Below are 72,089 nucleotides of genomic sequence, written 5' to 3'. Positions count from 1 at the left end.
GTAACGGTGTGGATGTGGGAGGATGGTGAGGTAACAGGGTGCATGACCGACGGGGACGCTCAGTGTTCTACGCAAGGATGGTTTGGTTGGGGTGTGGGAGGATACGGCTGAGGGAAAGCGTGTGGGCGGAGGTGAAGTAATGCTTATCATCATCATCATCATCATCTGAACCACCACCATCAACATCTTAAACGTTATCATCACCATCAGCACCCTCATCATCACAATCATCATAACCACCATAATCATCGTCATCATAACTCAATTTTTTACCACCTACTTCAAGAAAAGAAAACATGTAAAAGTAAAAAAGAGGAAAAGGAAAATGTATGTTATCAACTTTACCCATCGCAACGAACCACACATTCATCTAAACGTCATCCACTCCTTTGGAATAATTAGCCCACTGTCGGCCGTATAAAATCCTGTAGCGACAGGCAGATCAAGATGAGAAATGACCTGCCCTGCAAAATCTTAATATTGCAGGGCCTCAGTCGGCATAAAATCAATTCCCGACAGCCATGAATGAACTACTGGTCCCTATACTCTTTTTATTCTGACCTGGCCCAAAATTGTCATCTCTCCGTCTTGACCATTGAGTTGTAAAAATTTATTGGCATTAGGATATGGTGTTAATCACGAAGACGTGGAAATTATGAAGAGTCGTAGTTCTGTCATTTTGTATCATTGAGCTACATGAAATAAGCTACAAAAGCATGAAAATCTGATGTTATCGTCGTGGTCAAAAGCTCTTCTGAAACGCGAACCGGACGGACTGCAAGTTTAAGGTGTCCTTCTGCAGCTCACCAACCTCCTTTCAGGGAAGAGGGAAGTAGTTGTGGGACATTTGTACAGTCAGGCAGTTGAGTAAAGCCGGTTATATCGATGCCACCATATGAAGGAATCCCTCTCCAGCACCTGTCGTGCCGTACGCAGAGTTAACGTCAATAAATTTACAATAAATGGCCGGGTATAGTTAGTTTATGAAACTTCCTCAACCTTCACAATAAAATATCCAATATTTCCATTACACGGCTCTTATGGTTTGAAGATGCTGTTAGTTTTATAAAATGAGTTTTTACCGGGAGAAACAATTTTTATTTTTATTCACCTTAGAACCCACAAGAGAGATTTTAAAGAAAGCTATACCTAATCTCTCCAGCTAGAAACAGTCTGTCTTAAACTACAGTTCCCACTTACACTACCTCATCCACGCCTACATCATGGTCGTGAAAGGGTAATGGTGGAAATTCTCTCTCTCTCTCTCTCTCTCTCTCTCTCTCTCTCTCTCTCTCTCTCTTTCCAATAAACGTCGTCTCCCCCAGAACAGTAAATCATCTGGTGGTGGCAACAACAAACTGAAAATAAATTAATTAATAAATGGCATCACTACACTGAACGGGTTAACCCCTTGAATACGAGGACGTCACTTTTTAATGTATTACTCTTGTTGACTCCAGACAATTTCATTCAGCTCAGAAGAGACAGATAATGTTATGCTCAGGTTAACCCACTCACTCCCAGGACGTCTTCTGATTTTATTCTTGCTCTCCCCTGACGATATTATTCTGGTTAGAGGAGATTTTATGCGAACTGAAGGTGTCAGATATATCCTGCAATTAGTCTCTTCATTTCGAGAGATATAGGCTAAAGATATTCGTCTGGAACTAGAAAACAGAGGGGAAAAAGTCATCGGGTTAAGCTTGAGCAATGAAGGGGTTAGATATAGCTCCCACTCACCTCTCGAGTACGAGAGGCCTTCCCTAAGCTGAATAAAATCGTCTGGAGGTAACGAAAAAAAAAAAAAGTGATGGCGCCATATTTGAGGAAGTTTATAAACAGTGCGTCAGCGGTGTAGAGTTATGACTTTGTACTTCGCCGTTATAACTCCAGGTAGTGTGACCAATCAATAATTACCGTATTTACTTCACTTCCGCTACTCGCATCCCTTCCTCTTACTCCCCTCTCCCTTTTCCCTCCCTCCTTTAAATCCACCTCCCTTCCTCCATATCCCTTGCTTCTAAACTCTTTCCCTCCGGCTCCCTTCCCCTTACCTCCTCCCATTTTCCTGCCCCTTACCTCCTCCCATCTTCCCGCCCCTTACCCCCTCCCATCTCCTATAATTTCACCCTCAACCCCTCTGCTTCCCCTCCCTCCTTTTTATTCATTTACATCGCCTCATCCCCCACTTCCTCTCACACCTTCACTTCCCCTCGCTCCTTCACTCCTCGCCCCTTCACATCTCCTCGCCCCTTTACTTCCCCTCATCCCCCCACTTTTCCTTACCCCCTCAATTTCCCTCAGCTCCTCACTTCCCTTCACCCCCTCACTTTCCCTCACCCCCTCACTTTTCCTCATCCCTCACTTCTCCTCACCTCCACTTCCCCTCACACCCTCACTTATCCTTACCCCTCACGTCCTAACTTTTCTTCACCACTTCCTCCCTCACGCCTCACTTTCCATAAACCTTCCCACTCACCCCTTACCATCCTCACTTTCCCTCATCTCTCTCAACAAGCTCCAGACTACCAAAAGGTCTTCGTTCTGTATCAAAACCAAAACTACGACCTCGTTTCACTCCCAGGCTGAGCAAGAACTATGGATGACAGGTGTACAAATGCCTCCAAAAGTTCCACTTTTCCTGTCTATCATTAACTCGTAATGTTATAATAGGAGAAGTAAGTTGCAAACGGTCATTACAATATGTTTTGTCAGTTAAACAGAAAAGCTTTATTGTCTGCCTTAATTACCCTAACTAATATATACAGTCAGAAGAGCAGCAGGACGAACGAAACTTTTGGAGGCAATAGTGCTTGCTATGGATCTACACCTCAGTAACACAATTGGGATAACTTCGGTGCTCAAGCCACGTGACAGGCAATTGTGAATACTGACGTTTGTGTCTGGTCTATATGTTTTAACCAAAGTCAGCCTGCAGTAACTGACCAGCCCAGCACAAGAAATTTTCCAAAGTTTGCTACAGTCATCTGGTAACATCAATAAGAAACTTAAAAAAAAAAAAAAAAAGTCACCAGATTCAAACGGTTATTAGTGACAGCATTAACACTCTAAAACTCCTGTTTCACTACCATATGAATAAAATCGTATGACATTAGCTGAAACAGAGAATATTAGAGCTGTCCCAAGCATGAACGGGTTAATGGCAGTGGCGTAGCCACGAGAGGACCTGGGGGGAGGGCCCAGGTTCCCCTAATCAGACCCTTGGCTCCTCCACTGCCCCCACCCCATTCGAAATTTCAGCTTACTGAATGTGTGCACACTGTGTATAAATGAGCTCTCCCCCCCCCCCCCCCATAGGGCTTAGATCCAGCTTGCCCTCCCCCGTCTATGAACACCAGGCTACGCCACTGGTTGATGGTGACAGTACTAAAACTTTCAGGCACCTATACCTCACTCTTAACTGAATAAAATCGTCCGGTGTTAGTTGAGATAAAACAACAAAGCTGTCCTGATCATAAGAAGGCTAACGGTGTGGGGATTGAGTCAGCGTGTGAACCAAGCCTGACCACAGTAGCAGACGTTGTGCTGGTTACGCCGTTACTGAGGACCCCTGAGCTGACACACACACACACACACACACACACACACACACACACACACACACACACACACACACACACACACACACACACACACACACACACACACACACACACACACACACACACACTTTTTAAGAGTGTGTGGGATTCGCGGTCTTATCTACCATCTCCAATTTATCCTACTGGAGACGCAGGGAGTACGCGGGTATTATTTTATTTCCTCCAAATACGGGGATACTCTAATATACGTCCAGCAAAACTGAGACAAATGTGAATGAAGAAGAGTACAGCATGTTTTGTGAAACCTCAGCCAACAGACAGTCGGTGTAAACCTACTGGTGGCTGAGTGAATACAGGCAGCCAGCTACATACCCTACTATTGTATGTTTGTTCTGACCTGGCCAAGATCCCCAATATCTTTCACCTTTCAACTCAGATGATGGCCAAAAGTAGACTGGCTGGCCGATTCGACTAGTAACCACGGAAACTCACTGATATATCATAGGTAAGGCTCATCAAACTTCAAACAATCATTTCATATTCAAGTTATGGAAGTGGTCGGTTCCTTCACGTGACCGCCTATAGTCAACTATTTGAGATCATCCTATGAGCATGTCAGGTTTGTCTCTGACTGGAGCATTCTACACAACAAACGCCTTTATTAATACCGAGACATTGTGTGTAACTGACATAGCGTTCTCGCTTACTTGTATTTGCACGCCATGCCTCTGATGTGTATATGGCGTGGAGGGGCGTGTGAGCTAGGACTTGTGCGGGGTGGGCGGTGACGGTGCGAATGTTGGGGTAGCGGGGCAGGAGGGTGGTGGTCATTGTATCCTCCTCCAGCGCGCCTGATGTCATCACCAGCCACACACGCGCTTCTGGGTTCTGACGCGCCACACTGCAGGGACAGATGGTATCCTTTTTAGCCCTTACACTCCCATGACTTGGATTTTTTTTCCTTGCTGCCTTCAAACGACTTCTTTCATCTTTTGAGACTTTTCGAACTGAAGGAGTTAAATGTAACTTCATTAACCCACAAAATACGAAACACTTAAGTTGAATAAGATTGGAAGACTTAGGAGGCTGTTCGTTATACGAGTACGGTACGTTATAACCAGACTAATTTGTGAGTCAAAAAGACGCACCAATATGTTTGTTACAATTTGCTTTCCCTTGTGCTCTTTTCCTCTTCTCCTTCTATTTCTGTTAATCCCGTTATTCTAAATTCCTTTTTATCCGTCTACCTTCTTTTTCTTCCCTCCTTTCTGCCCAGCGTCCCACCTAAACCACCATTCATCTTGACTGTCCACTGCTTTCTTATGTTCATTTCCAGCCGTCATCAATTCAATTTACCTTTTTGCCTTCCAGCCTAACCTGTTATATAGCGTATATATATATATATATATATATATATATATATATATATATATATATATATATATATATATATATATATATGCAATTAAATCATTTAATAGCACGTGAATCATAGGCATGCTGATATCAACAAGGAAAAAGAAACACAAAATATCCCGAGTGCTTTCGTGTTTTCTTTCCTTGTGGATATCAGCATATATATATACATATGTAATACACACACACACACACACACACACACACACACACACACACACACACACACACACAACGTACACGCGCGCGCGCGTTCTTTCTCCCAAACACCTTATCCAGTTCATCTACATACCAATGAAATAATTCCTAAGTATTGTCAACTCACGCAAAAAGAATGGGATGAAAGGTTGAAAGACTAAATAACTACAAGAGGAAATTTTTAAGAGTTTTGACTCATGTATTTCAAGGTTCTGAGCGAATGGGCAGGGAGAGAGGGAAACACACACCTTTACTGGGCAGGAGGGGAGGGGAGGGGCGCCTGGCAGGGTGGGGGGGACAACACACTTGAAACAGGAGAACATGCTCTACTACTTAACCCCATTCCCCTGCCAGGACGCACGAGGTTGTGGCCGGCCATCTTACCTCTCAAGGGCGCACCAGACGCGAGGGTGGAGTGAGGTGACGCAGGAGCTCTCCAGCAGGAAGATGTTGTAACCCCCGTCCTCCGACACCGGAACCTCACTGGACACAAAGAGACGTATTCTAGTTGGTTTAGGAGATTTCGTAACGCCTCCCTCACGTGGTGGCACCCATATAACTGGGCGGTTCCACTGCCTGGTTATACAAACGCCCCTTAACTCCCTCCCTTTCCCCCAAAGGAGAATAATGGGCCGCAGGATGAGAGCAGCTTCAGCCTTCAGCCTACCGGGTTCACGTTTCTGATGAACGTGGAGGTGTATGGTACGTAGGAGGACTACAGGGCCTTGGGAGCAGGCTGTGAAGCCTATGCCTAGAGTCGGGCATATACAGTATATATATATATATATATATATATATATATATATACATAATACAACCGAAAATTAAGATGTATATACTGTGCAAAATATATCTCTGAGAAATAAGTACCACGAAGGTTTTTATGCCAGCAAGAATACGGCTTAATCTCTTTTTCACTTAATATTTACTTAAGGTTACTGTCTTGAATTTAATTTATAAAACATATTAGATTGTGAATGCTTCACTAGGAAGGCCTTTCTGCTCTCTCTCTCTCTCTCTCACACACACACACACACACACACACACACACACACACACACACACACACACACACACACACACACACACACACACACACACTAGTACATATATCGAGCCAAAAGTTGTGTGTGACATCCACAGACTTTCACTGACCTACCCAGAGCGCAGCGAAAGATGGGGTGATGTGAGGTTAGGTTTAGGTCACTTTGGGTAGGGTTTATTTGGATTAGGTCATCTTAAGTTGGGTTGGATTCAGCTCGATTAGGTATACAAAGATTAGGTTAGACTGGGTTAGAATACGTCGGATTAGATATGTTTAGGTTGAGTTATATTTGGTTGGGTTAGGCTGGTTTAGGTTTGGTTGGATTTGGTCAATTTAGGTTTGGCTGGGTTGGGTTAGGTTAGGTATGGTTGGATTAAGTGAGAATGAGTGAGATTAGGTCAATTCAGAAATGGCTAGGCTGCGTTAGGTTAGATTAGGTTAAGTGCTTTGGTGTGCTGGAGTATTTTAGGTTAGGTATGAGCAGGTTACGTGAGATTATCTGGATTGGGTTCGATTAAGCTAGATCAGGTGAGTTTAGGTCGCTTTAAGGACAACACATGATGGCAGTAGTTCCCACCATCCCCATACTGGCGAAGTATGAATGAAGAAGAGGTATCTGAGATGAAACAGTAGTTCCCAGGATCCCCAAGGAGGCGAAGTACGAATGGGGAAGGTGTGTCTGTGATGCGTGTAAGAGTCAGAATGATGTAATGGCTATGTTTTTGTGTGTCAGTCTGTATATGCTATCAGCAGAACCGACAATTTGAGAAGATATGCAAGCATATGAAGGCATACTATCAGCACCCGTTTCAAATGTCCGCCACGGCCCTAGTTAGAACCCTAGCCTCGGGCCGACTGTGAGCTATGACTATCGAAACCCAGTGATTCGATCTTCTGAGTCCAACAAACTTTCAAGAATATTATAAAGAGTATCAACTGTTCGCTTATAAAGTGGATGGACAGTATTTACATAGCCTAATCTGGTGAATGGAAATGTGACCCTTATTATGACAGAGTAAACGCCTATGAATCAATACAGATATCACAGGCAATAATATTATCTTATAACCTTACTTGAGGACTTCATCTCAGTAGCATCTTGTATCCACACTACTAAGGCCCCGCATACTGAAGGAGTTATGGATACTCTCTGCGTTCATTCCTTCAGTACGATGGCGCCTTTGAACATTTTTTAAAAATTAATATTAAAAGTGAATCTCGAACTGACGGTGTCATGCCAAGAAAAATCAAAAGAGAATTGTACGATACTGAGATATGTAAAGTATGGTAATTAATACTTGGGCTCCTAAGACTCATTCACAGCTGCATAAATTCGTCTGAAACAGAATACTACAGCTGTCCCGACCATGCGAGGGTTAAATTTTGACATTAAAACTCAGGCTCTAATGAAGTATGCTCAGCTAAATAAATCGCCTAACATTAGTTAGAATAGAATATTAGACTTCTCTTCACCAAGAAAAGACTTTAAAGCTGAGAAAACGCCTGGATTAACAGCGAATGTGGCTAACGGTAGTGGCACTCAAGCATTGTAACGTTGCGCAGAGCCGTACATGATGACAGTATACACACACACACACACACACACACACACACACAAACACACACACACACACACACACACACACACACACAGAGCAGACCAACATTTCAGGTATCGTACATTACTAACTACTACTACTGCTAAATTATCCATCCATCCATCATTATTACCTGAAAATATCCGGAAGAATGAAGACGCGTTTGTCAGGCGTTCTGGATGGCGGCGGACACACAGGGGGGTAGAGGTCTCGAGGTCTGCTTGAGTTGTGTCGTCCACCTAAAGGGAGCAGGATAGAATATACTCGTTATCTATGGACTTAGTTATAACGAACCCGTTTTTAATGACTCGTTATTTATTTACTAATCGTTGAACCTCAGCTCGTTTTCCACTAACTCGTTATTATGAGCCCGTTTTATCCCATGATCAAGGGTAAGTTCGTTATCCACTGCCAGTTATTACGAGCTCATTATTCCTTGTCCTAATTCACAGTGCGAGTTTGTTATCCCATGAGCAAATGCTGTACAGAGTCGGTATCCAAAGGTTATGTCGAGCCTGTTTTCTAGTTTCAGTGTACGATCAGGTCGTTATCCCTTGACAACATGTCTTATGATTATATTCAGCTAAGGGAAGATGTTAGCAGTCAAAGAATAAACAACTATCGTATTAGCACTGATTTCTGCCTACACCCTAATGCATTTTACTGTCAGTACCGACAAGGAACCTACACGTGGTGGCGCTGTGCATCGCAAGGTCCAGAGAAAAGGCCTTGGTGCACCCTAGGTGGAGCACTTGCGGCGACCACCCGGACCCAAATCTCATACTTTCTTGCACTTCACCGTGGGAAGGAGCTTGGTCTGACCCTGGTGAGGCGCTGTCTACCAAAAGGGGGCTCCGGATCCCTATGTGGTGTATATACCGCACTGCCTGTACATGGCCTACCCCATAGAAGCAGCTGCGTACATGTGGTTGATGAATTTGCTCCGCCAGACAGACCTAGGTTAAGTAACAAGGAAAACTGTCAACACCAAACACATTTATTTGACTGACGGAAATCTTTACAATAGTCAGAGGGTTAATAAATCATTGACCTTTTCATTTATATGGATACAGTTTGAATGTAAGAGATTTTGAAATTAATGTAGTTCTCTGGCGTTAAATGGAATATATTAGTCATAATGATAATCGTGATTTTTTATGCTTTCTTTTGGGCATATCCAAATCGTCTGACGGCAGCCAAAGTAAAATCCATAATGGTGAGAGAAACGTGCAGGGGTTGTACTATAAACAGCTTTGGGGGTTTTCTAACATCTCTCTTTCATAACGCTTTATTATGCACTGTACACCTCTGCAATCCCCTTGCGAGTCACTGATATCAATACATACAAGTAATGAGCAGCGTAAATCGCTTAGGAAGGAGTGTAACGAACTCTACGAAGTCACTTAGAATACGAAAGGATAGTGATAATGTGCTATATGAATCGTTCAGGAAGGGATGTTATGATTTATACAAAGTCACTTAAGAATAAGTTCGTTAGTAAGGTGGCCTGCATTATAGCTTATCCTCACCCTGGGTGGTGAAGACGCTCAGGATGCACAGCATCACACACGCACCAACCAAACGAACCAGCACCGTCTTTTTGTTCACTCTCATATTTTCCCTTCTTAATAATGACGCAGATTCAAACAATTTAGCGCTAGTTGGTTAAAAGTTCATCGTAATACTAATGAAAGCTTATAACTCGAGTGTTTAAATATTAAATCACTACAATGTAGGGTTAAATTTCAGCACTGCTTAGAACACATTTCAGATAATAAACAAACTGGAAAATTAACTCTAGCTCAGGGCTGGTACACCATCTCAAAATACCATCACTACAGGCAACACCCTAAGCAAGACTGAGCCAGGTGGATGTGAGGAAGAAGCGTTCCCCACAACCGTGACAGCTTACTTCCCGTTATAGCGATAGTGCTGGCTATACTTTGTCCACTTTAACTTGGCCCTAAACTACTATCGCTCCATCCTGAACACTGAGTTGTAACAGGAGATTATCGCTAGGATATTATGTCAGTCACGAAAGTCATATGAAAAGGGTGTAGAGCTGTAGGACTGAATTAGTTAGTGATGTAAGCTACAAGTGTACGAAAATTCCCGTTTAGTTAAGGGGGACGAACTGCAGTACCCTTCACCCGCAAACACGAAATGCAGGGCACATACCCCAACCTTTGGACAAAATCTTTACCCATCTCATCGGTTACCTAGTAGTTTTCCAGGTGTACACACGGGTGTTGAGTGTCATATGGGAGGAACTTGGAGTATTTTCCTTGTTAATCACGCTGTTGTTTGTAATTAGCTCTTTACTCGCAAAATACCGCCTAAGCATGATGAGTTAAGTCCCAGTATTTGTTCCTGCTGATATTCATTTCGTCATTTTCATCTCCCTCTAACCTCTCCTGTTAGTCCTGGTGGTAAGCCCAACGATTTTCAGTGCTATCCTTTACAGTTTTGCACCGTGATATGACCAAGATGTAGAGGCACAGTACTAAAATACAGTTTACAGTCATGCTATTCTACTCACATTTCAGCCATGTTCAGACTCAAGTAGATCCATTTAGGAATATTTCAGGCACACTGGGAATCTTCAGCAGCCATATCAATTAACGTTTACGCTCAAGATATGTAAATGGTTTCTTGTACCGTATATGTTTGTCTTCATGTACTTCATAACCAAGTTAAAGTGAATACGAAAGTGACAGTACAAAAAGCATGACAATCTGTGATAAGTTAACTGTTATGGAGACTTATTTATTGTAAAAATTGGTTAGGATCCTTTATAAATACAAGTAATGGTTATCTCTCGTCCCTGAAGTTGGTTTTGTCAGACTGATCCAAATTATGGCCACGAACTGTAAAAAAAAAAAAAAAAAAAAAAAAAAAAAAAAAAAACTCAGTGCAATGGCTTTATGGGTTCTGAGATGACAATTCAGGCCCTATAGGACTGGGTGAAGCGAGGACAGGATGGGCTGAGATAGTGGTGGGAAGCAGGCCATTACAGGAAACGCTTATCCTGAGAATGTAGATGTAAGTCGACAGGTAGTTGAGGCACTATTATTTTGACAATCACTATCAGACCAGAAATCAGTGAGGTGAGTGAAAGGAAATCGACAGGATCGCCTAAGCTAGTCAAAGCAATGCAGATCGTTTCAGGTCTTGTTTTAAATGAAATGTTAAAAAAAAAAAAAAAAAAAAATGTTGAAATGGCTGAGAGATGATGATTCGGGTCTTTCAGGGGTGGGTGAGATGGGCTTGAATGACAATGGGTTGCAGGGCCCCCAGGAGTATGACTATCCTGTCAGTATGGGTACTGTGGGTTAGATGAATGTCGACAGTCATTCTCATAATTTTCACCATGTCAGAATACAGACTGGTGGGGTGGTGGGTGGGAAAGAGTGAGGAATAGGCTGGGATAGTGGTGGGTGAAATGGCATACAAGCGGAAGTATACTGTGTGCTATGGAGAATGGTCCTATAGGTAGGATGGTAAGGTGCAGGGGTGGATCAAGGAATTTTCGGTGGGGGGGTCTGATTCGCTGATTCAACCAAAGACTTGACGCGACATACTGATATTTCAGTGTTGAAATTGCCTCCTTATTCAATGATGCATGGCCGGTGGGAGGGGATGCATCCCCCCCATTCCCCCCCCCCCTGGATCCATCCCTGGTAAGGTGCAAGTCTATAGAAGGGAAGCAAAAAATAAATGCATACGTACATGCATGACGAGGGTAGTGCATGGGGTGGGCGAGACACGTTGGTGTATACGGTGGGTGACAGGTCAGATAAAGATAAGTACAAACTTTTAAGATGAGTGTTTAATGTGGTGCGGCAACGACAGTGGGAAGATCGAAGACATGAAAGTTTAATGCGGATGGAGTGAACACATAAGAGCGAGAGGGATAGGGTGGGATGGTGTTGGGTGTTAGGGTGGGATGGTGTTGGGTGTTAGGGAGTGGTGTGGGTTACACAGTACCAATGTGAAGATGGGATTTGTAAGTTGACTGTTGGCTAGTAAGACCGTGGCAAAAGTTTACGTAAAAGCTTTCTCTACAAGTCTGACGTTTGGGGGCAGGGGTAGAAAAGGGGCTGGGGTAGGGGTGGGGTGGGTGGGATGGGCTGACATGGAGGTGGGTGGTGGGGGAGATTGGAGGTGATATGTCCCATAATGACATGCACTTTAGGCTTGCCGGTGTGACAACCTTTCACTCTCTTTAATTCAAGGCTTTTCTTCAAAGAACAACAACAAAGTAAGCATCTGCCACTCCTGCATACCTGGCATCTGAAGACATAAAGAGGCATGTTTATGCCTTTTCACACAGTCAAATTTACACTATTCACATTAATTTTGTTTCCACTAGAAATTCTTAAACATTCATTTTACAGAGATTATCTTCATACCATATAAAGGAATCAATGATATCATTACCTATACTCAGACCACACAATCAAAAAGCGGTTAGGTTAAATTATGTTTTTTTTTAATGTGTGTGTGTGTGTGTTATCTATCACCTGGGCACACACATAAGCCCTTCTGACCCAGGATAGAAAGCAAGCTGCTTAGCCCAGCCAAGCTCGCTCTGCCCACATTCAAGAACATGTCAGTGCTGGTCACAGGTGCATAAACTGAGCTTACCACAACCCACTAATCAGACTAGCTTACCTCCGCCTCTTGGAGACCTCTTCTCCTTTGCCAACCCTGTTCTTCAATACCATACTCATATACCTGCCCCATCCCCACCAGCTCTTCCTTTAGGCTACCCAGTATACAAACTACCTACAACCCTCCATATTTTCTTCAGTAACTGCACCTGCCAATCAGTTCCTCTCTCCTAAACATTTTCCTCAGTAACTGCACCTGCCAGTCAACTCCTCTCTCCTAAATATTTTCCTCAGTAACTGCACCTGCCGGCCAGCTCCTCTCCTACCACCACCATCACCCCTGTTCAGTAATACATGGCTTATGAAGCCCATCCTCAGCAAGCTCCAAACCACCTGCACCCTTCCATTCTTCCTACCTATTCCATCTTGATAATCTCGTCACTGTTGCCCCATTTCACCATCATACCTAAATTCTGACCACCTCCTTAGATCGAGCAGAAAAAGTACAGCACTGTCAGATGGGCAGAGCAGGAAGTAATGTAGATGTATTGTGACAAAGTCACACGAAGAGCTGGACCTCTCTATTACCCCCAGCCCAGCAGCAGAAGCCATACCAAGCCATGTTTCCACTGCCATACCTGATGTTCACCCCCACTGATGGAAAGGACTTGGAGGATAGACAGCTGAGAATTGCGGCTGAGATCAATTCCTCCCAATACAATCAGACAGCAAATGGGAGTATCTAGGATGGCTTCCTCATTCGTCAAATACTACTCTTTCAATAAAAAAACACTGTATAGATAAAATAGTTACTCCCATCCACCATCACAGTGAAATAAAGACCAGCTGATGAGAAATGGAAGAGTAGCATAGTTATGCAGGGTAAAAAAAAACAAACAAACAAACAAGGTGAGTGTGAGGGAAATGGGGGCATTATTACATACAGCATATATGAACATGGTGAGGTCAAATGATGTTCATCAACTCCTTTCCTCTCACTGATGCCATTTAGTCTCTCTCTCTCTCTCTCTCTCTCTGCTGCAATATGCAAAGCCCCTACAATACTGCCACTGATGTATAAAAATAACTACAGTATCATATTGTCATAGGATCTACCCATAAAGCACCCAGTGGGGAAAGCATACTGTACCTTTAAATAGGATAATGTTAAGCAGATCTTTTAGTGGCTGGATGGTCTGGTGGTCGTAAGGCTACCTTTCACTTTAACACCAGGAGTTGGAATTCATATCCACCTGGGAACACAGAAATACAATGGCAGATTGAGATGTAATTTCCCAGCTTTCCACATCACCAGATTGACATCATCTGAATTATGTTCAGTACTGGTCCCAGAACACCATTAAAAAAAAAAAAAAAAAAAAAAAAAAAAAAAAAGATCCTATCATTGCTTTGTCTTCCCTACAAACACTACCTAAAGAAATTAAACTGATTTTTCCTTAGAAAAATAAAAACTTACCTCTGTACAGTACCTAAAATTCTCAGTACATTCAGTGCCATCAGTTAAGAAAACCTCTTCCAAAAAAAGAATGATAAAGTTAGTAGGTACAGTACACACGTAAGGAAGAATTATGGTAATATCTACTGTGGAAAACTGGATTTAGTGGCTTGAAGCTATCATTAATGTTAACATCAATGACAGCTTGCATTTAGATATAGGAAAAGTCTATTGCACCTGCCTATCTATAGCCAGATATCTTTGCATACTCAGCTGCATATAAATTCTTATATTCTGCCTTTCATGACATCTCTGCTAGTGGTTTATTGATACTGTAGGTGGTTTTATAACTACACACACGGTGGCTTGGTAGTAGTGCTATCATCTCATAGTCTGCACGTTCCCTTAGTCTAGGGTCCAAAACCCACAACAAGATCGATACCCAGTATTTACAGTGGACTAGAATGCTTTTTCATGGGTACTATACTTGCATGTGCTTTTCAGATACTGCACTTTCATACGACTTACATACACAGACTATGACACACACGAGTCATAATAATACAATATTCATGTGCACTATACATCTTTGCCATTCTTACTCTCCCGGTATGGCCATAAATGCTACTGGGCATAAATCAAAAGTGCATCTCATTAAATTTCTCTACCTGTCCATGCTTTCTCAGACCCTGTCAGTAACTTTTATTAAATGGTTAAATACTGTTGTTTAGTGGTTGGTGGAGCACTCATCATCCACTCACTTGATGTATTATTGCTCTCAGGTACTTGCCCTTTCCTTTTTCTTCCTTCTGTCCATCCTTCCACTTCTGTCTTTCCTCCATCATTCTTTCCTCCTCTTTCTGTCTACTGATGACTCTACACTGAGTGATTAGCCAAATAGTTTCCTGTACACCAGGAAACCATTTACTATGCGCTGGGTGGTAACCAAATAATGGTGCCTGGTAGTTTAGTGGGCAATTAAGATGCTCCAATCAGATTGAGCCAGTGAAGGTTTATATCCAAGGGGTGGTTAGGGTTTGTTGCTAACGTCATGCCACTCAGGGATGAGTGCAGTTGGTCATTCAAATGTCAGAACCAACTAGCCTAGCTCCTATGCTCCTCATGGTGGATTGGATGATGAATGAATGAATGAATACTATTGCTGCTGCCATTCTTAAGAGCATCCCCCTTCTCTTCCTAAACATTCACAAACACATAATTCATTTGATTAACTTCCACTACTTTTGTCTTTTCATATTTAGGCTATGCCATTCTGGTGTCTTGCACTGAACAATATATTGTGGGTTTTCAACATGGTACTTAACATCTAGAACAAAGTTCAATACGTTTCTTAGATGTGGCTCCTAAAGCTTTGCTTGCATGATGCTCAGGATAGGAGAGGGGTTATAGCCAACATAACTGCTGTCCTAAACTTTTAAGGAAAAATACTGCTGCCAAGTAAAAAATTTTATTTTAAATTAATCTATGGAATGTTTTTGTTTGCAAATATTTTGTGCACAAGTATAGAAATCATACATAACTGTTCTACAATCTACTGATATAAATATGACACTATATAATTATTATCACACCAGGCATGTACAACCATCTTCAAAAAAAAAAAAAAAAAAAAAAAAAAAAAAAAAGTGCTACCAAATACAGTAATCATAAATACAGTATAACAGTTTTCCATGCTTTCCAAAGCCACAAATTTAAACAATCATACTGAGGTATTTTTACCCATTAGAAACATGAAAGATAATAAGTAACTTGCAAACAGATGCACACTAACCATGAACCCTTCTTTACCAACCAGTAAAAGGACTCCGTTGGCAAGGTACGAGCAAGGCCATTTACATCTGAAAGCAATGAAATGTCGCCTTGCACCCCGAAGATGCCCAGATAATACTGATGGAGATACACCTACCAAGTTTCATGCCTTTGCAACAAGCTGTCTGGCCTGAGGCCCTCTTCTGAAGATTTTCGACATGCTACACTTCACGCATGTCACGTGCACTGCCAGGGTGTGATGAAACCTGTCAAAAACAATCTTAAAAAATGGGACTATCATGTGGTGCAAACCACGCAGTGATCAGCCCTGTGGTTGCCGAGATATAAGCTTCTCAAAAGTGTTACAGTCAGGTCGGGTCGGGTCGGGTCGGGCCGCGCCAGGCTGGGTCACTCATATGAGAAAATGCCACTACTTGATGAGCGACTCGTGAAGGCTTCACCTTCACTCGTAATAACCCTTCTTACCGTATCCACAACTTACTGTGCAGGGACAGTCTGAGAAGGAGGAACCAGAAATAACACAAAACCAGAGATATACAAGACCTAAATCTTCAGTGGTGGTTCATATCTTCAATAACCCTTCTTACCATATCCAGAACCTACTTTGCAGGAACTGTCCAGGAGGAAGACACAAGATTACAATATAAAATCAGAGTACAGTAGACCTTCATTTTGTATGCCTCCAACAACACAAAAGACATTTTACACAGCACTATCACCCTCTACCCCAACCCATTTTGAAAATCAAAATGGGTGGCCATCATTCAATTTTATTCTTCCCTAATGAGATACATATTACCCATGCAATGAGATTCAAATGATATCATAACCTTGCTGCATGCTCACACAGCATTATCTGCATCCTTCATCACTGCTGCCTGGAAGTTTTCATGGACAGCATGGATCTACTGCTGTCTTATGCACATAATATAAACTTTAAAAATTTCATAACTGAACCAGTTGCTAAGCTTCATTACTTCAAACATACAACAGATAATAAAGAACACAAGTACGATAAACTACTGATTAACTGTACTACAGAGGAATATTAAAAACTTCAGTACAGTACACTGTCATCCTCCAACTTAAGCAGATATGACTCATACGGTACATATTTGACTTCCACAGCTACCAAAACCATGACCTAATCCAACTTGCGCAGGCTAAGCAGATCACTCCCCACCTACCCCTGACATCCCTTCAACACTTCAAATTTGATGCATGGTGACATATGGCCTGTTAGCCTCAACCCATAAACACACATTAAACAAAATATAAAATATTAACTCAGAAAGGAATAAAGCAACAACAGAGTTTCTCCGAGAGGTTTCCTACCATCTCCATTGCCTAGTGGAGGTGCAAAGGAGATGGAGACTAATCTCAGCCCCAACTTCTCAGCGTCGGATCCCCTCTAAATACCAATCCAGCCATCCTCATCTGTCAAGAGTAGTGGCAGAATTTCTAACAAAATGCTTTTCCTAATGTCAACACGTTACATCTGCTCTATCTCTGAATAGTACATTGCAGTATATATCTTCAAAAAGCATTTCAATATGCAAGTTCAGCCATATAAGCATCTTAAAGGACATGTGGGTGTCAGGTTGGAGTAGGTGTCAGGCTGGAGATGAGGTTGTTAACAGATCAGCTCTTATAGTTCGATTTCAACTACCCAACTTTCACAGAATCATAGGTTAACACATACACAGCAAAACTTGGAGGGAGGATGACTGCACTAATCACTGTACTTAAAGTTCATGTTACTTTTTTTTTTTTTTTTTAAAGAATGCACTTAGCTGTTCCATAACAGTCGAGAAGCTGAGGATCAAAGAAATGGCAGATGAATACAGGACCAACACAGGGGAGGAGTTGGAATCAGTAAACTGGAATGAAATGGATCTGGACAGCCCATGGAATGCATACAGGGACTGCTTAATTAGGAATGCTAAAGCAGCATGTGATGTGGCAAGAGTAACAACAAAGAAGAAAGGTACGGCATGGTAAGATGAAGAGCTTAAGAGAGCAGTGGAGGAAAAGAGGAAGAAGTGGCTAGAGTGCTTACAGAACAGGGGTTCAATTGAAATAAGAACTGAAAATACTGAAGGCAAGAAGCATATAAAGACACTGGTGAAGAGGAAAAAGGAGAAGGTAAATGATGATCTAGGATGAAAAATGAATGCAAATTACTCTGAAAATAAGAAGTTATTCTGGAAAGAGGTGCGGAAATGTAGAAGTGACAGTGGAAAGAAATGTGAAAGTGTGAAGGATGTAAGTGGTAGATTATTAACCCATGGGGATGAAGTAAGGACCAAATGGAAAGAAAATTTTGAAAGCCTGATGAAGGGGAATAGAGAAAGCAGAGCATCTGTAAACATGATTGGTTTTGGGGGTGTGCAGAGAAGGAATGCCGTGCCAGGAAACGCGACACTCTCACAGGTGAAGAATGTTGTGAAGCGGCTGAAAAATGGGAATGCAGCTGGGGCTGATGAGGTGTATGCAGAGATGCTCAAGTGTATTGGAAAGAGTGGAATGAAGTGCTTGTTGGAGATATGTAAGAGGGCATGGATGAGTGAAACTGTTCCAGCAGAGTGGAAAAAGGCTGTGATTGTACTCTTGTACAAAAATAAAGGTGAGCGAAGTGATTGCAAGAATTTTCAAGGCATAAGTTTACTGAGTGTTGTAGGGAAGGTATATGGAAGAATTATTATAGAGAGAGTAAGAGAGATATCAGAAGTCCTAGTGAGTAATGAACAGGGTGGCTTTAGATGTGGCAGAGGATGTGTGGATCAACTATTTGCAGAGAGATAGTGAAGTCTTGTCAGAAGGACTATAAGGTGTTTATGGCATTTATGGGTCTGGAAAAGGCATATGACAAAGCAGACAGAGAAGGGTTGTGGAAGGTTTTGCGCATGTACAGTGTAGGTGGCAAGCTGCTACGTGCTGTCAAGAGTTATTATGAAGGAAGTGAGGCATGTGTAAGCGTAAATAGGCATCAAAGTGAATGGTTCACACTCAACGTGGGTGTGCGACAAGGTTGTATGATGTCCCCATGGTTGTTCAATACTGTATATATATATATATATATATATATGGATGGGGTGATGAGAGAAGTAAAAACTCGAGTAATGGAGAAGGGATGACTTTGGTGAGGATGGATGGAAAATCTCAAATTTGTTGTATGCTGATGAAGCAGTGCTACTTGCAAATACTGGACAAGGACTTGGTAGACTAGTGCAGAGTTTTGTTCATGTCTGTGAGCGTCATGCCTTGAGAGTAAATGTAGAAAAGAGTAAAGTGATGGTTATCTACTGAGACGGTGACTCCCAGCGTAATGTTACAGTGAATGGAGAGAGACTGGAATTGGTGAGGGAGTTCAAATACCAGGGTACAGAGATAGAAAAGTGCAGAAAATGTGCAAAAGTAATGGAAAGTAAAGTGACACAAGGAAGGATAGTATCACAGTAGCTGGTGCAATGAAGGCCTTGATAAGAAACAGAGGCTTGAGTGTTGCAGCTGCACGAGGCTTACATGAAGGAATGTTAGTGCCAACTTTAACATATGGGTGTGAGACTGGAGTGGCATGAAAATGAAAAGTCAAGAGTAATAGCAGTGGAGATGGGACTGCTGAGGAATATATGTGGAGTACAGGTGGTGGACAGAATACGAAATAATGTGATTTGTGAAAGATGTGGAGTGAGGAAGTCTGTGGACACCAAAATCGAAGATAGTGTACTGAGAGGGTATGGTCATGTGGAGAGAATGGATAACAACAGAGTGGCGAAAAAGGTATATCAGAGAGGATTTGAAGGAGGAAGGAGGCGAGTTAACCAAGAAGAAGGAGTAATATGGTGAATGAGTGTATGAGGCAGAGGTAAAGAAGTTGGTGAGGCTAAGAGACTGACATGAGATTGAGTTGGCTGGATGAATTTTGTGAGAAGATGTGCATGATCATGGATCTGGCACCTCCTTTTAACGTGACAGCGTTCAGACTGACTCTATTGGATATGTTTACGTGAGGCTACAGAATGTGGTGAAAATTTTGAGGGTTATCAGACAGAGCCAGGAATCCAAGGGATTGAATGATGAGTGAATGGAAACACGGCCCATAGAACCAGGCAAACTTGAGCTGTCTGGATATTGCTACTTCTCACCCTGCCCTAGGGTGGGAAATAAGGTCCGAATGATGATGATGATGAACTTATTGTCCTTTATCCAAGGTGTCCAACACAGCAAGCTTAAAGGTAAAACTAATATGCTCTTATACCCAGTTATTCCCAACTCAAGAAAAGGCTACAATCCTGATCCCTTTCATGAAATCACTAGGGTAAAACAGGGTAATTTTGCCACTACGCCAATAATTCCAATTCAAAGGCCCTTGGCTCCCAAACTATTGGATGAATTTGGCTTCTGTTGGGTTTTGGTTTTAGAGGAATGCCAACCTAACAAGGTCAAGTGAAGTTTTGAATGGCGCTGGAGAAATTAAATTGTTTACCAAATTTTTTCAGCATTATTTGCATCAATAATAACTGGGGAAAAAAAAAAAAAAACATTCTATTTACCCATTATTCATATGTTTCAGATGAAAAGTGGTTCAGAACTGTTTAGCTTGTTCGCTCACACACACACACACACACACACACACACACACACACACAAACAAAACAGTACCCTGCCATGCACTCATGCCAAGGGAGTCCCCTCAACAAACTTAACAACCGTGAAACAATCAGTGAAACAATGATGGATACCCCAACATAAAGCTTGCCCAACATATAACACAGGCCCTACTGTATTGTAGCCTAGGCTAACTAAGCCTAGTTACAATCAATTGTGTATGATATGTAGTGTGGTATTATAACAATAAATATTATAACAATAATAACAACAAACAGTTTGTGGCGAAATTACCCTGTCGGGCAGGGTAATTTCACCGCGAGTTACCTTTTTTTTTTTTTTCCAAAGACCCGTGGTGTGGACAAAAAAGGTTATAGGTATCTTTAGCAGAAGGGCTGAACGTATAGATCAAGCAAAAAAAATGTCAAAATTCCATATGTAGTGGTTTGTATTTAGCAAAAACCACCATTCACGACGAACTTACTCTGTTTTACCCTATAATATGTATTCTACTTAGTTACATATTAACAATGACATTAGCTTCAGTTTCAACTGTACTCCGTAACACAAACACCTGTCACTTTCTTTACATCGGTATTACAGGTGAGATGGCAAATGTCTGGGAGAAAAAAAAAATAAAATACAGTAATCTGGTACATGGTAGCTGCAATATGAAAAACTGCCTTGGTACTGTAACTCATTCGTGTTTTTTTAATAAACTTTTGAATCAGTATCCCACCACCTTATAGCTATAAACATCAGATTTGTTGAACATACTGCATCGCAATAATTAATCTGTTTCGCACATCTAGTTAAGCTTTTTGCTGCTGATATTATACATCTTATTTAAGCTAACTCCAGGAGACTTCATTCACATAAAGGATACGGTAAGAGTCAACATGTTAAAAGCTGACCTTTGATAAACCTTTTGCCTCAAGAGATATATTATGGTGCAATATTCAGATTAATCCTTAGCACTTTTATGTACCTGAAGGAAAATCCTACCATTCATAGGGTCAGTCCTAATAAGTCCTGGTACATTATACCAAATTTTATTTTTAAAAAATTTACTAGAAAAGTTAAATTTATTCAACATACTGCATTGTGACATGTTCCCCTTATCATCACAACTCATCCTCAGCATGTTTCTGTGTTTGTTTTTCATCCTGTTGTTCATCACCACTTTCCATTTTCATCATTTTCTGTTTCTTCATCCTCTTGTTCTTGATGAAGGAAAGTCTTTCATAAGCCGCCTGCACCTCCATGAATTTGCTATGAGCTTCTTCTTTTCTTTCATCCTTGTGCCTGTAAGATACATCAATACGGTGTTGAAGCTGAACGCAAATTAATGTAGTGCCACTGGAAGCAGCACTAATTTATCAAGAGCTGATCATATAATAAAATGACCCTAAAGTCTCTCCAAATCCCTAAGCAGAGGATGGTGGGTTATAGTTGTGGCAGAGAGCCACATCCCATAATTTAAAAATACAAACAAAACAACAGTAAGGACCAAAATCATCCAACAAAATGGAAAACCCTGAGAATGCTACAAGAGTACACTTAATGCTAAACAGCACCATGAAGCCATTAGAATATCATGTGGCCCAACAGAACAAAAAGCATGTGTAAAGAAAACAAGAGGCTTATGTCAAAGCATGAATGCCTAACCCACTCCAACGAAGCAAGCTATACCACATAACCATGCCTAATAAGCTCATAAACACCTAAAACCACATGCTACTGACGCAGGCACAGCCACATAGACCATGATGTGAAACTTTACAACTGGAGGAGCAGAAGGTACCATTCATAATGGAACATAATAAAGCCAGTCAATACAAAACAAGGCAAACAAGGCCAAGCAGGCATGATAGCTCACTACAAGAGAACTGAATCAGAAATAAAAGACATGCAGGTTGAGCATGCTGGTCTTGCTTACAACGATGGTACAATGAATGGAAAGGCTCACTCCACGGATATGTTGATGGAGCTTCACAAAAGCAGTCCTATCTTTACAGATGGCTTTAACTGTACAGATATTTGTTGTTTATAAAATTCCTGTGAAATATGTGTTGACTTCCTATTATGTAATAAATGGATGACTACCACTGCCCTTCAAAGGTACCACTATGAAAGTGGAATATGGCTACAAGCCACACAGTCATTACTCTTAGGCAGGAAACATTCACCCACACGTACTGTACAGCCAATTGATCTTTTTTCCGAGTGACTGTACAGATGTTCAAGCCAAGACTCTCACACTATTACAATCTTGCTGCACATCATGAATTTGAGTTTCCCAACAGTTGCCAGCAGCTTCTGAACAGTATTTGCTGATTTTGGCACTAGGTTTAGCACCTAGTCCATAGAAACATCAGCAGTACCATGGCCAACACCAGTAAGGGGACTCCTTAACAGGATATACAGTGTCATTTTTATATGTTATATATGTCAGTCCTACACAAGGTGCAAATAAATTAAAAGAAGCTGTAGGATTTCAGAGGGGCTATTCAATATTAGACACTGATGCTGTGCCAACTGTCAGAACAATCTGTGGACAAGGTTCAAATGAGGTTTGGGCAAAGGGCATTATAAAAAAATCCATCCATCCATCCATCATCCAATCCTACGTTGCCCCACGAGGAGCGTAGAAGCCTGGGGCTAGGAAGTTGGTGCTGACATCTAAGATGAGAGTGACCAGCTTCACTCATCCCTGAGTGGCACTACATGAGCAATAAACCCCAACCACCCCTTGGATATAAACCTTCTCCAGCTCAATCCGATTGGAGCACAATAATTATCCACTAAATCACCAAGCGCCAAAATTTGGTTCTATGGTTCAAATACAGTTAATCTCTAATGACTCATAACAGGCCTCAGAGGACTTTCAGCTTTTACTTCAAAGTAAATTCCAATTTTGTATTAAGATACAGTTTCATTTTGTTTCGTTTTTGAAGGCTCCACCATGCTTGTATGCTGCAGCCTTGATCACCTAACAGCAGCTCTCCATGCTGCTTGATCTCTGGCTGCTTCCCTATTCAGTTCCTTATCCCTCAGGTCATACTCAATGACCTCTTCGAAGGTCTTTTCCGGTCTACCTCTCACAACTCTACTCCTAATGTTAACACTTCTCACTTTCGGCACCCAATTATCAACCCCCATCCTCTCCATATGCCCAGACCATTTCATTCTACATCTCTCCTCACCACAACACCAATACACCCCAGTCCCATCCTACCTCTCAACTCTTCCATCGTAAATGTATCCCCCCAGGCCTCGCACTCATGAAGCACTGCACATCCACCTTATCATTGTCGTTTCTGTACCTTTGAGCCTGTGAATATTCTCTTCCTTTACTGCCCAGGTCTCACTACTGTACAGCACTACACTCCCAACACATGCCGCATACAAAGATCCTTCAGTACGAAGGAAGAGCCCTCTCAATGGCAGGAGAGGCAACATCTCCATGACCTTCTTGCAACCACCCCTTGCTCTAGCCACAGAGCTAGCTCCAGCCCCACCTGCAGCACATAACATGTCTCTCAAATAACAAAACTCTTACCACACACTGAAGAGACTCACCAATATGTTCATCCTGTCATGGCTGACAATCTCCACATGCTCTCTCTGACACCACACACATGAAATCAACATTATCTCGCAGTCTACCTCTAATACCACTAGATCTCTTATGCACCCACTTATCACAAACACTGCACAATATGGAATTACTTCCTACGCCCTTGTAGCAAATAGTACATGGCCATTCTCCCTTTTCTTTGACGGTACTGCCATCAGCCCTACGTACCATCACTTCTGTCTTATCTGCATTTACTCTTAACCCCTTGTGCCCCATACCATCCCTCCACTTCCTGTATCTTTCCTCTGCTTCCCTTTCATTCTCTGCAATCAACACCAAATCATCTGCATACAACATCTCCCACAGGAGTCCATTTCTGAAGTTTCGTGAGAGAGCTTCAAGCACCATGATAAACAAGAACAGGCTCAAGACTGACCCCTGATGTACACCAATATTCATGGAAAACTCATCAGTCAAATCTTCATTCACCCTCACCTGGGAGTGAGCACCCACATATATGGCCATAACCACCCTAAGCAGCCACTCCTCAATCCCCAGCTTTCTCACTGTCCACTTCATCACCTCTTTAGGGACTCTGTCAAAGGCCCTCTCCAAATCAACAAAAACAAAGTGCAGTTCCCTTTTCTTTCCTATATATTTTTCCTGAAGCTGTCAAACAATGAATATGGCATCAATGGTCCCTTTGCCTGGCATAAACCCAAACTGTATCTCATCAATATTCACTCTTTCTAAACTCATACCTTCTAGAACTCTCTCCAATACCTTCAGTATCTGGTCCATATGCTTTATGCCTCTAAAATTTCCTCTTTCCAGGACATCAACCTTCCCCTTGTATACATTTACAATTACACTCTTCAGCCAATCATAAGTACAGCATTAATATAAACACGAATAGTTTGTTAATTTGTAAGCAGTAACAGCCAGTCCTACAGCTGGGATCAGACTGAATTACCAAAATTATATCTGCTAGCAGTATCTGACCAAACTGGAACAGGTTTCAAAGGCTAGTTACAGACATTTTGGTTTAAGGTTCAATGTCTGACTTCTGTTAATTATTTTTACTCTTATCCATCCATACCTTGGGTAACTAAGGAGGTCTGGGCAATGTCCTGATCTAAGCCAAGCTAGGTGAACTCAATCAGCTCTATTTAACGATACCTCTGATGGGTGGATATCAGAAGAGGTTTCTAGTTTAGTAGCCTAATTGAAATCTACTGCCCTACACATGAAACAAGCATGTGGGCATTTCTTCATTGCTAGTGCTGGGAAATCTGGAGGTGGGATGTTGTGTGGTGATTGTTTTAGGTGCCTAGCTGTGTTCTATGGCTCAGACATATAATGACACAGGTGTTGTGTGTTAGCACAAACTGCCACACACAACTGAGAGCCTCTCATATAAAAATATTCTCTAACAGAGAGGACTTTGAAAATAAAGCGTAAGTGAACCATGGTAGTGGTATCGTGCAGGAAGTGGTGATGCACAAAACATTGTTCTGTAAGATCTGCAACTGTAATGGGTCTTATGACAAGATGGGAGCCATGCCAGGAATGCACAGGAAATGAGCCATCTGTCTCTGTAACTGCCTTCAGTGTGTTAAGTCTGGGGGTGCACTGCTTCTTGATGTCTCGTACGTGATTCTTGCTGTTGAGTCCACGATCTTAGTTGAGGAAGTGTGTGTGGCACATGTGCATTGTTAATTGTGATGTTAGGAGTGTACTTGTGCTCATAATTGCTGCTGCTGATGAGTGCAGTTGTGGACTTGGCTGGAGTAATTTTCAGTTTGCTGCCCACCCATGCATGAAGTGCATTGAGGTGGTCTTGTAGTGCGCAGGCTGTGTCTGAGATGTGATGTGGGGTTGTTACAGTAATGTCGTATGTGTATGAGGCAATGTTTGCGGGCATCTGAGGTGTGAAATATTGTACATTTACAGATTGAAAAGTGTTGGTGAAAAGAACGAAGGCCAGTGGACTTCTCGTTTGGTAAGGTATGGTAATAAATCCAACACTGCGGAGCTATCCCACGTGTGACAAAGTTATGATGACAAACAGGCATCACTAGACATGGCATGAACCATGTCCTGACAAAAATAGGCATCATCATACTGAAGGGATTAATTAAAATTCCCTTTCTTTCCTTGTACACACAAATAGAATAATAGTAACAAATGTAATTTCCACTTCTCTCAATTTCATTTCTTTCACATCCTCTCCACTTCCATTCTGTTTCATTTAATTTTACCCTTCTCTTCTCTTCCCTTCTCTTTTGCTGCACTTCCCTTTTTTTTATTTTCATCTCTTGCCCGCTACATCTCTCTTGTCTTCCTATTCTTTTATGTCTCCCTTTTCTCTTTCATCACCGTCTCTCCCCCACCTCCTTTTCTCCTCCCAGTTAACAAGTTCCTCAATGTGGTGAGATGCTAACAGCTGCAAGGAAGCATCAATTCTGCACAGGAATGCCCTGTAGGGGCAACTGCTTGCCTGTGACTGATGGATCTGATTGGCCAGACAGACTGGGGTTGCTCTTCTTCTACTACTACTAATAGATCAGTACTTTGGCCAACCTGTATTTCCATTAAGGTTTCACTCCTAAATGACTGAGAACTGAGTACCACATTATTATATTACTAACTATAGTACCGGTAACAGTTTTATTATTTTCTCAACTAGGAATATCCTTGCATCATTCTTCATAATTAATTTGAAATAATGGAAACTGTTGAAACAAACTAAATTCATGGAGAGGAAATGAATGTGAATTCAAAATAATGTGTCTCCAAACTGCCTAGTTTTAGATTAAAAGCAACTTATAATCTCACTTTCAAAGGGTGCCTCCAAATGAATTCGGTATAAGCAAAAAATGGGTTTGCATCATTGGAGGGGGGGGGAAAAAAAAAAAAATCTTTCTCTCTCTGGTTGTTGGTTATGATGCGAGAGGAGAGAACTCAGAAGGGTGGTTTGGGTGAGGAATAATAAGGCAGGAAATGGCATAAGGGGTCACGGGTAATAAGGATATATCCATCTGTCAATGACATACCAATAGTCAGCTCACAACATCTGAACCTAACTTAGGCTGTAAAACATTCTAATTTCTCTATTTCCAAAAAGTATGTAGATGGCACCTGCCATACTCCACTGAAAAATGTGACAATGTACAGATTAAACTATGTATTGACTTGAAATAAAGGTCTAAACCTAATTTAATATTACTAAATCTGTGTGATGGCATCTCAATCATGTATCAAGCACTTAGAATATTCATTATCATCATCTAATCCTACACTGCCCCATGAGAAGCGTTGGAGCCTGGGGCTAGGCAAGTTGGTCCTGACATTTAAGATGAGAGCAACCAGCCTCACTCATCCCTGAGTGGCATTATATGAGCAATAAACCCCAACCACTCCTTGGATATAAACCTTCACCGGCTCAATCCGACTGGAGCGCCGTAATTACCCACTAAACCACCAAGCCCCCAAATTTGGTTATATGGTTAGCACCCAGCGTAGTACAGTAAATGGTTTCCTGGTGCACAGGAAACTATTTGGCTTGTCACAGTGTAGAGTCACCCACAGGCAGAAGGAAGAGGAAAGAATGAAGGAAAGACAGACAGAAGAGGGTGGAAGGAAAGAAGGATGGAAGAGAGGAAAGGGCAGACACCTGAGAGCAGCACTACATCGAGTGAGTGGATGTTGAACGCCCCCACCTACCTAATACAATCAAAACAATTGTGAAACTTACTTATCAGGATGCCACTCTTTGACTAACTTCCTGTAAGCTGCTGTGATGTCATCCTGATGTGCACCCTTCTCCAGACCCAAAACCTGTTGCAAGAGAAAGCAAATCTGTACATTTCAATTATCTAATAAATACAAAAGCGAATCATCACACCGAAAGAGAATTAATATTAATTTTATTATGCAAGGAAGAGACAAGGACAGAAAGACTAAGACTGGGGTGGAAGGACAGGGTGAAGAAGCACATGTGTGTCAGTAGAAGTAGTGAGCAATGGAGAAAAGGATGCATGATGGCAGAAAATAAAATGACCTTGCAGCAATATGTTCGTTGTTGCCCCCTCCAAGATTAAAGTGTCTGACTACAGATACCGTACACAGATACCAATAGGATGGCTGGTGTGCATGCGCGCATGTGTGTGTGTAAGTCTGTGTTTTTTTTAAGCATATTCTCAATATCAAAACTGAATACAATACTGAGATAGGGGTTTACTGAATGAGTTAAAAAAAAAGAAAAAAAAAAAAAAAAAAAGAGGTAGTACACATATAAACAAAGAATGAGTATGCACAAGATGCCACAGAGAGTTGAAAAGCAAGGTTAACACTAAATGAGGAAGACCCTGTGTTCATTCATTGGTTCACTTTAGAAGGCTCCAACTTGCTTGCATGCATAGGCCTTGGTCACCTAATGGCAGCTCTCCATGCTGCTCGATCTTTAGCAGTCTCCTTAGTCTCTCAACTCTTCCATTACAAACATAGCCCCCCCCCCCCCCAGGCCTCGCACTCAAGGACACACTATACATCCACCTGATCATTGTCATTTCTGTACATCTGAGCCTGCAGATATCCTCTTCCTTTACCTCCCAGGTCCCTCTACCATACAGCATTACACTCCTAACACATGCCACTTACAAAGATCCCTTAGCACAGAGGGAGAGCCCTCTCAATGTCAGGAGAGCCAACAACTCCCTGAACTTCTTCCAAGCACTCCTCACTGTAGCCACAGAGTTAGCTCCAGCCCCAGCTCCAACACATAATATATCACCCAAATAACAACTCTTCCATACACTCATGAGGCTCACCAGCATATTCAATCCTTTCATGCCTGACAGTCCTCACACGCTCTACCTGACACACATATGAAATCAGAATTATCATGCAGTCTACCTCTAATACCACTAGATCTCTTATGCAACTACTTATCACAAACCTGCACAAGATGGAATTACTTCCCACACCCTTGTGGCATATCACACATGGCCACTCTCATTCTTCTTTGACAGTACTGCCATCAGCCTTACATACCATCACTTCTGCCTTATCTGCATTTGCCCTTGTGCTCCATATCATCTCTCCACTTCCGGTATCTTTCCTCTGCCTCCCTTTCATTCTCTTCAACCAACACCAAAAGACTAGTATACAACATCTCCAACAGGAGTCCATTTCTGCAGTCATGTGAAAAGACTTCAAGTAGCATGATAAACAACATGGGGCTCAAGACTGACCCCTGATGTACACCAACATTCATGGAAAACTCATATACCATCACTTTTGCTTTATCTGCATTTACTCTTAAGCCCTTGTGCTCTATACCATCTCTCCACTTCCTGTATCTTTCCTGTGCCTCCCTTTCATGCTCTTCAATCAACACCAAATGACCAGTATACAACAACTCCAACAGGAGTCCATTTCTGCAGTCATGTGAAAGGACTTCAAGTAGCATGATAAACAACATGGGGCTCAAGACTGACCCCTGATGCACACCAACATTCATGAAAAACTCATCACTCAAATCTCCATTCACCCTCACCTGGATGCAAGTACCCACATACGTAGCCATAACCACCCGAACCAGCCTCTCCTTGATCCAATGCTTTCTCATTGCCCACTTCACCACTTCTCTAGGGACTCTGTCAAACGCCTTCTCCAAATCAACAAAAACAAAGTACAGTTCCCTTTCTTTCCTATACATTTTTCCTGAAGCTGTCAAACAATGAATATGTCATCAGTGGTCCCTTTGCCTGACATCAACCCAAACTGCATCTCATCAATATTCACTCTTTCTCTAATCATACCTTCTAGAACTCTCTCCATTACCTTCCTTATCTGGTTCAAAAGCTTTATGCCTCTATAATTTCCTATTTCCAGGGCATCAACCTTCCTCTTGTACCCATTTACAATTACACTCTTCAGCCAATCACCTGGGACAACATACTCATATATAATCGTATTTATGAAGTCAGTCACTAACCCCACTCCTATATCTCCTGAGGGCTTTCAACATTTCAGCAGTCAACCCAGACACATCTGCTGCCTTCCCCAACTGAATCCTGCCTATTGCCCTGCTCACTCTATCAGCGTCAATCAAAGGCCAAAGGCCAAACACTGGATCTGCTGGCTCCAAACCTTCCCAGTCCCAGTTAAACTCTTTAACCAACAACTGGCTGTAATGCTCTCTCCAGAAGTCATTAATATCCTCACTGTTCACCATTACCTTTCCTTCATCATTCTTCACACACTGCTCACCTATGACATCCTATTCTCCTCTTCATCAGATCTGCCACCTTAAACATCATATTCTTCCTTTCCACACTATTTAGGTTATCAAGTAAAGTCTATGAGACTTGGACTTTGCCCTGTAAACCTCTTTTCTAGCCCTATGCTTGGCAGCCAAGTATTCCTCTTTGTTACCACCCTTTTCCATTCCTGGAAATGCCTGTTTTTATTTTATTATTTTATTATTCTGGCTGTTACTGTTATTGAGGCTTAGTTACTCGTTTCTACAACAAATGGCTGAATATCCTAGGTTGGCACGCAGCTCAAGTTCTAGGGAATGCAGTACAGAAAAGTTTTTTGTCGGCTGTGGACTGTAGTCGCCTGCCGCTTCATGAAGAATAACTGTAGTAAGGTGACCACAGTCACCTAATGTGGACAGAGGGTTAAGTAAATACAGTGGATTCTCGAATTTCGACAGTTTAGAATTCAATGAATCAAATTTCGATGCATTTTGGAGTGGTCTGCTTACCTCAGTTTTCGATGCAAAGTCGCATATTTCGATGCTCTCAGGGCCAGACTCCAACCAAAACAAGCAAAGATAATATTTTTGATTCGAACCAAAATGCTAGAAGTGAAGGAAAATTATAAGATAAAGTATGAGCCCAACCTACTATCATATGTGACATGTGCTCTCAGGGCCAGACTCCAACCAAAACAAGCAAAAGTAATACTGTATTTTTGATGCGAACCAAAATGCTGGAAGTGAAGGAAAATGATAAGAAAAAGTATGAGCCTAACCTAATGTTGTATTTGACATGTGTCAAGAAGAGAATGAAAATCAGCATCATTTATTCATATGTGGAGCACACAAGGATAAGGTTCCAAGATAATTCACTGCCAAGTTAATTCGCCGTCGGATAATTCCCCATCAAAACGTGGACGATTTCCCGTCAGGACAATTCGCACCCTGGACTATTCCCTGTCATTCTATAAATATACTTACAGTATTATTAATTAATCAATACTTTAATAACCTGAAGATATAACGAGAGAAATTAAAGGAAAAGAATCCATCCATCCATCTATCATCCAAAGCTACATTGCCCCATGAGAAGCGTAGGAGCCCAGGGTTCGGCAGTTGGTCCTGACATTTAAGATGTGAGTGACCAACCTCATTCATCCCTGAGTGGCATTACATGAGCAATAAACCCCAACCATCCCTTGGATATAAACCTTCACCGGCTCAATCCGATTGGAGCATAGAAATACTCAAACAAAATGAATTACAGGTGGTAGCAAATACTGTACAGCAGGAAGAATACTGAAACAAAAGAGAAGTACAGTAATTATGAATATAAAGAGCAACATAGAAATGAACAATAGAGACTGAGAAAAGAAAAAAAGTCATGTCGTTTAAGGACAAGAGCTCCCAGATGGGAGTAGGCACCAATAACAACAAGCCATGTGCAAGGTGATGTTCTGTTGTCAGCGGCCATCTTGCCACTCTCCTGCCAGCAGCCAGCCCTCTACAGCCAAGTGCCGCACTTTCCACCTGTACCTTCCATGTGTGGACATGCATTTCGATGCAATACTCACCTGTTTCAAGATGGCAAGCAAGAGTAGTTCTTTGGTAACAGTGGTAATGGACAAGAGCAGCCTGGCATCTCTAAATCTTCGCAGCCAAAGGAGAAATGGCAATACAAGAAAGGGAAGAAATACACCAAGTACAGGTAAGCCCTTAATTCACGCGAACTTTTTTCACGCGATTTCGGTTATCCACGAATTTTTCGTACAATAATTAAAACATAAAATTATAGTATTCAAATAAATAATTTTAATATACAAGAGAAATAAATGAAATATAAAAATGCCTACCTGCTGCCCGTGTGCATACATATGTGTGTGTGTGTATGTGTGTGTGTGTGTGTGTGTGTGGGAGGTCAGTCTACCACGCACCACACAGTCAGTTTGAATCCGACGGTCGAAACATGCCTGACTCGCGAATCGTTATTTGTGGCTTATTTTTCTGCCTTCCAGTGATTGCTTGCCTTGTCTGCCAACATGGGGCCTAAGCGTAGTGCTAGTGATGCATGTGGTAACACACCAAAATGGACTAGTAAAGTGATGTTGCTGACAGAGAAAGTTAAAATGTTGGACAAACTTAAGGGAGGAATGTCGGCGACAATTCTCCATCAGGACGATTCCCCGTCATTTATTTACATACCAGTTTATTTAGCAAGTACAGTACACTAGTTTTTTACTTATATGAGTTATAAAATCCCCCTGAAAATTAGTTACTAAAGTATTAATTAATCAATAATAAGTATATTTATAGAATGACAGGAAATCGTCCATGTTTTGATGGTGAATTGACTTCGTGGTGAATTGTCTTGCAACCGTGTGTTTGGGGTGAGTCAACTGTTCTTACAATAAAGAAGGCAGAACGTAGCATACGGGAGACAGTGAGGGCTAGTGCACCAGACTGTGGTGAAGTGTCTCCACCTACGCCTGTGAACTGGCTTGGAACCGTATGTTTGGGGTGAATGAGTCAACTGTTTGGACAATAAAGAAGGCAGAATGTAGCATATGGGAGGCAGTGACGGCTTTTGCACTAGACTGTTGAAGTGTCTCCACCTATGTCTGTGCTTGTCAGGTTTCAGTGTTAAATTTCTTACATTTTTGTTGTTTTTCATACTTTATGCTAGTTTATAAGGTGTATGTAGTGCATAAACAGTATTATTCAGATGTAATATACTTAGTAGACATGCGTAATTATGTGCACACAAGGACAGAACATATACGCGAATTTACCACATATGCAAAGGGTCTGGGAACGTAACCCTCGCATGAATTAAGGGCTTACCTGTATACACTTGCTGACAGTATGGCAATACAATGCAGAACTACAGTTACTTAACCACAATTATAGTTCATAAAGTTTACAGGGGGTGTGGGCAAAAAATCACAATTTATCGTAGTTAGGTTCGGAGGCCCCGGACCCAAACTAATTTTTCCAATGAGAAGTTCAGTTTAAATTTCGATGATTTGAATTTTGCGGTGATTTTTAGGTACCCATGCCCATTGAAATTCGAGAATCCACTGTATATTCCAACACACATCAGTAAAATCTTGGTGTTCATTTCAAAAAGCTGGCCTGATTACCAACATACTGCTTACCTTGAGTGCATGCATCTCTCCATGAGGGTCCAACAGCTCAATAAAATTGATCCAAGCTTGCATCCATCCATACTCTAGGGTATCATTGTATATGACATGCATGTTTCTTTTGAACTCTAGGAACATTGGAGACTTAAGGAAGTTTGCTGCTGCATCCCTCAACTTGATTTCCTCCCCATGCTTGTCTGTAACTGTGGCATTGAAGTACAGGTGTGATGCCCATAAGGTGTTGTATACAGCTATACATCCACACAACACCATCAAACGTCTGAAAAAAATAACACTTTAAAATAGCTAGCACTAACATGGTTTACATAAGCGCAACATACTGTGGCATTTTATGGTTGTTCCTGCACCACACTATGCCATACTACATGCATGATAAAATATCATACAGTAATTTGCATGCCCATCACAAGGCAATGCTCTAATTGCTAACACAGTAATCCCCCATTTAGCCAACACTGCATTACCCTACATACATCATTGTCCAACAAAGCAAAAAATTGGGCTGAATTAAAGCAGTAACTTTTTTACTGCATTAACCGACAGCACGCATGGAAACCGAATTTTTCAAACCGTCTACCTCTCCCTGAAACACCCCTCACCACCCAAGCACCACCAACAACACCAAAACAAAGGCAACCACTCCACCTCACTCACTGAGAGTATAAGCCATCTGGTGTAGGTGCATGTTGAGTTTGTCACGGAGTTTGTGGCAATTGTTGCCATACCAGAGCGTTTTCAGGGGCTTATGTTGCTTCTCCTTGAGCTGGCATATGTAAGCATGGCTCCCAGTTACCAAACGCCTAAGAAATGTCCTGTCTCTTGAGAAGATGCAAGAGATAATCAGGAGATTCAACAACTGATGGTCAATGTGTTGCATTAGCACACACAGTGCCTGCAGCTCCTTCTGTGATATGTAATAGAATATTTACAAGAACATGCATATGCATGCAGGTGGCACCTGCCTGTCTCCAGTATGTGAGCTAACTTATATAACAAGTCACTTTCTTTTGTACTATTCATATCCACCTACGAATCCCTCACTTTCAATAAAAAAAAAATTTCTTAGTGTCCATAGCTCCTGTGGAAAATAATAAAATGTTTATGTAAATATCATTGCAGGTAGCACCAGCCTGTCTCCTTAGTATTCTATCTACCTACTGCCAGATGCCATAATCCCGTAAGGGGTGGCCATTTGACTCTGAGTTAGTTGTTGTACAGGGAGGAGCACTAACCCTCTGACAACCCACTTGTTAACAGATGGGAAACACGTATGGGTTGGTTATATGGTTACCACCCAGAAACGTAAATGGTTTCCTGGCTTACAGGAAACCCTTAGGTTTGTCACTCAATGTAAAGGTCTCTGAAAAGGAAAGAAGGGCAATAAAAAGGGACCGGAAAGATGGGAGAAACAGGAAGTGGAGGAGAGCATAAAGGAGAAAGAATGATAAAAGTGATGGAAGAAGTGGGCAGCACTACCTCAAATAGCTAGTCCCCTGCTTTGAGCTCTACTTGAGCTTATCTGCACATCTGACTCTTACTTTTAATGAACAACAAAATGCAATATTCTTAGTTTACATATATTTGCATGAAGGCAGTACCAGCCTGTCTTTTTGTGTTACACAACTTACATCACTAGTTTCCTTGCTAATTTTTAGCTCAGCTCAATTCCATCTACTGCACGTATTTAACTCTTCTACCTATCTATTGCCAGTTGCTGTCATCCTGTAAGGGGTGGCCACAAACAAACTGCCTCCATGTCACCCTGTCCCCCCCCCCCATTTCACTGCCCTCCCCCTAGCTCACACTCCCCTCTCATATACCTCTTCATTCCATCCCTCCACCTCATCCTCAGTCTCCCCTTCCCTGTCCCCCTTCTCTAACTCATTCACATACACTCTCCTCATTCACCTCTTGCTTTCCATCCTCTCCACAATGCCAAAGCACCTCAATGTATTTTTCCAAACACTTTCTATCACATCCACAATCACACCACAACGCTCCTTTACTTCCTCATTTGTCAGTCTGTCTCTCTAGGTAACTCCACATACTCCTCTCATATAACTCATTTCCACTGCTCTCACGCTTGACTTGTGTCCTGCCAACAAGGTTCAAGCTTCACTTCCATACATCAGAGTTGGTATCACAATACTATCAAGCAGTGACTTTTTTACTTCCATGCTTACTTCCCTATTTCTTATCACTGCTTTCACAGAACCAGCACCCTTTCTTTCCTGTTGTATCCTTGCAAGCACTTCACCATCCATACTTCCACTCTTACTCATCACACTAACCAAGTACTTAAATGCATGAACATTTTCCATTTCCTCATCATCCAACCTCACTGCATTCTTAGTGTTTGTATTTGAACATGCACTCTGCAAATGAGACACACCTATGATGAAATCTGTATATATAAAGGAAATTAATTTTTCATCACTAAAATCTTGCTAACATAAGAGTGGTTGTGTAAGATTTATACATTCGTATTGTATCATTTATAAAGGCCCCAACATGCTTGTATGTGCCAGCCTTGGTCACTTAATGGTAGCTCTCCATGCAGCCTGATTGGCAGCCTCCCTGTTTGGACCCTTTTCCCTGAATGCAGCTTGATTTCTGGCAGCCTCCCTATTTGGTCCCTTATCCTCGTCCACGGACATTTTGGTCTGCCTCTCACAACCCTACCCTCAACTTTCACATCTCTCGCCTTCTGCACCCACTGTCATCTTCCATCCTCTCAACATGCCCAAACCATCTCAATCTACACCTCATCACACCAATGGGATAATCAAGCCCTACCTTTCCTCTCAACACTTCAATCACAGCCCTAATCCCCTCAGACCTTACATTCAAGGATGCACTACACATCCACCTAATCACTGTCACATCTGTACAGTATGTTTGGGCCTATGAATATCCTCTTCCTTTACTGCCCAGATATCACTACCATACAGTCTGATCTTGCTATACAACTATTCACTATGTGATAAATCGCTAGAACAATAGTTAAATAGTTATGCCATTTTTTGGATTAATGTAAAAAAATTGGTCACAATTTCACTTGAACGATATTTTCAATGGCCGCCTCTAAGAATCTTATGCAGATACAGTGACACACGCATGCCGACAGTCAGCTGTCAGTGCCAAGACGGCTACCCAGTGCTTACACTCACTGTGATTGTCGAAATTGCAATCTATTTTGTTCATGAAAGGCCACTGAAATACTATTACTACCGTCAAATAACAGTGCAGGTGCTTAACAAATAATGAGGTGTGTAATATTGAGTGTTAACCTTTGTGTGTGAAATACTGAAAGTTGTGACTTGGAACTCGTGTCAACCAGACATACACAGCTTCCCTCGTCAGCTGACGGAGGCAAGATGGCCGCCCAGTGTTTAAGTCTGCTGTAATTGTCTGCCTTTTATTTTATTTTGTGCATGAAAGGCCACTGAACACCACTGCTACTGCCAAATAACAGTGCAAGTGCATAGCAAATACTGCAGTGTGCAATAATAAGCAAAGTGATAACTTTTTTGTGCAAAATACTTGACTTGGAAATTGTGTCAGGCAAGCATTCTACCCCATGTGGAAAATGTGGTGCTACTGAGGGGCGCTGACGGCTAGCCTAAAAGGATAAGATTTTTTAGATTTTAGGTTTCATGGTTGAGTGGACCCTCCCTAGCCTCGCTAAACCCAGTTTATGACAACGTTACTATACAATAAATCGTTACATGATAGGTTTTCACTTGACACAACCTTACTGTATGGCGAGACCTCACTGAATTCTATTATTCATTAAGAACATCCAAAGATCAGAAAAAACTTTATTCTTCAGTATGATCGGTCCCACTCCTAAAGGCTCCCAAAATAACTGCCTGTTTCATCTGTAAGGTAAGCTTTCTGTACTAATTTATTATTAATAACCCTATTACTGCCTCTTACCTCAAGGTTCCAAATAACTGTTTCATCTGTGAGGGGTGCCTTCTATACTAATTAATTAAATACCCTGATTCATATTCTCTCAGACACCTACTCAAGGCTCTAGTCAGGGGACCTCCCATGATGACTCCATGACTTTATGAATTATGATGTGTAATACCTCCAAGTTTTAAATCATGAGTACTATGTACATCTGTATATCATCCTTCTATGATGCCAACAACAGCCATGCAACTAATATGTCCTATTTATTCCCATCCAACTTGCTCTTCAAGATTTACTTATGGTGCTTCTCCTAGAGGACTATCTCACAGGCTATGAGGTTACTACGAATATTTCCAGCAAAATGGCACATGGACTGGGTTCTGAGTCTGTGTGAACCTCCCCCTGTTGATGGTATTTGTAGCATTAGGGCACTACATTCCCCTAGGCTTGTAAACTGACAGGGTTTAGAATAAAATGCTCTATTTGCAAGCATTTAGAATGTAGTGCACTCAAACAGGTCTCCTAGATGAGACATCCTTTATCTCCCACCTCCATGGTTCCTCATCTACTCATACCAGTCTGTGCGACTAAATACTCCAAATGAAAACAAACAACTGGTTATTAGGAGAAAGTTCACAGGATGTAGGTGCCTTCGCCAATGTCAGTTCACCTATGTTATTCTTCTCTTCACAGTAACATGTCACCTGAAGCCATGAAAATGTCTAAGAAAGAGTATTACAGTACCCATTAGGGCAATACATTCCTAGGGCTTGCTAACAGAGGGCCTTACTCTAAAACCCACCAATATAATCTACAAGTTACCCTATTTAATGATGTACAGAGCACATGGTTTTTCTTTTCAAGGAGCTATGATCTGGGTAGAGGTACTATGATGGACAATTATAGCATTTCAATTGCCACCATTTCTGCTAACCAAACTTGTTAATTTCTTACTGGATGAACTGGCATTTTTGAAAAACAAAGGACCACATTATTATTACTGTTGGCACCTGGTGGTTTAGTGGGTAATTAAGGCATTCCAATCGGATTGAGCAGGAGAAAGTTCATATCCAAGGGATGGTTGGGGTTTTTTGCTCACGTAATGCCATGCAGGGATGTGTGAGGTTGGTCACTCATACCTAAAATGTTAGGACCAGCTTGCCTAACCCTAGGCTCCTACGTTCCTCATAGGGTGGCATAGGACTGGATGATGGATGGATGAATTACTACTATTATTATTATTATCGACTCTTTATTTTCATTTCAGAACAAGTTTCAAATTTATACATATCGCATAATTATGATGATTATAAAATACAAACCATTATGCTAAACACTCTGTCACCTGAGCATCAAAACCCAACCAACTACCAAATGAAGCAGCTCAAGAGGCTATCCAACACAACAGCACCACCAACAACGAAGGCAGGACTGAGTACAGTATTAGCAATTATGAACAGGTAATCCTCTACTTGTACACTTCAATTCGCAGTGGGAATAGGAATATGACTGGAATGGTGATGGTTATGATGATGATGTTACTATTACAGCCTGCGAGATGAAAACTGGAATTTCAAAGGCTTATTTGGCAAGTCCATGACCATGTGCCCCATTTCATTTGATACTTGGTTGTCTGCTACTTTTAATACTCTATTTTCTTTTCTAGCGTTAGGATATTTCCCTGGCCAAACAATAATAATGAAGATGACAGTAGTGATAGTCTTAGCATCACAGAACCAAATGTAACTTACTTGAACCAATGAATTTTAGGGTACGGCTTCTTTCTCCACTGCTTCCCTTTCATGTTAAAGAGAAGGGTTGAGGTGATGGTATTGAAGTTGGACAGTGGAGGATGGATGAAGGAAAGTGGTAACACAACAAATGCTCCAATCAATGCCCACTTGAACTCTCCTTGTTCTCGTCCAATGTTTCCAATGACCCAGACAGCTGTGAACAATATCTATATGAGTACAGATCACATTTTTTATTATCCTACTCACTCTACACACTCCAGATACAGTACACCGTAATATAATTCTATTTCTACTGCTTTTACTCGTGACTTTCTACTCTCATGCCATATCAAAGTTTCACAGCCATATATTAACCCCTTATGGGCGGGCAACTTACCAATTATACGACCGTGTGGGGCGGCATATTTTCGGAAAAATAAAGTATCAAGGAATAGGCCTAAACATGCATAAATCGATGAAAAATGGATAAAAAACGAAGGCATGAAGTGTTATATGCGAGGTAATGCATCTCTGCTGGCTGTGGGAGAAGGAAGGGAGGAGTGAGGGAGGAGGGCGGGCAGGCAGCTTATCACCAGGTGCCCCTGGGGTAAGACTAGCAAACTATTCACTCATTTGCTTTTTCTTCACCACTGAACATCATATTTATCATTTATGCATTCTTTACACTACTCATTGTCTTCAAAATCTTACGTATGTGTTTTCTATTTTACTTGAGCACTTATAACAATAAAACTTATGTACGTAAATGCTATTTTACTTGAAATATTATAACACTACAACTTATACATTATGTATATACTAGTTTACTTGTTTCAAGGCTTGGGAGAGTAGAGAGCAGGTTAACAGGTGACAAGGATGCCTTATCACCCAATTTCACCAATAATTTAGTACTGAAAATGGCTGGACGTTACCTAACATCACCCGCCTCCTCACTCACGGACGTTACGTAACATCGCCCACCTGTTAGGGGTTAATGAGGACACTAATGTGCTTCTGTACAATCCTCTTACAGCCTATACATGTAGACCTCTGTTTAATATCAAGGCTTTTATAGTACCAGCAACCTTCCTTCCTGTACTAATCTAATTTCAAACCCCTCTATTCATTTATCTCTCTCCCTTCTATTACTGCACTGAGGTACTTAACCCTTCCATGGCCGCCAGCGTTGAAAGACATTTTACCGTAGCGTGGCCACCTGTGTCAGTGCAGCACAACTTGTAGAAAACTAAGAAAATTTTGGGGAAGGGAATGGAGGTTTGGGGAAGGGAATGGAGGTCTGGGAGATGTTGACACAAACCTTCTCTAGCCTCTGAACCACTCAAACGGTCAGTGCATCTCGTGAATCAGTCATGAGTGGATTTGTCTTTTGCTCTCCTCAAGTGTTAGTGTAAATAAGATTAAGAAAGCAAGAAAGTGCTGCACACATTATCTTTCTCCTCTCTCCTAAACTGACAAAAAAAAAAAAAAAAAAAAAAAAAAAAAAAAAAAACCTTACAGGAATAAATATTGTATAAAAAAAAAAAAAAAAGTGGGAAGACATTCATAAATATGATATTTTTATTATAAGTACTGTACATAATATGAGGTGAAAGAGAGAGAGATTGTCCAGGTGCTTGAGGGTGCGAAAGTTGATGTATGCGGAATAAATGAAACAAAATGGAAAGATGAGAGTGTGAGAGAATGGGTGTATGGATGGGGTATATGTGCAGGAGTAGGTGAGAATGAAAGGGCAAAAGAAGGAGTATGTATAGTTGTGAGTAAAAGATGGAAGAAGAGCATAGGAGAATATGGATCAGTTGGGTCAAGGATTGTGTGGGTAAGATTGAAAGTTGGAATACAAATGTGGGCGATTGTGTGTGTGTATGCGCCAACGCAAGATCGTGCAAGCAGAGTGAGAGAAGAATTCTGGACAAATGTGGAAGTGTGCATGGAAAAGTTTGGAAGGAATGAGAGAGTGTTTTTGATTGGTGATATGAATGGTAAAGTAGGGAATGTGAAGGTGGATGGAATAGTTGGTGATAGACATAATATACAACATCGTCATCATCATCTAATCCTGTGTTGCCCCATGAGAAGCGTAGGAGTGTGGGGCTAGGCAAGCTGATCCTGACATTTAAGATGAGAGTGACCAGCCTCACTCATCCCCGAGTGGCATTACGTGAGCAATAAACCCCAACCATCCCTTGGATATATACTTACACAGGCTCAATCTGACTGGAGCGCTTTAACTACCCACTAAACCACCAGGTGCCAGAATTTGGTTATATGCAGAAGTGGATAAGAATGACAGTGCTACAGTGGACATTTGTGCCAGGAAGGGGCTGGTGATAGCCAATACCCTCTTCAGATGCAAAATGATACACAGGTATATGTGGTGAGTGATGAGAAGGGTGGGTGATGAACTGAATGAATGGAAGGCAATGATTGATTATGTGTGTGTGTGGATGACAGAATGAGAAGGTGTGTAATAGAAGCAAGAGAATACAGAGGTTGGGGGAGTGGACTTTCTGACCATCACTTGGTGGCAGTTCAAGTCAAGGTTGAAATGAAGAGGAGGAAAAGAAGAAGGGGAGGGCAAGAGGAAGTAGTTCATACAAAGAGGGTGGAAAGGTTACAAGAAGATGGAAAAAAGGCAGAATATAAGAGAGAAGTGGAGAAGCGATTGGGTAAATGTGGATTGGAGCAGACAGAGGACGTGGAGGGTGTGTGCAAGATACTCACAGAAGAAATCTGTGCAGCATGTGAGGTGATGTGTGGGGTGAAGAGAAGACAAAAGGGGGTGCAAGGAACAGCATGGTGGAATAAAGAGGTGAAACAGGTTGTGGTACAAAGGACGAAAGCATATAGTGAGTGATTGAGAAACAGGGGTGTGGAAGAAGTTGAGAGACAAATGGGAGAGTTATATGTAGAGAGGAAGAGTGAGGTGACAAGATTAGTAAGAGGCACTAAGAACAGAGTGGATGAGGAATTGGGAAGGAATCTGAGTGTGAAGTGCAAGGAATGTAAGAAAATTTTCTGGAAAGAGGTAAAGAGAGTTAGACAGGGTGTTAAAGAAGCTAGTTGGGGTGTGAAAGATAAAAATGGTTGATTATTAGCGGAGAAGGCAGAAAATGTGAGAAGATGGAGAGAACACTTTACGGAATTGTTGAACATAAAGAATGGAAGTAATGCGAGTATAAGTGGCTGGGGAATGGCTGGGAGGAGGAGGGATGTGAGAAGTTAGAGTCCCAGAGGATTGAAAGTTAGGTATAATTATTCCCCTGTACAAAGGAAAAGGGGAAAAAATAAGTATGTGGTAATCACAGGGGCACTTGTCTTCTAAGTGTAACAGGAAAAGTATATGGCAGGATACTTACTGACAGAGTTGTGGAAATAACAGAGAAACAGTTGGAGAAGAACAGGGAGGTTTTAGGAAGGGAAGAGGTCATGTGCCCATTAATGTTTAATAATATTCAGCTTAATCCTGCATCATCCTTGAACATGCTTGGGGTTTCATTTACTCGGGACTTATCTTGGAAAGATCATATTACATCTCTTGTAAAATCTGCTTCCAAGAGACTGGGTGTGCTAAGCCGACTCCGCTCTTTCTTTACCCCTGCACAATTGTTGACTCTATACAGGGGTTTTATCAGCCCCTGTGTGGAGTACAACTCTCATGTGTGGGGAGGCTCCCCACATACAGCTCTTCTCAATAAGGTGGAGTCAAAGGCTTTTCATCTCATTAAATCTCCTCCTCTTACTGACTCCCTTCAACCTCTGTCTCTTCGCCGCACTGTTGCATCTTTATCTCTTTTCTATCGCTACTTTAATGGTCACTGCTCCTCTGAACTGTCTCCTTGCATTCCTCCACCTCTATGACGGGCGCGTAGCACCCGTCTGGCAGCAAACTCTCATCCCTTTTCTGTCCAACTCTCTAATGCAAGAGTTAACCGTTACCCCCAGTCTTTCATTTATGCAACAGGTCAGCTCTGGAACTGTCTCCCTCTATCTGTATTTCCTGCTGCCTATGATCTCCAGTCTTTCAAACGCAGTGTGTCCAGGCATCTCAAAATGATCGGATCTTGAATTTGGCTCTCTATTGTATTTTGTTTTTCTCTTGGAGGGGACTGTTACTGCAGGCTCATGGCCTTTGGTTCCTTCTTCCTCGCATAAAAAAAAAAAAAAAAAATGTAGATCAGATATTCATTCCTAGGTCTTTTGTGGAAAAGTTTCTAGAGAAGGGAAGGAAGTTGTATGCAGCCTTCATGGATTTGGAGAAAGCATATGATTCATTTCCACTGCCCTCACTCATGACTTGTGTCCCTCCAACAAGGTCCAAGCTTCACTTCCATATGTTAGAGTTGGTATCACAATACTGTCATGCAGTAACTTTTTCACTTCCATGCTCACTTCCCTGTTTCTTATCACTGCTTTCAAAGAACCAACTACCTTTCTTCCTTGTCGTACCTTTTCAAGCACTTCACCCTTTAAACTTCCATCCAAACTCATCACACTACCCAAGTTCTTAAACGCACTCACATTTTCCATTTCTTCCTCATTCAACCTCACTTTACATTCAGTGACTTCATTTCTCCCAAAGACCATAACTTTACTCTTCCCTACATTCACCTTTAGATTCCACTTCTTACACACACTCCCAAACTCATTCTCCAAACCTTGCAGCTCCCCTTTGTTTGCACCTAACAACACAGTATCATCTCCAAACAACAGCACAGGGAGTTTCCACACACTGCCCTCTCTCATTAGGGCCACTCCAACATCCACTGCCCTACCTTGTATCTCTTTTATAACCCCATCTATATACAGTACAGACTGAACAACCATGGAGACATGACATCCTTGTTTCAATCCAACCTTCAAATAGAAAAATTCACTCAGTTCACTGTCCACATGCACTACAGCCTTAGCACCCTCGTACATACTCTTCACGACATTCAACAACTTCCCATCTACTCCATATATTCTTAATACTTTCCATAATCCCTGTCTATCCACCCTGATGATGATTTTTTTTTTTTTTTTTTAAGAAACCTACAACATTAAGTAATGATTTTGTTTGTAATTCACATATCTAGTCATTTCAAAACCATTTCACCACTACTGAAATTTTGTGCGGGGTGAAAAAGAAAAAATTCTTTGTCACCGATATCGTCTGCATAAATCTGCATACTTTCTAACGCATCATTGCGCAGCACAGGATGGGTCTATGAAACCAAAAATTGCATTGGCAGGTGCACCAGATGTTCCTCTTCAATTTGGAAAAAAAAAAAAACTTGTAAAATTAGCCCCACGGTTGGTCTGTAGGTCCCAACAAATTCCGGAGGTTCAGCAACGGAGGGGTTAAACTCCCTTAGCAACTGAAGTCTCTCCATTTCCCAGCATCACACTGAAAATCGCTCAACCTCTTTACAGCCACCATTTTACTCTTAGCAACATCTATTTTCACAAAACAATGCTCAGACATTCATAATACTACAAGAGTCTGCGAGAAACAAAGCATCATTTCACACATCCAATTTGAGAAAATCAACCCTTTATCACCTCCCCCTCTCCAAGTCAAGCTTTAACCTCTCTTACCCATATCCATATACCTGTACTATATGTACTGAACAGCCACAGGAACATCACATATTCGTGCCTCAGGCCAACACAGATACTGAACCACTTATTCAAACATCCACTCATTGTTACACTGCTTCACTATTATCATTAAAACTTGTTACAGGATTCAGTAGCTTACCATCCACACTCTTTATACATAACACCTCCCATAATGTTTCTCTGTTCACTATTTTTATTTCTCAGATCTACTTATGCCATACTGGTACCTTTCTTACAGCCTCTTTATATGACTTTAGCACGGTCTTACTGCAAATATCTGATCCACTCATCCCTCGCAACTTCTAAAACAGCAATGACTATCAGTCACTTGACATTCCAATATATTCCAGATGACTATCAGTCACTTGACATTCCAATATATTCCAGATGACTATCAGTCACTTGACATTCCAATATATTCCAGATCTTTTCCATGAATATTTTTCCACATACCTTTCCCACAATACCTGGCAAACTTATACCATGATTATTTTTGCACTGCCTTCAATGACCCTGGGTGTAGTAGCTGCAGCGTCAACCCGGGAGTCAAATCTCATACTTTCTTGCACCTAGCCATGGGAAGGACCCTGGTCTAATCCTGGTGAAGGCTGTCTACTACATGGGGATGCTGGATCCCTAAATGGTGTATGTACTGCACTGTGTCTACATGACAGTCCTACACAAGTAGCTGCTTAACTGTGGTCACCAGGTTTGCTTGGCCACGTAAACCATGGTTAAACAACAATAACCTTTCCTTTTGTAAAAGGCAAATCACAGCCTTCTTCAGCTGCACTGATACAGCTCCAGTCATCCAATCTTTCTGACATAATTCCAACAGTCATCCACACTTTCTGGCATATTCTACTTTCTGACATATTTCTAACAGTCATCCACACTTTCTGGCGTATTCCCAACGAACATCCCATGACACGCCCTCCATTACCTTTAATAATTTCTACATACTGTACTAGCATACTAATCGACACCTAATGCCTTCCCATTATTCAAACTCTTCACTCTATTCATTCCTGCCAATATCATATTCTCAAACATCAAATTCCTTCTCTGTACACATTCATAATCAACCATGTTTACCACTATTCTGTCTTCCTCACTCCCAATCATCAACCTTTCAAAATATCTTTGCCTTACTTAGGTTCCACTTGTTAATATACTTCCACTCTCACACCTTACATTTTCAAACCTTTTTTCCACTTTTATTTTTACATTTTCATACCTCTTTCTCCTAAATGTTTCCTATCAATTAAGCTAGCAATTAAAAACAATTACAATATTGTAGATACACTCACCTAAAGCAGTTCCTATAGGTGAAAGGTAAATCAGAAATGTGAGGGAGTATCCATATATCTCTTCCTGAGGTACAGCTGCTGCCACTAAAAAGTTCCAGGAATTTCCCACGAGGATTTGGCCAACAAACCGTACTATACTCCATGGTGGCTGCCCAGGAGAAAAATTATAAATAACAGGTAATAACAATGTCCCTGGCTGCTGCAAATCACTAATAGTAATGTCCAAAAACATTATGCATATAGTAGATTATGGTATTGTCATGTCTACTATTCTTCTTTCAGTACATAAATTCTTTCAGTATGATTTCTTTTTTGCTTTGCAGTTTGGCCAGAAGCTTCACTTACAGTGGGAAGAAACACTTTCATTACATGGTGTAAAAAAAAAAAAAAAAACACCAGATGGAGTTAAATCTCCATTGTGTAGCAGAAAATTACAAATTAAAGTTCCATTGTTACCAGGAAGCAGATTTCCCAGTCCCCCAAATTCACAATACCAATTCTAAGCAATTCTATGGAATACATTACAATATAAAGGAACACATTTGTTATCTGTTATGTGGGAAACATGGCATGAGCTGAATAAGGGGCTGGAGCTCTCTCCGGCTAGAGTGAGGAGTGGTTGGAAGAAGTTCAGGAAGCTGTTGCCTCTCCTGACACTGAGAGGACTAATAGATCTTTGTTTGCAGCATGTGTTAGGAGTGTAATGCTGTACGGTAGTGAGGCCTGGGCAGTAAAAGAAGAGGATATTTCAGGTCCAAATGTACAGAAATGACAATGATAAACTAGATGTGCAGTGCACCCCTGAATGAGAGACCTTGGGTGGGGTTGGGCGCACTAGGTTTATGATGGAAGAGTTAAGAGGTAGGATGGGACTGGAGTGTATTGGTGCTGTGATGAGGAGAGGTAGACTGAGATGGTCTGGGCATGTGGAGAGGATGAGGGATGACAACTGGGTGCAGAAAGAGAGAAGTGTTAATGTTAGGGGTAGGGTTGCGAGAGGCAGACTGAAAAAGACCTGGGACGAGGTCATTGAATGTGACCTCAGGGAAAAGGGACTGAACAGAGAGGCTGCCAGAGACAAAGCAGCATGGACAGCCACAATTAGGTGATCAAGGCTGATGTATGTTAGCATGCTGGAGCCTTTATAAATGAAACATACATTATTGTTGTGGCCCAATGCTCATCTCAATGTGAACCCTGTGGACTGCAAGCTGAAGTTACTATCTTCCTGCAGCATACCATCCCATCCTCCTCTTCAAGGACAAGAAGAGGGTTGGAGGTCTGTTTAACTAGGCAGTGGAACTGTCCACTTACATCAGTGTCACTGCATGAATGTATCCCTCTCCAGAACCAGTACCAGCAATGAGGTTTACTATGAAAATCTTCATAATTTCTCCATTCATAACATGGAATTTGATTTGCAGGATGAACAAAAGATATTCATGGTAAGCTTTTGAACTCTTTCTCTTGTCATTCCTCCAAAAACAAGAAATAGGTCATAACTATTGGTAGATATATATATACACTGGCAGATACATATATACTGTATATAGGCCTATATATTAAAAAGAAAAAAAAAATGAGTTGAGTTGATCATAAGCCAGTTCATAAAACCTTGCCCAGAAACACATTAACACCTAGCCAGCTAAGATCATTATTATATCCAGTTACTTTTGAACAGAATTGACTATTCTGTGTATACATACTCAGTATGCTACAGGCAAATGCAGGGATGGATTTTAGGGAACAAAAACACTCTCCCTACTCTACAAATAATATACTGTATCAGATCAGTGATCTCTTCTAGCTTCTCCGGCATGGTCCCTCATCCTACCTGACATCCACTACAATGCTTGCACACCATACAGAACAATATTTTATGAAACACCACTGTCAGCACCTATACTACTCCCATAGCTTAATTGTCTTTTGAAACCAAAATCCTCTCTGTCACAGAATATCTTGACATCAGGGGCACATAATTCTATGCAGGAGCCTGTGCTAACACACAACACCCTTATCACAGAGTATATATACAGTATGGCAGAGCCACACAGGACAACTAGACACTCAAATATATTACCACACACACATTACCAGACCCTCTTTAACAACATTCTGCCTCCAGACACTCCAACACTGGTAAAGAAGAAATACCTACATATTCATTTCACATGCACAGCAATACAACACCTCAATCAATCAGAACACTATACTGTACTACAAGTTCCCCTGCTGATATCCACCAATCAGAGCCATCCTTAAACAGATCTGACTGAGTTCACCTTGCTAGGCTTAGACAAGGACATCACCCAGCCCTCCTAATTTATCAGCTTAGATTTGTCGTGGGTGGAATCACAGATACTGTTCTCTGCTTGCAGAATAGGCTCAAACAACCTAACACATATTACGGAGCAGCACACAACACATACCACATTAATATGTACACATAACACATGGGCTGATTCTGCGGTGCTGCCCACACTGCCCGGGCAACACTTCTGCTTTACCACTCTGATAATTTGTACACAGTATTTGACATACAAAGACTGTACCTTTTACTGGATATTATGTTTACTTCTCCCCTACAAATGTTATGCAAGCTATCCTTGGTTGACAAACATTACTTAGTTGGCTGAGAGAAAAGGGATGCCAAACTCTCATTATTCTGGGTAGTGATATGGGCAACACCTCAGAAATATTTCTGGATCCATCCCTACAACATCAATGGTGTAGGGACTCAATGGGACAACCCGATAGGGGCAATTGCGTATCTGTGGTCAACAGGCTTGCTAGGCCAAGCTTCATCCTGGCTAAGCAACATCAACAGTGGGAGGAAGTCTGGCCAAGTGGCCACAGCACTGAGCTGACAATTATGATAAAAGAGGCTCAAATCAACACCAGGGATGTTATTGCAGAAACTTTGTTTGTTGTTATTGGTATCAGTGCTCCACCATATGTACATCACATGATATATATCCAGTAATAATAATCTTCCTATGGACAAAACACCATACTGCAAGATTCTCAAAATCCCTAATCTCATGAAATACACTGGCAAGCAGCACCCAAGTAGGCTGCATGAGTGTAATGGAAGTGGCACACAATACCTTCCTCTGCTGATGTGTCATGAAAACAGAGACTGCTGTTCTTAAGAAACAGACTGACTCTACCAGTGCATATATGACGTCACATATGTACAGGGAAAAAGAATAAGCACATTATTCAGCTGCATACAGGAGATAATTTTCATCCACTCATTTACTGCTTCCTTTCCATTTCTATAACTCTGCTTTGATCTCTCTCATTATTCCAACCATGCAGTACATATCCATCCATCCATCCATCATCCAATCCTAAGTTGACCCATGAGGAGCGTAGGAGCCCAGGGCTAGGCAAGTTGGTCCTGACATTTAACATGAGAGTGACCAGCCTCACTCATCCCTGGGTGGCATTATGTGAGCAATATGCCCCAACCACCCCTTGAATATAAACCTGTGCCAGCTCAATCCAACTGGAGTGCCTTAATTACTCACTAAACACCAGATGCTGTAATTTGGTTATAAGGTTACCACCCAGTGTAGTAAATGGTTTCCCGGCGTACAGGAAACCATTTGATTTGTTAACTCAGTGTGCAGTCACCCACAGACAGGAGGAAGAGGAAAGAATGAAGGAAAGAAAGCTAGAAGAGGGAGTGTAAAGTCACCCACAGGCAGAAGGAAGAAAAAAGAATGAAGGAAAGACAGAAGAGGATGGAAGAAGCACTACTTGAACACTGATACACAACCACTTACTAAAAAAAAAAATGCATTCAAGTTTTCACTCCACACCATATGTAATTTATAAAACTCCTCCCTGTTCACCTTGTTATCCATCAATTCCATAATTATCTTACAATCCTTCTTACAACCAAAATTCTTACATCACTTTGTCCAACTACAATGAATTTTTAGTTTTAAATGAACACTACAAACCAGTTACCTTGACATTACCTTTTTATATTTCTTCATCTTATCTGTTAAATCCTTCATGTAGTCTTCACCCTCATTGACATCCCTGACATAAGCAGGGATGCGAAAAAAGTCTCTCAGAATTCCAGCTCCAAGGTAGCCGCCGAAGGTTGTGTACCATATAAATGCCTAAAAAGAAAGAAAAAAATGCAACAGGGTATATAATGATTCGTCCACTCAAAACATTACTGTTAACAATACAATGAACCTCTTAATTCATATTAAACAACACCAGACCTAACTGTCCATTTTAAGAGCATTACTATAATTATTTTACAGCATTATCTATGCAATATTGAGCCACAGTACAATATCTTTTCCATTTCAGTTCAAAACATAGGAAACATTCATGATGCCAGTGATGTATGACATTATAATAAAGACAAAATTAGTGGGTGAAATTGGCTAAATATATATATATATATATATATATTAACCATGCAGTGTACTGTAAATGGTGTTTGGATCTCCCTCAAAAAATAATTATAGGAATAAATGAGAACTCATTTTCCAACCACTTAAAATTCAATATGTTTTTCCTGGTTCCCAAAATTTTGCAATCAGAGGTTCTGGTGTAGCTATTATATAACCAAGCAATACTATACTGGCAGAGCTGCTAAAAGTACCAAACTTCACTACTTAAGTATTACTGTATTTACACAATTTTACTTGTCAAAGTATTGTGAGGTGAATGTACTAGCCCAAATGTAAAAAAGTATCTTGTTCATAAAGTCCTCAAGTACTGAAAGTGAAAACTAACAACTAATTTCTTGATATTAAGTTATTATTCATTCATTCATTCATCATCTAATCCAGTGTTGCCCCATACAGAGCATAGGAGCCCTGGGCTGGGCAAGTTGGTCCTGACATTTAAGATGAGAGTGACCAGCCTCATTCATCCCTGAGAGGCATTACATGAGCAATAAACCCCAACCATCCCTTGTATATCAACCTGCACAGGCTCAATCCAATTGGAATGCCTAAGCCTAATTACCCACTAAACCACCAGGTGCCATAATTTGGGCATATGGTTACCATCCAGTATAGTAAATGGTCTCCTAATGTACAGGAAACCATTTGGCTTGTCACTCAGTGTACAGTCACCCACAGAAGTGGAAAGAATGAAGAAAAGAAAAACACAAGAGGAAGGATGGAAAGAAGGAAGGAAGAGAGGAATGGACAGACACCCAAGAGCAGCACTACATCGAGTGAGAGGATGGTGGGCACCCCCAGCAACCACTAAATTGCTAGTTATAAACTAATTAATTATTCTGTGCCAGAAATGTGGTACTGGCAGAACTGAGGAATGCTGCCAAAGCAGCTGAAAAACAAAAAGGCATCAGGTGTTGATGAGGTGTATGTTGAGATGATTAAGAGGAAAAACAAAGCAATGAAGTATTAGCTGAAAATTTGTGGTACGCACTCGATGACTGCTGTTGTACTGGTACAGTGGAAGAACACAGTGATTATGCTTGGTACAAAAACTATATTCTTTTAAGACAAACAGAGGAAAATAAAAAATTCACACAGCAGATTACAAGTGTCCTCAATTCATAAAAAAATGAATAAAGTTAGACTTGAACTGCTACTGGTTATACCATGAGAGGAAACTATTGTGGGGAAGCGACTTCCAAAGAGAAGCACCTTGGGGAGTAAAGGAATTTTGACTGATCGAAGTTCTACAATATGGCAGTGGGACAGTCAGGTCGTGAGCACTACCAGCTGCCTGTATAGCATAAGGGCGGGCATGGTGAGGTGGCACAATGGATGCAACTTTGTCTAACCATTTGCCATAAAAATTTCTGAAAAATAATGTAAGAGAGGCAACATTCCATCTTATTTGTAGGGGAGGTAGTTTACTGTAAGTGCTGGGTTATTCATACTGCTTTGTTCTGAATTTCATCCATTTGTTTTAGTGCAACCTCTCCACATTTTCTCCACAAGGGTGAGTAATATTCAAACTGAGAGCAAACATGACTCTTGTAAATTATAGCTAACTGCTTGTCAGTGAAGCACTTACAGATTCTGTACGACAATCCAAGTTTCTCAAAGTGATCTAACGTATAAGGTTCAATCTAGTGTAGCATTATGCGAAACACCAATAACTTCAATACTTTTAAATAGAGGAAGATTGGTACTGTAAACAACTGAATATGTCTGGAATTACCTACATTCTTTAGCAGATATAATACAGCTACTAAGAAAAATAACAAGTAAATAAAAAGGTCACAGTCATGGTACCAGTGGTACAATACTCACGGAAAATGAATACTTGCCTATCAGCATTTTGTATCATTCTTCAGCATATCGGTACCAGGAAGCTATTATACCTACCACATAAGATACAGTTCACTTACCTGTCGGTCCCTCCGAAGGTACAAAAGATGAAGGAAACACCATCCACCCACCAACCACAGGAGGTAGGCAACCCACATACTCTTTTCCGGCATCTTCTTTCTGAAAATTAAATATCACTTGGTATTTACATTTCACTCGAAAGTCTACAAAATGGTGTTCTGGAAACTACATTACACCTTCGTTTCATCAAGTTATACATGGCTACCCGTGACTGCAACAAACTGGTACCAGTATCATTAAAAGGAGAAAATAAATCAGTTATGAACCTTAGCTTTAATATATATATACTGTACATATTTTTTCAGAAATCAAAAGTGTATAACCTACTGGCATCTAGCACGATCATATTTTTGCACTAATGCTTGAGGTAAACGAGGTCCATCTCCTAGGAGCAGTTGCTGGACTGTGCTTCAGTCTGAGCTACCCTAGAGCCATTTAGTATGCACAGTGTAGTAAATTATGAAAAAAAAGATGAAGAGAGAAAAGCTGAGTTTGCAAACCTGATCCTTCCAAAGAACTCTGAACATTAAGAAAGTAAGATACAGTATCAAGATATACTCAGCTTGATATGACTGAACACTGCAATTAAAAGACTGGAGGTCATAAGCAGCTGGAAAAACAGACTGTAGAGAACAATTCCAGACTGTTTTCAAGTTTCAATGTTTTTTTAATTTCTTTTAAAAGTGATGAAAAGCACTTAATAAGCAGTGTTTGTATTGCAGTCACTACTGGCACCAAAGACATAGAGACACCAGCTGCACAAGGGTAGCTGGATACCATCATAGAATAAACAAAATTACCCTTATCAGTGACTATTCATCCTATCTATCTATCTATAGCCCAACGCCCTAATCCCGCAAAGAGTGGCCACAGACAAAACGCCTCCAAGTCGCTCTGTCACCCACAATTTGACTACCCTCCCCCCAACTCACCCCCCCTCCCTCACATACCTCTCAACTCCATCCCTCCACCTCATCCTCGGTCTACCCCTCCCTCTCCCTCCCTCCACCTCACCAACATACATCCTCTTAGTCAGTCTTTCATTCTCCATTCTCTCCACATGTCCAAACCACCTCAGTGTATTTCTCCTAATCTTCACAACCACATCAACATCTATCCCACAACGTTCCTTCACTTCTTCATTCGTCAACCTGTCCCTCCATTTCACTCCACATGCTCCTCTCAAGTAGCTCATTTCCACTGCTCTCACTCTTGACTTGTTCCCCTCTTGCAAGGTCCATGCCTCGCTTCCATACGTCAGGGTAGGGATCATAATACTATCATGCAGTGACTTCTTAACTTCCATACTTACCTCCCTATTTCTCATCACTGCTTTCAGTGAACCAACAACCTTCCTTCCCAGTTGTACCCTTTCACACACTTCATCCCCCAAAGTTCCATCCTTACTCATCACACCACCCAAGTAGCCTACTTGAATGCACTCACATTCCCCATATCCTCACCATCCAACCTCATGGTACATTCTGTGACTTCATTCCTCTCAAACACCATAACTTTACTTTTGTTTACATTAACTTTCTGCTTCCTCCTCCTACACACTGTCCCAAATTCATTCGCCAAACCTTGCAACTCCCATTCATCTTCACTCAACAATACTGTATCATCAGCAAACAGCAAAACTGGAATCTTCCAAACCTCACCCTTATTCATTAGAGCCACCCCCACATCCACTGCCCTACCTTGCACCTCCTTTACAACCCCATCCATGTATATATTAAACAGCCATGGAGACATCACACAACCCTGTTTCAGTCCCACATTGAGATCAAAGAACTCACTCAGCTCACCATCCACTCACACCGTAGCCCTAGCTCCTTCGTACATACTCTTCACAGCACTCGACAATTTCCCCTCCACTCCATATATCCTTAATACCTTCCACATACCTTGCCTATCAATTCTGTCATAAGCTTTCTCCAAGTCCATGAAGGCAGCATACACTTTCCTTCCCTTCTCTAGATATTTCTCAACTAAACATCTTAGAACAAATATCTGATCTACATACCCTTTTCCCTTCCTAAATCCCCCTTGTTCTTCTCCAACTAGCTCCTCTGTCATATGCCTAACCCTATCAATGAGTATTCTACCATATATTTTACCAGTCACACTAAGAAGGCAAATACCCCTATGGATACCACATACTTCTCTCTCCCCTTTTCCTTTGTATAAAGGAACAATCATACCTGACTTCCAGTCCTCAGGAACCCTTCCCTCTTCCCAAGCCAATCTACACAACTTCCATATCCACTCCACAACAATCTCACCCCCATACCTCAGCATTTCACCACACACTCCATCAATTCCTGGGGTCTTTCCCAACTTGATCTTCTTCATTGCTTCCACTACTTCTGCCCTACTGATCTCTTCCTCCCTCCTCTCATCTCTTCTTCTCCCAGCCATTCCCCAACCACTTAGACTCACACTGCTGCCACTCTTTACATTCAACAAATCCTCAAAGTGCTCCTTCCATCTCCTCAATTTCTCTCTCTTCTCCACCAATAATCTATTATTCCTATCTTTCACTCCCTTACTATTTCCTCTTTCACACTGCCTTACTTTCTTTATCTCCTTCCAAAACAATTTCTTACTCTCCCTCCATTTCACACTCAGATTTCTCCCAAACTCTTCATCCACTTTCTTCTTACTCTCCTTCACCAGTCTCTTCACCTCCCTTCTGCTCACATATACCTCTCTCCTCTCTCTCTCATCCTCTCCCCTACCTCTACTCGCTAACCATTCACTATATGCCTTCTTCTCTTGTTCCACAGCTCATTTCACCTCATCATTCCACCATGCTGTCCCTTGCACACCCTTGCATCTCCTCCTCACTCCACAAACAACCTCACACGCTGCGCCTATCTCTTCCATAAATATCTTACGTCTTCCACCCCTTCCATCTGCTCTAGCTCATACCTTCCCAATCTTTCTTGCAATATGCTCTTATACTCTGCCACTTTCTCACTATCTTGCAAAATCTCAACTCTTCTCACAGGAGCTGTTTCCTCCTGTCTTCCCCTTTGTCTCCTCAACCATTTTCTTTCCACCTTTACCTTGGCCATCACTAGGTGATGGTCCGAAACTCCATTCCCCCAACCTCTCCACACTCTTGCATCCAACACTTGTCTTGTCATTCACTCATCCACACACACGTAGTCTATCATTGCCTTTCTTTCATCCTAACTTAATATATTTTACGCTAACCAAACCAAACTTATCCTAACCAAACATAACCTGTTCCTAATGTAATTACGTTAAATATATACCGGTACCTTGTTTACCGATGGATCTTCTTCATACTCAAAAATGCACTTTTGTACACATTTACAAAGTCACAACATCAATTCAAAGGCAGGTATTTTTTTTTTTTTTAAGATGGTCCTAGACTACATCTAAAGAATTACCAAGAAAAATTTAACAAATTTAGCATATGCTATACCTGGCTATAACTGGAATTAAAATTTTTTCAAGTACTTTCTGTTTGTAATTCACCATTTGCTGACACTTTTCATTTATAATACTTCTGTCACAAAATTAGCTCCTTCCCCCTTAAAGGTCATCAGTTTCTTCGGGGGGAGGGGGTCATTAATACCACAAGGGGTCATTTGTGACAAAAGTGTCATTGAAATGAGTTGGTAAATGAATATATAAACAAAAATTATTTAAAAAATACTTTAAGTCTAGCTGTTTCTGCTAAATATTATCCAAAAAAGGCATTAGAGAAATTACACTGGGCATCTGTATCTGCACATTCTTGAACTTGGTGGAAAGAACTTTAAAACAAGCTAAAGCAAATAACGCACTTATTCACCCTTGTGTCAAAAAGTTCGTACATAATTAACCCCTACTTCAACTCATTATTAAAAAAAAGAAAAAAAAAAAGGCAGTGCAGCCTACCAATACCAGCACTTGTGATTCAAGTTCTGTACCTCGGTCTAGGTCTCCGGCTGAAATCCAGGTTTCCTGCAGCCACATATCCAGTGGGATTGACGTCCTTCCTAGCCGGTTCAGGCACGCTTTCATCATCCCATTCAATGTATTCCACAACCTCTTTAAGCGTTCCACGGCCCTGCGTCCGGCTACCCATGACCCTCTGACAAGTGACACAGTGCTTCTATTCCCCACCCGGGACTGCCCACGTCGATTCTCCCGATACGCACACGTTTGTTTATACCAGCGTTGCCAATACAACAAGCGCTAACTTTTAAAATCTTTATATTCACACACACACACACACACGCACACACACACACCAGTTTTTACAGATTCCAAATAAGTTTTTACAAAAGAAAATAGTTTTGAGAGAGGTGATAATATTATGGAACATGCTTGCCCATACACATATTACCAGATATACAAATATCAGAAAAAGAAGTACAGGATGAGTGAAGTAAATTAGACAAAGGAAAAGCAAATGGTCCTGACGAAATTTCAGGTTGGGTGCTACATGAATGTCCATTAGAGTTAAGCAGACCATCATATTTAATATTCAAGGAATTCTTAGGTCAAGGTAAATAAAATACCCGCCGCCGCCGGACCCCCCACCCTGCCACCCCACCACCAAGCCACTACCACACCGCCACCCCAGGAGGACACCAAGGCGGGGTTATTGACCCGGAACAAGAGGGTCACCGGGACACTCCTGTCCTGAGTCCCTCTTCCCCGCAACTGTCCCAACACCAAGTAAGCAGGAAGAGACAACGACCCTCCGAGCGCAGCAGCCTTCACCAGAATCGGGGTGGGACTGAACTAGAGTCAGCCCCGGGTGACACCGCGTTCACGGCCACTGTACGTGACGGGGAAGGAGCGGCCACTGTACGCCCTTCAGTTGCTTCCCAAATGGCGGGCAGGCTCACGGCTACGGCCAAAGTACGTACCAGGGTAGATAGACCCTCGGCTACGGCCTCTGTACGTACCGGAGAGGGCGCGGCCTCTGTGCACCCCTCTCCTGCCTTTCCCTCCTACGGGAGCAACACCGCGTTCACGGCCACTGTACGTGACGGGGAAGGAGCGGCCACTGTACGCCCTTCAGTTGCTTCCCAAAGGGTGCAAGGGTGCAGCCGCTGTACGTACCAGGGTAGATGGACCCAAGGCTATGGCCTCTGTACGTACTGGAGAGGGCGCGGACTCCATGTACCCTTCTACTGTCTTTTCCTCCTTCGGGAGCAGCACCACAAGCACGGCCACTGTACGTGCGGGGGAAGGAGCGGCTACTGTACGCCCTTCAGCTGCGGGCCCTATGAGTCACGAAACCGCGCTCACGGCCACTGTAGGTGACGAGGAAAGAGCGGCCACTGTACGCCCTTCATTCGTGGTTCCGAAGGCCCTCCCGACGCAGGAAGTCCCTTCCGTGGCCGATCCTTTCCCTCTCGGCTGCGTGGGACCCCCTTTGTCCCCTTCCAGGAGTGTTTCCCCGGAGGTGCTGCCAGAGTGGTGGCGTGGCCCGATCCAGGCCATACCACCTACCCCTGGGAGGTCCCTGTCCCTGCCGGACACCCGACGGAGACGGTGCCGCAGTTCACCCCTGTCGGCGCCTCCCCCTACAGGCGACCGCAGCCCCAGGACCCCCAGGCCCGACCAGCAGCCCCCAGGTCCGGGCAACCCAGGCTCTCTCTCTCCCCGGAGCCAGAGGCGACAGGCCCGCCTCCTACAGCTGTTTGGCCCTAGCCCCGAGGGCCACCTCTCAGGTCGAGGTCCCCAGACCGGAGGGCCTCCCTGCACCCCACCGACGAGGCTCCAGTACAAGGGCCTCCTCCCAGGTCGAGGCCCCCAGACAGGAGGGCATCCCTGCACTCCACCGACGACCGAGACCCGGGCAGTGACGCCCCTGCGGGCAGTGCATTGCCCCCTTCAGGAAGGCTCCCCGTAGGGCCTCCCCCTCACGCCCGGACACCGCAGCAGATTATACTTAGGAACCATGAGTAAATAGTGACATTAACGCCTCTTGTGTCGTGAACTGTCGAGACGGGAATATAATAGTGACCAGTGACAAGGTGAGGGCCAGAACAATACAAGTGACAAAGTTACCAATAACCTACTAAGGCCCAATACCCGGCAGAATAGGAAATATCCTAAATTCTAGACAAAAGAACTTATAGAAATCGTGGGCTAAGACCAGGGTGCGCGGGAGGATCAAAAGCCTGTGAATAAGTGTCGTTGCGACAAGTGACTCCATCAAGTGTCGCGACCCGCACCCTACCCATTTATAGTAATATTCACCCCCCTAACTCTTGGCCCTGTCCACACCTAGTGCATCAGACTTAAAATATATAATATCAATTCTGCCTATAGACGAAATACGGGTATCACGATACTGTAATTTATTATCCAAGTGTAAGTGAAGAATACTGTGTCTTAAGTGTAACTGTAAACCTTGGTATTGAAGGCTAACTCTGTGTCCCTGTCCAAAGCATATCCAGTACCTCTCTGTTTTATATTGTAACGGTGTAGGAATTAAGACAATAAATGTGTTAAGGCGTACTGCCTGGTTTTTATGTCCTGTTCCTTTGTGGGTGCTTTACTTCCGGTCCGGAAAGAGGACCCCGCTCAGTCGCTGGTGTTCTTAGGACGAGAGGTCGGACTCAAAACACCCAGCATAACAGTAAACTATCTGATATTTGGAGGAAAGCAAACATTGTTCCCCTATTCAAGAAAGGGAATAGACAGAATCCACTCAACTACTGACATGTATCACTGACCAGTGTTGTTATTAAGATACTAGAAGAGTTGATAAGAAAAGTTTGGGTAAATCATCTGGAACACAATATGATAACAGAAAGGCAGTTCGGTTTTAGAAAGGGAAAGTCATGTGTTACTAATCTATTAAGCTACTATGATTGAGTTGCAGAAACATTAAAGAGAAGGTTGGGTGGACAGTATCTATTTAGATTTCAAGAAAGCATTTGACAGGGTACCGCACCAAAGATTTTTATGGAAACTGTACCATCAAGGAGGAATCCAAGGCAACCTGTAATGTTGGATGCATTATTTTCTCAGAAAAAGGGAAATAAGAACAGTACTAAGGGGAGGTTACTCATCATGGAGGGACAGTGACAAGCGGAGTGCTGGCACCAATTATGTTTTTGGTTTATGTAAATGACATAGACAGTAACACTGGAAATGGAAGATATCTAATTATGTTTGCTGACGATGCAAAAATACAAAGGAAAATTACTAACACAGATACTTGCAGAGAGCTACAAGAAGAATTAAATAAACTTCATGAATGGAACAATAAATGGCAAATGGAATTCAATGTGGACAAGTGTCATGCAATTAAGTTTGGTAACAGTGAAAAAAGACTATAGACTGGGATTATAAGTTAGGAAGTTCAGCCCTGCACATATCAGAAAGGGAGAAGGACCTACTGTAGGAGTGATTATCAAAAACAGACTATCCCCGGCTGACCACAGCAGTGAGAAAATACGGAACATACATACAGTACACTGCTTGCTACTATGAGAATAGCATTCACATGTAAAAATGAAGACATGCTGAGAAAGATAATAACATCATTCATCAGATCAGCCCTGATGTATGCATCAGTTGTCTTGAATCCTTATCTTAAAAAAAACACATTGATAAGACTGAAAAGGTACAAAGAGCCTTTACATGATAAGCACCAAGTTTAAGGAACCTAAGCTATGAAGAAAGACTCGAAAAATTAAACCTACCAACGTTACAGGATCGAGAGAAAGAAAAGAGGAGACATGCTTCTGCTATAAAAATGCATCTCAGGGAAAAAGAAAATAGACATAAATGCGTATATAACCTATGGGGAGAAAGACTCGAAAAATTAAAACTACCGAATGAAGTAGTGTGTCAAAACGAGTCGTAAATTTAAGAATATGTATGATAAAAATGGTTTAATACACGGGACAGTACGAGCTTGACTCATTCCTGTAAAGATACAATTAGGCAAGAACGATTAGGTAAGAACATACAAATCAGGAAAAAGTTTTACACACACACACACACACACACACACGAATCTCTGGAAAGTGCTAAAATTTCTTGAAGATGGGTATAGTTTTTTTTTTTTTTTTTTTTTTTTTTTTTACTGAGTAAAATCCCGACCGGCAGCATTTGAGGTATGAGAGATACATAATACAGCCTAGCTGGACACCTCTAAAATATCACTTAAACAACATCCTTAGCTGAATAAAGTCGTTTGGAGGCAGCTGGGATAAAATAAATATGCCGGCATCGGATTACGGCTACGGAGACTTCGTCGCATCTTTTCCTTAACGATTTAATTTCCCAGCTACCCATTATATATTTTGCTTCATATCTTTTTAATGTTAACATAGATTGCATGAATAACACACAATAATATACGAGTAGTAACAGCAGACCCAGAAGCAAGCAGGTAAGGATGATGAATTATAATAGTAAGCTACCTGACCGCATGAGAATAACACGTACCAATTTCAGCAGTCAAAATGATCAGTGGAGGTAATTTTAATCCTCTCACTACAAGGATTTCCATGATGTGAACAAAATTACATAGTGCTGGTCTGAGTAAAATACCCAAGTGCATCAATGATTGTAAATATTAATTAATAATTATGCAGAATAACTCCAGTAATTTCTTATATACTGTTTTACCGTATTAAACTTTTTCTCATTTCCTTTCGCCTCACTTATTGATGCACAAATCTTTTCCTTGTCAATACTTGTTACTGATAATTAACATGGGTTTTATATATATATATATATATATATATATATATATATATATATATATATATATGGGTAAGGGGATGAGTCTGTTATGATGTGGCAGGGGTAAACCAGCTCTGCTGTCGGGCCCTGCTGCAGATGTCACTGATTGCATTGCGCAGTTGACCCTTGTGCAGTGTGGTGCGGTGAGGATCTGTCCGTTCTCCCCTTTGGGGCTAAGATGCGAATGAATGTGTTTGAATGGATGAGTAAATGGGCAGTGTGTCGTCCTGTCTCGGCTACCTCCCTTTCCTTGGGGGAAGCAGCCTAGGTATATAGAATAGATAGAATAGATATATTGCTTTAACATCCTGTGTCTCAAAAGTTTTCGAGTCAATTCTTAACAGAAAAATTTTAAAGCATCTCTCCTATCACAACGTTCTTTCTGATCGTCAGTATGGGTTCCGTCAGGGACGCTCCACTGGTGATCTGACCTATCTTTCAGACTCTTGGTCATCCTTTCGGGACTTTGGCGACAGCTTTGCCATTGCACTTGACATCTCAAAGGCTTTCGATCGAGTCAGGCATAAATCTTTAATTTCCAAACTGCCCTCTTACGGTTTCTATCCTTCTATCTGTGCCTTCATCTATAGCTTCCTTTCTGGTCGTTTTATAGCCGCTGTTGCAGACAGGCATGGTTCTTCTCCTACATCCATCAACAGTGGTGTTCCTCAGGGCCCTGTCCTATCACCAACTCTCTTCCTTTTATTTATCAATGACCTTCTAAGCTGTACATCTAACCCTATCCACTCGTACGCTGATGACTCCATCCTTCACCTTTCCATTCAGTTTCCGCAACGCCCATCTCAGCAGTTACTTCTACAAACAAGGGATGAGGCTATGGCACACCTAATGTCTGACTTGGCTCATATCTCTGACTGGGGTAAAAATAGTCTTGCTGTTTTTAATACAGCAAAGACTCAGTTCTTAAACCTATCAACCCGACAAAATCTTCCACAGGTGTGCCCACTAATGTTTTAAAATATTCAGCTTAATCCTGCATCATCCTTGAACATGCTTGGGGTTTCATTCACTCGGGACTTATCTTGGAAAGATCCTATTATATCTCTTGTAAAATCTTCTTCCAAGAGATTAGGTGTGCTAAGCCGACTCCTATCCTTCTTTACCCCTGCACAATTGTTGACTCTACTGTATAACACGAGTTTCATCCGCCCCTGTGTAGAGTTCAACTCTCATGTGCAGGGAGGCTCCCAACATACAGTTCTTCTCAACAAGGTGGAATCAAAGGCTTTTCGTCTCATTATCTCTCCTCTTTCTGGCTCCCTTCAACCTCTGTCTCTTTGCCGGACTGTTGCATCTTTATCTCTTTTCTGTCGCTACTTCAATGGTCACTGCTCCTCTGAACTGTCTGCTTGCATTCCTCCACCTCTACGACGGGCGCATAGCACCTATCTAGCAGCAAACTCTCATCCCTTTTTTGTCGAACTCTCTAATGCAAGAGTTAACCGTTACTCCTAAGCCTTCATATATGCAACAGGTCAACTCTGGAACTGTCTCCCTCTGTCTGCATTTCCTGCTAGCTATGATCTCCAGTCCTTAAAACGCAGTGTGTCCAGGCATCTCGAAATGATCCAGGCATCTCGAAATGATCCATCCATACTTATCACACTACCCAAGTACTTAAACACACTCACATTTTCCATTTCTTCCTCATTCAACCTCACTTTACATTCAGTGACTTCATTTCTTCCAAAGACCATCACTTTACTCTTCTCTACATTCACCTTTAGATTCCGTTTCTTACACACACTCCCAAACTCATCCACCAAGCCTTGCAGCTCCCCTTCGTCCTCACTCAACAACACAGTATCATCTGCAAACAACAGTACAGGGAGCTTCCAAACACTATCCTCTCTCACCAGGGCCACTCCAACATCCACTACCCTACCTTGTACCTCTTTTATTACCCCATCCATGTACAGATTGAACAACCATGGAGACATGACATATCCCTGTTTCAACCCAACTTTCAAAGAGAAAAATTCACTTAGTTCACCATCCACACGCACTGCAGCCTTCGCATCATCGTACATACTCTTCACAGCATTCAACAACCTCCCATCTACTCCATATATTCTTAACACTTTCCACAATCCTTGTCTATCCACCCTGTCATATGCTTTCTCCAAATCCATGAAAGCCGCATACAACTTCTTTCCTTTCTCTAGAAACTTTTCCACTAAAGATCTAAGAATGAATATCTGATCTACACAACCTCTTCCCTTCCTAAAGCCTCCCTGTTCTTCTCCAACTAATTTCTCTGTTTTTTCTCTAACTCTGTCAATAAGTATCGTACCATACACTTTTCCTATTATACTAAGAAGACAAATGCCCCTATGATTACCACACACTTCTTTTTCCCCTTTTCCTTTGTACAAGGGAATAATTCTACCTGACTTTCAATCCTCCGGGACTCTACCTTCCTCCCAGGCCAATCTGCACATCTTCCACATCCATTCTACTACTATCTCTCCCCCATGCTCCAGCATTTCACCACGCACTCCATCAATTCCTGGGGCTTTCCCCGATTTAACTTTCTTCATTGCTTCCACAACTTCTATCCTACTGATTTCTTCCTGTCGTCTCACCTCCCTCCTTCTCCCAGCCATTCCCCAGCCACTTATACTCGCATTACTTCCATCCTCTATGTTCAACAATTCCTTAAAGTGTTCTCTCCAACTGCTCACTTTTTCTCCCTTCTCCACTAGTATTCTACCATTTTTATCTTTCACTCCCCTGCTAACTTCACTTCCACCCTGTCTTACTCTTTTCATCTCTTTCCAGAACATTTTCTTACAGTCCCTCCACTTTACACTCAAATTCCTTCCAAATTCCTCATCCACTCTCTTTTTACTCTCTCTTACTAATCTTTTCACCCCTCTCTTTCTTTCTACATATAACTCTCTCTTCCGCCTCTCAACTTCTTCCACGCCCCTATTTCTCATCCATTCACTGTATGCTTTCTTCTTTTGTGCCACAGCCTGTCTCACCTCTTCAGTCCACCACGCTCTTCCTTCCACACACCACATCACATGCTGCACATATTTCTTCTGTAAATATCCTACACACACCTTCCACGTCTCCCATTTGCTCCAATTCATATTTGCCCAATCGTTCCTCCACTTCTCTCTTATACTCTGCCTTTTTCTCATCCTCTTGTAACCTTTCCACTCTCCTTGCAACTACTCCTTCCTCTCGTCTTTCCCTTCTTCTATTCTACCATCTTACTTGAATCCTAATTCTGGCCACCACCAAGTAGTGGTCAGAAAGTCCACTCCCCCAACCTCTATAAGCTCTTGCATCCATTACACATCTTCGTATCCTTTCATCCACACACACATGATCAATCATTGCCTTCCTTTCATTCAGTTCACCACCCACCCTTTTCATCACTCGCCATGTATACCTGTGGATCATTTTATGCCTGAAGAGGGTATTGGCTATCACCAACCCCCTCCCAGCACAAACGTTCACTAACGCACTCCCATTCTCATCTATCTCAGCAGGCACACCCCACTCACCAACTATTCCATCCACCTTCACATTCCCAACTTTACCATTCATATCACCGATATATATATATATATATATATATATATATATATATAGGTAATATAACAGATGACTGACATTTGTATGGTGATTGGTAGCGAGCCGGATTAGCGAAACCAAGGGATGACGAAACAAGTGTGTAGCGAAACAACTCTCCTCGAGGAGCGAATTCACAGGTGCGAACGATGACGTGGCGAACAGGTAAGTAGCAAACCCTCTGGATACCGTGGCTGCAATTCCAGGTTCATCTGGATTTCAGTCCGGCGAACTGCAGGCTTAAGCTGCCCCTCTACAGTCCACCACCTTCCTTTCTTGGGATAAGGAGGGAGTTACAGGACGTTTGTACAATCAGACAGCGGAACCGCCCGCTCAAATCCATGCTACCACACGAAGGCGTCAGTTGCTAGCACCCAAAATAATAAAAGAACAAATATAAGACAGGAACTTCACATTTTATTCTACCTCCTGTTGGAGATATTACTTTGCATGTTAACACTCTCAGACCTCTTCGACTTTCTCAGCTAAGTAAAATCACCTGACATTAGCTGCAGTACAAGTCTTTTTACTTTAACTTGGCCTGGATTTTTTTTTTTTCCCCCTCTTTAAGTTTGTAGCCCAGTGACAGAAAAAGACGGTATACTACGGCTCAACATCCTTCCCGCAGCACTTCGTGGCAAGCACCGTAGTTAATATGTGTCAAAGTTCAGCATTCAAGCTGAGGAGATTTTAATTTTAGTCCAGATTAGAGTAAAAAGAGTATAAAGTTGGCTGATTAGGTCTTGTCCCCGGCCCTGGTTCTCGTCGGCTTGAGACTCTGACACCTCGTCATTAGAGTACTTTCACACTAACTTGGATAAGATTTTCTTCCTTTTACAGCTTATTTCACGTAGCTCAGTGGCAGAATAAGCCAAAGCTATGGCTCTACATCATTTCCATAGCATTTCTTCGTAACTAGCATCATATTCTAATATTAATCTCTCGTTACAAGTTAGTAATCAAGATGGAGAGAGCGCAGTTTTTAGGCTACGTTACTGTAAGAAATGAATAGCTGTTAATTATGCCTTTTACACCTCAATATTTTCGTGCATGTATATTGCATGCATATTTGAAACGTCGACCGAAGATGTCCTTTCTTTTTCTTTTTCTTTCTTTCTTCTTCTCCGTTTCCTTTTCCTCCTCCTCATCTTCCTACTCATCTTCCTCCTCCTCCTCCTTCTCCTCTTCTTCTTCTTCTTCTTCTTCTTCTCCTCCTCCTCCTCCTTCTATGCCTTATTTTAGTCGTTGTAGACTGCTTTTATGCATTTCGTTCACCGCCCTCCTCCGGCATTCCCCGATTTCCAATATCTCGCTCCACACCGCCATCTCTCCATCTGAATCACTGTTTCCCACGATCCCTCCACTCCCCTCGCCAATTCCTTCATGCAATCGTTGATTAGTTTCTCTTAATTCGTCTATTCTCACTACTCGCCCGTACCAGTGCAGTCTCGCCTCTTTCGCCATCTCCTCTATACGCTTCATGCTCATCTGCTTATTCATAATTTTAGTTTTTATATCTGTGTCTAGGGTTAGAATACTGGAGCGAACAACTGGAACGACTCGATTCATGTGTCCATCCACTTTTTGTGGATCGGTAGGTAAAATGAGTACCTGAAGTAGCAGTTGAGGTAACTGTGACAACCTCGATGATATATTGATCTAGGATCCAAATTGGTGGTTAAGTAATCCGCCACAGGCTCAAAGACCTAAATTGCAGATATGAGCATTGTGGCTAAACGCCTAATGGCGTTTGCTTCCAGCTTTACCTTACCATTCCATCATCCAGTCCTGTGTTGCTCCATCAAGAGAGTAGGAGCTCGAAGCTACGTTATTTAGTCTGGGAATACGAAGTAAAGATAAAACTAACCTGTTAGCTTTCACTTGGCACCAAATTATCATTTCTCCATCTTCAATGTCGTGAGATAACAAAAGATTAACACCAGAATATGATGCTAGTCACGAAGAAATACTGTGGACACGATGCTGAGCTACAGCAATGACTTTTTCTGTCACTGAGCTACGGGAAATAGGCTACAGAAGGAGGAAAATCACCTAGATATAATGAGTGTACAGTTAAGGTAGGTGACGCCGAGAACAAGGATACGGGGGAAAGTGCTCCTCTCGCTTCTCTATCATGGGTTACAAGGCACTTCGGTTTCGTTAATAAAGTGCCCCAGATCTTTTATACCAAAAGACGGGTTTTATGGCATCGGGAAGCTTGTACAGCGTCTCCATGCTCAAGGCCCATAAAACCAAGCCTTGTTTATGCTGAGCTGGATTTCGGTCGCGCTTCGCTGCGGTATGATTACCAATTTGCATTTGCATCAACCCCTTCAGTACGGTGACATTTTTAAACTTAGCTACTATTTTTCAAAAATGGGGTGGAAAATGGCCGGCAAAGCGTAAATATGGAGTGGCTTAAGAAGAACACTACTGGAGTACGGGATATTCCTCCTAGAAATATGAGGCGGGTGTTGGATGATGGGGTGGCCAGGTATATTTCAGGGGTGGCCAGTGTCACCACCCCTCTGACTTGTACATTTAGTATGGCGTATCGTAGCAACCAGAAGCTGGCCAGCGGAGATGGCATTTGTCTGACCTTCACTCCAGATATCGTTTTGATACAAAAGAATGCTGAAATGGAATATGGTGAATAAATCATTGTGGGAGGGGTGCTACAAAATCTCCAAAGCCACTTAGAATACGACTCTTAGCGAGACTTCAATGGATAAAGGCCTTTGTTATGAAGAAGTTAAAGAAGTCATTGGTGTAGGTTTTCACTCAGCGGTAGTTGGAACAGAAATGAAGGTTTCGGCTTATACAATGACTCTGAACACGATTTTGTGTGTGTGTGTGTGTGTGTGTGTGTGTGTGTGTGTGTGTGTGTGTGTGTGTGTGTGTGTGTGTGTGTGTGTGTGTGTGTGCGTGCGTGCGTGCGTGCGTGCGTGTGTGTGTGTGTGTGTGTGTGTGTGTGTGTGTGTGTGTGTGTGTGTGTGTGTGTGTGTGTGTGTGGTGGCTCGAAAAGTGTTCACGTAGTTGATGATTTATATCTGGACAATGAATATGGTTATACAGGCTGGCCATCCAAAGCAGTAATTGTAGCTATCTTCCATGTCTGTGCCAGCGATGCATGTGTGCAACGTTTAAAATGTATGTATATATATAATACTCTTCTGTCACCGATTAAATGCACTGGAGGACCGGATTCGTCTTTGAATGTCCTAGAGAGATTTATGCAGACCATTCCCACCTGACTCAGAGCAGGTTGGAAAGGGCTAAGCTGGAGTCTAGCTGCTTGATGGAAATTACTATAGTCCTTCACCGGGATACACCAACGCTTGTACCTGTTGCTCGTCGCTGTAATTGCACCTTAACATTGACTTGTATGCTACTGTATTTATCTTGCTTTAATATCGACATAGTTTGCATCAGTAACATAAAAGAGGATATTAAGGCGTAATGTGCATAATAAATCGCTCCCGAAGAGGTACTGCGTCATCTCCAAAAGGGACCGAATATGAGCCAAGGAACTGTCTATGCTACTCATCCTCGGTCAGTCAATAAACGCTCATTAGCTCTACCCACACTTATTATCTATTTATCATTTACTTATATTTATTCATTTTTAGATGCGAAATAATTATTAAGAACAAAGCTGTCCGTCAGTCACTCATTTACGAGTTTCGGAAAAAGCGTGTTGATCTCCCATAGAATATAGCACTCCCGCATTTTGAATTAATGTAGTACCTGTGTTTTATAAAGCCTTGCGCTCGTGGGAATTTCTTTCAGCTGAATAAAATTGCTTGGCATTTACCTGAAAATATCTTCTTTCGCTATGATGTTTGAGAGTGATAAAGCAATCATACATCATTTGAAGAAGACGATTACACCCAGTTAAGAAAACCTCGTCTATGAGCAAATCTGCACTGTAATCTCTGCCATCTGAAACACCTGCTATCACCATCCCCAGCACGAAATATCATGCCACAGACACACCAACTCTGACACACCCCTCCCCTCTCCCTTCCGCTCTCGAGAGGATGCTTCGAATCCAGACACTGGTGTTCGGGGCTTACGCCTCAAGGAGAGAGATGATCGGTAACGCTAGAGTGATAAACACAGGAGAACAGTCAAAAGGATAGTACACAGGCTGGGAAGACCTTTCCATAAGTTGGAAAATCCACTTATGACATCAGAGCGTATTTCCCCAGCAGTCCTCACACGTTACCTAACATTTACTGCAGGCACAATATTCTCTCTCTCTCTCTCTCTCTCTCTCTCTCTCTCTCTCTCTCTCTCTCTCTCTCTCTCTCCACTGAATCATTATTGTGTTTAATATTATAACAAACATCAGTTATACATCAATATGAGAAGTGGGTAACACTGAGGTGATTCTTCTCAGATTTGGGGAGAGCGGTTGTGACAACACCGTAATGATGTGCAGGAGGTGTGTGGCAGCGTTTAGGTACAGTTCAGTTCACTCAGTGTAGCAGGTGGTGTTTACGTGGGAAGGTGTGTGTGTAACTGCCTCTTGGATTGTCCTACTCGGTACTCCTTATTTTTTGTTACTTAACCAAAGCGGCAAATGTACTGGACGTCCAACAAGCGCTCGTGAATTAAAACAAAATTATTAAATGTAAACTGCTTCACGTACTTAAAATTTTCTTTTTCCTCATATGAAAGAGTAACGCAAAGTTTTTTCTTAGAGGTTAATTGGTAATATCTTAGTATGGTACGTCGTTTACAAGTAAAAAAAAAAAAAATCTGTAAATCATGCAGGATTGTGGATACATTGTATGGTACTTTCCGCATGAGGATATGATTATTTCCACAGTTCTCTGAGCTCTTTGATTTTAATAAGTGAACGATCTGTTAACAACAAACCAAAACCTACATCACGTACAGTACTCGCCGTAACGTCGATTATGCTACTGGAGTTATTCAGTCGCTACAAATCAACGCATCACGCCTTGGAACAGACTCCCAGCTATGAACCCTTCAACCTAACGTCGCCTTTTTAAAAAGCTGGTTGCCATAAGACGATTTTAGTTAGAACACCCTAACAGTGAAGTTAATGAAGGCTCCACTAGCCTCTCCAGCTCGAAAAGTCCCCCTCGGCCGAAAACATGAAAGACCCCAAGAATCTAACGAGAAATAAGCCACACGACTGACGGGGTTAGTAAGTGCAACGCATTAAAAAAACCACTTGTGAGAGTGTGCTTCATTAACCTCATTAGTCCGATGCTGTTTTACATCATTCTCGCCATGAACCTTCTCAGTTCAATGACATTTTTCCTGTTAATCCCTTCAGTCCAGTTATTTTACTTTATTGTGCTATTAACCACTTCAGTCCGGTGTTATTTTATTTTTTGCTATTAATCCCCTCAGACCATCGTTCTTTTGTTTTTGCTGTTAACCCCAAGTCCAGTGACATTTCATTTTATTATTGTTATCTACATATGATTATGCTCAAATTATTTTTTTTAAGGGTTATCGGCTTTCACATAATGCCCCGAACACGAGAGGCATTCCTAAGCTGATTATATATATATATATATATATATATATATATATATATATATATATATATATATATATATATAACAAGAATAAAGTCGAATATTGGGTCATGGGGGGAGGGACTGACGAATGACTTAGGGCTATGCTTGTAGAGTTAGAACAACCTATGAACAAAATCAACCTCTTTAGTTCAATTACTTTATAATTGCCACCACTAGACGATTTAAATCAGTTTGAGGGACTTCGAATTAGAGGAGCTAAATGCACCCAAGGTTTGCCGCGTCACGGGTATTTGTGGTCTGTCCTAAGCTGAATAATATCGTCTGGAAGCAGCTAGAATAAAGCGAGGAAGGTATAAAATACGTGGAAGCCTCAGGGTCCTTCAGTTAATGGCTTTGGTGTGGTGAGGGAGAGTGACTTTTTGTAGTGTGGAGTGTGGTGTGTTATGTGATGTGGCTGCATTAAAAATCGTTTAAGTCCACAGGAAAGAGACATCTACCACCCGAAAATAGTTAGTAAGAGACAGACGGGCAGAGCCGCTCCCAGGGTCTAAAAATGCGTCATCGGATTGAAGCGGTGTACCTCTTTAATCTGATGACATTTTTAAAATTATTCCTGCTACATCTAGCCTTCATTAACCCCTTCACTACCAGGTACACTCCTAAGCTGAATAAAAAACTCTGGCACAGGGAATGAAGGTTTAATCTGGCTTGAGGAGTTGATATACTGTAATGATGGGGTAAGTTTATAAGTCTTAGTTCTTGGTATAATTAAGTATTCCATGCCCATAAATGCCGCTTGTGATGCTGTGTTCTTGACAAACAAGTGGCCTCGGGATATGTTTGTAAACACAGTAGGGAAAGCTGTCCTTATATAAGGTACATGTTGGGTATATCTCTGAGTGGTTGGCATAGTCACATACCGTACTGTAGCTTGATGCAAGTCGGAAGGTTCGGAAATATGACGCAGTCCTTGGATGTAATAGTACTGGGAGTTAGTAAATGGGAATTTTTCTTTTTTTTTTAGTTATCTTCATATATATATATATATATATATAGATATATATATATATATATATATATATATATATATATATATATATATATATATATATATATATATATATATATATATATATATATATATATATATATATATATATATATATATATATATATATATATATATATATATATATATATATATATATATATATATATATATATATATATATATATATATATATATATATATATATATATATATATATATATATATATATATATATATATATATATATATATGTGTGTGTGTGTGTGTGTGTGTGTGTGTGTGTGTGTGTTTACCTAGTTGTGATATACGGGAAATGAGCTACGCTTGAGTGTGTGTGTGTGTGTGTGTGTGTGTGTGTGTGTGTGTGTGTGTGTGTGTGTGTGTAGTTATGTATATTCTGGTAGCCCACCTTCCCAATTGTTCACCGTGCATACCTGTGTTGTACCCATGTATAAAATAAGAGAAACATTACAGTACGTAGAACAAATACCAGGAAGTGCAATACACGTGAGGTATGCCTCACCTATGTATAGGCGTACAGAAGAGTAGTGATAGAGTAACCTACATAGAGAGACAAAGAGGTGTACAGTAGAAGAATATCCTAAATGACTGAGTACACACCGATACAAGATATACGGCAGAAGAATAAGTGACAGAGTACATACGAACACAATGTGAGGTGTGTGGCAGTCAGGCAGGAAGCAGGTATGTAGGTGGTGGCTACTGGTGGTGTCTGGCAGTCCTGGTGTGGGAATCCCGATCTGTCGCCTCAGTTTTTCCAGTCTATCTTCTGGCTGTTGATTCTTTCACCTCAGAGACGTCTTATAAACTGTACAATACTATCTGCGGATCCAGGCCGTTCGCAGGGTGTTTCTGGGGAGAAAAATGGACATGATCACACAGACCGGTTG

At 41.7% G+C, this 72,089-nt stretch overlaps 3 protein-coding genes across 3 annotated transcripts in view; 1 reads left to right on the top strand and 2 right to left on the bottom strand.

Annotated features, from left to right (window-relative positions):
* The window catches only part of LOC145411849 (lactosylceramide 4-alpha-galactosyltransferase-like), an 18,521-nt gene extending 9,087 nt beyond the window's left edge, over positions 1 to 9,434 (bottom strand). The window contains exons 1-4 of the mRNA XM_080281807.1: positions 9,350 to 9,434; positions 7,954 to 8,059; positions 5,562 to 5,660; positions 4,271 to 4,464 (exon numbers count right to left, since the gene is read on the bottom strand). Of these exons, the coding sequence (XP_080137933.1) occupies positions 4,271 to 4,464; positions 5,562 to 5,660; positions 7,954 to 8,059; positions 9,350 to 9,434 (484 nt within the window). The remainder of the gene's footprint in view (positions 1 to 4,270; positions 4,465 to 5,561; positions 5,661 to 7,953; positions 8,060 to 9,349) is intronic.
* An 11,793-nt stretch (positions 9,435 to 21,227) lies between these two features.
* On the bottom strand, positions 21,228 to 52,352 carry wus (TM2 and DnaJ domain-containing protein wurst). The gene is made up of 7 exons (XM_080281791.1): positions 52,257 to 52,352; positions 49,882 to 50,028; positions 45,890 to 46,037; positions 38,976 to 39,171; positions 33,295 to 33,562; positions 27,629 to 27,711; positions 21,228 to 21,596 (listed from the first exon to the last, which is right to left on the bottom strand). The coding sequence occupies exons 1-7, from the start codon at positions 52,347 to 52,349 to the stop codon at positions 21,416 to 21,418; spliced, it is 1,116 nt and encodes a 371-aa protein (XP_080137917.1). The 5' UTR covers positions 52,350 to 52,352; the 3' UTR covers positions 21,228 to 21,415.
* A 16,747-nt stretch (positions 52,353 to 69,099) lies between these two features.
* LOC145411837 (proclotting enzyme-like) overlaps positions 69,100 to 72,089 on the top strand; it is a 17,009-nt gene continuing 14,019 nt past the window's right edge. The window contains exon 1 of the mRNA XM_080281796.1: positions 69,100 to 69,117. The gene's annotated coding sequence lies outside the window, so the exon portion shown is untranslated. The remainder of the gene's footprint in view (positions 69,118 to 72,089) is intronic.

Source organism: Coenobita brevimanus, chromosome 91, assembly GCF_032717465.1.
Source record: "Coenobita brevimanus isolate Jiangsu-jjx chromosome 91, ASM3271746v2, whole genome shotgun sequence".
NCBI classification, from domain to species: Eukaryota; Metazoa; Arthropoda; class Malacostraca; order Decapoda; family Coenobitidae; genus Coenobita; species Coenobita brevimanus.
Note: the sequence above shows the minus strand (reverse complement) of the source record. Positions and strands in the feature narration are given on the sequence as shown.

What these genes read in the sequence shown, in the direction of transcription:
- wus (XM_080281791.1), bottom strand. Translation starts at nt 52,349, where the DNA reads ATGCCGGAAAAGAGTATGTGGGTTGCCTACCTCCTGTGGTTGGTGGGT. An exon ending in ACCTTCGGAGGGACCGACAG is followed by an intron (nt 50,029 to 52,256) that starts GTAAGTGAACTG and finishes CTTTCTTTTTAG; the next exon opens with GCATTTATATGGTACACAAC. An exon ending in ACCTATAGGAACTGCTTTAG is followed by an intron (nt 39,172 to 45,889) that starts GTGAGTGTATCT and finishes TATTGTTCACAG; the next exon opens with CTGTCTGGGTCATTGGAAAC.